Here is a 72,089-nt window from a genome sequence, read left to right on the forward strand (position 1 = left end):
GAGAGGTCCACTCACTGTCAGAGATAGGGTAAATGAATCCTGCATCTAGAAGTTTTTGTAGTTCTTCTTCGACTGTGACTTTAAGAGTTGGATTCATCCTCCTTTCTGGTTTGTTGATTGGCTTGCAACTATCTTTGATGTATATTTGGTGAGTACATACTCAGGGGTGTACTCCCTTCGTTTCCTTATAACTCCAAGTGAAGGATTCTAGGTTTTCTCTCAACATGTTGCATAACTTTTTCTCTTCCAAAGCGGAAATAGATGGATTAATTTTCAAAGTTTTCTCGAGGTCAAATTCTATGATTTTGACACATAGTAGGTTGGAATTGGCCAAGCATAAGTCAGTTGGATGATGGTATTGGGTTTCCCTTACTTCTTCTTCTAATGGTAATGAACTAGGAGTTGGACTTTGGAGCAGGTGATCAATTAATCCATCCTCATCTTGTTGTAGGGTAGGTTGAGTAGGAGGGTATAAGACTAACTTTTTGGACATATGCCCATTCTTGACGGTCATATTCCCAGCTCTCTAGCTAATGTAAGCATCAGCTGTGGCCAACCATGACCTCCTAAGGATGACAGGGTAACCAGCAAGCTTAGAATTAGGCTAGAGAACTTGGAAATATGCAGGGTACTCCCAGGAGTCAATGGAGACTATCACATCATCCACAATTCCCTGAGGGGTCACTGTGGAATGGTCTGCAAGTTGCAAAACTATTGTGGTCTTCCTCAATGAACCCTGGAGATTGAGCTTGAGCATGGTGTCCTCGGTCATCACATTAATGACAATCCCAAGATCAATCAAAGTGTGTGGGACAATGGTTCCATTGATGTGCACATCTACTACAGGGCTTCCAAGGTCCAAATATTTTGGACATATTACCTACCCCAGCATTAAGTTGGACAACTTGCCAATGAAATTAATGGTAGGGGCACCCCTTTTTCTTCTTCCTGGATTCTTTAAGAACTTATCCTTAATCAACTTATTGTAAATAGGAACATCTTTGATTTCCTGGAGAAGGGGGATCTTTACACATAGATTTTTCAATTCTCCCAGAAGTTTAGTTTCTTCTAGTATAGGCTAGAGTGGTTGGGCTAATCTCTTAGGAAAGGGTGGGTTTACTTTAAGGTTTCTTTCCTCTCTTTCTTCTTCAACCTCCCCATGTGGAGAGGGAGGTTGTTTACCAGGGAGAATTCTCCCAGAACCTAGGTTGATTTCCTAGATTTCTACAACATAAGTTGGGTATGATGCCTCTCCACTCTATGCTTGTTGAGGCTGCCTATTGTTTGGGTTCGGATTTTTTTGGGTAGGCATCTGGGGTTGCTTTGGTGGAGCAAAGTGTAGGAGTTGTGGTTGGGTAGGTGGTTGAGGAAATAGCGGTGGAACATTGTTGAATTGGGGCCTCCACACTTGATGTGGGGTATTCCACTGATGTTGTGGCTGAACATAAGGTTGAAATGACTAGTTGGCTAGTTGGGATTGATACTGAGATGCATAGGGCCAAGGAGGGGATGTAGACTAGGAAGGAGTAGCAGGGGGTCCCCAAGAAGGTATAGTTGTGGTTTGGCTGGGGTTGTAATATGCATGGGATCACCTTTTCATACCCTGCTGGTATGGTCTAGGCCCAGGAGGTCTCCTTTCATTAATGTAGCAAAGCTACTCAGTGACACCTTTAGCTCCTTGATATACAGTTTTGAGTCTAGGTAAAGAAATGAACTTGTTTGTAGAGTGGTTTTCTTCACAGACTGAGCAAATTTTAATACAGTTCAATGGACATTCATAGGATGCCTCTTGGTGCATCTAGGACAAAAGATGGCGAAGGCTCTCTCTGGTTCTTCTTGCTTCCTTTTGATGTTCATGATGTCTAATTGCAAGGCAAGTTTTTGCAACATATCACTTTTGAAATCTTCCAGCATATTTCCAATTTCACCCTTGATGGATAAGTTGGAGGATGATGTACTGGCCATAGGTTGACTAGCCCTACCCTTTTTCCTAGTTGCCCTAGAATCGTTTCTAAAGACAGTCTTAATATCCTCATAGGGTAATTGGTAAAAATCTCCTCCTTCTATCATATGTAAGGTATCTAGAAGATCCTCCCTCACTCCTCTAAGCAGGACTACCTTTAGTGACTTAGGGTCAAGTGTGCACCTGGCCCTTTTGTAACTAAGATGGAATCTTTCTTCATAATCTTTTAAAGATTCATCCTGGCCTATTGTCATCCTGAAAATATCTTCTTTAGTTTCCTTTGACCTACAGTAGTCCCTATTTTGTTGTTAAAAGTTTGTTCGGTCTGAGCCCAAGTTGTGATGTTATCTCCATGTAAACCCATGAACCAGTACAATGATGCATCCTTGAGGGTAGATGGAAACAATTCTAACTTTTTCTCATCATCTGTATAGTCATGGGCTTGGCATATAACAAAAAAATCAAATAGGAATGTGTCAGGATCCTTTGTGTTTAGGCCATGGAAATGAGGAAGAGTAGAGGGGCTTATATTCTTCATCTTAGTGTAGCCATTGGTTTCCCTGATGGGTAAGGCACTCTCAATTCTCTCTCCATCTCCCCTGTCATTTTGGTTTCCAGCCATTGGTTCAATAGGAATGAGTTCTTCCTCTTCTTCTTCCCTTGTAGGTTCTCCAAATATGTAAGGTTTCTCACCTAAAGGTTCTTCCTCTTCACAGTGACCGAAGAAGAGAGAAGGTTAATTGTTGGATGTAGTGGGGGTATTTGTCAAGAATTTCCCTCAATTGTCCCTATTCCTACGAGGCATGAAAGGAAATGTTTTTGGGTTGGATTTTATAAGATTTCCTTTAAAGCTAGAAATTATTTGAAGAATTGAAAGGAAAGCAGCTAATGACAAATGAAAGAAAGGAAGCTACTAGACTACTTTTGTAGAAACAAACTAATGGAAGAAAATTTGAGACTAGAAGTAGAAGAAAAGAAAGTTGGAGACTAGAAAATAGACGAAACCAATAATTACTTATACTTAGGCACCTCCCCAGCAACGATGCCAAAAAGTGATGAGCCTAGGTATTGCAACAAGAATGTTGCAACTCCCAGGTTACCAGCTTTACTTATCAACTCGAGGTTCATACAAACTTGGAGGTGACAGTGCTATACGCACAAGTAGAAGTGAAGGTTCTTCCTGTTGTCACTATTTATTTGGCAAGAGACCTAGGGGTTCCAAGCCAGAATTTTATAGGGTCAGAAGGAGCTTAATTCTTTGATGGAAGAAGAGAAAACCTAGTCTAATAGAGAGCTACACTACTACAATAATGAAGAAAATAGCATGTAATGCTAAACTGCACCATAACCTAACTAGCAATCTAAACATTTATTCTACCAGAATTCCTAAATCAACACTAACCTAATGCTGCTACCTAAGTTGCAGAGGTAAAGATCATTAAACTATACTAGGGTGTAAGAAAAGAAGCTTAAGCTAAAAAAGTTTTGAAGCAGAAGAGAAATCATAGGTTAAAATCAATGAAAGGAGGACGTAGGGATGCAGTAGTGCATAGGGACCATTGGATCGATCAACGAGCAAAAGACGGATGGTGGAGATCTTATTGCGGGTCTTAAGTCAATAAATGGATTAACAAGGCTAATGAAGTAATGAATGGTGGAGATCTTATTGCGGAGTCTTAAGCGAATAAATGGATGAACAAGATTAATGAAGCGATGAATGGCAGAGATCGTATCGCGATGAATTAATTGAATGGATGGATAAACAAGGTAACAAAGCATATCAATGACGGAGATCGTATCGAAAGGGATTAAGTGAAGAGATGGGCGGACAGGGTAGTGAAGCGATGAACGACGGAGATCATATTGTGAGGAATTAAGTGAAGAGATGGATGAACAGGGTGAATGCACAATATGAATGGTTGATGTCTTATCGCAGATTTTAAGTCAAGAGATGGACAACAAAGATTGTATCGCATGAAAAAGGAACGTGTAGAAATGACGGAGCAGGTTTCTAAGTCAGTAAGTAGTTTATCGCGCACCCTCAAGACCATGAGTGAAATTATGAAATTCACACAGTTAGCCTTACTGCGCGACATGTAGCACGAGAAGACCACTTTTCTCGTGTGCTCTTGTGTGGATAGTGGTCTTGCAATAATCTGTGTGAGTTTGCTCGATAGCCATTGGATCAAGCGGGGCTGATCAACGGTGGAGATCGAGAAAGCTAGTTAGCGATCGGGTGAAGCAATAGCCATTGGATCAGGTGAGGCAGATCGATGGTGGGGACTTAAAGTGCATAAAGTAAGTGGAAGACTTCATGTGAGGTAGTAGTTAGAGAAAATAATGAATCAGACGATGATTCTGAATGTTTTTTGTGGATCAGATGGCGAGGAAGCAATGCATGAAGAATGTGCTGAAGGTGGTTTTTAAATGAAAATGATAGAAAACCACACTGAGGGTGAATGAGTAACTGCATCAAACGAAAAGCTCCATAGCTCATGCGAGAACCAAAAACATTTGTTTTGGGGGTTTTTGAAGGGTCTCTTCCTCAGGTCATGGTCCCAGAGGGAGGAGATAAGGCCGAGACACTTGCGGGAAACCTTATGGTGTTGTTTTCTCCTAACTAACCTGGGAAATGAAAGAAGGCCTAAATGGAAGTAAATTGAAGCACAATACAGATGAACAGAATGGGAAAGCTATTTACACAAATGAACAAAAACAAGAATTTATGCTACTTAATCAAATGAACAATGAAAACTAGGAAACTATCCTAGCATACATGTACAGTAAAGAGGAGATTCGGTTTCTCGGGTCACGCCCTAACCCAAAAGCTTCAACCCTTAGAGTTGACTCAGAGCTGGCTTAAAATAGAACTCCTTCTCATTATAAAAACAATGGATTCCAGAACAAACTATCACAAGTTTTGCAGCTCAAAAATAGAGCAGAGCTTTTACAATAGAAGTCTGAATCCTAATGATGTCCTAAGCCTCTCTACTTATACATTTTATAAATTGGTTTCTCTCCTTTTCCTTGCCTGACTATCTTCTAGTCCTCGAAGTGGTAGCTATTTGCACTCTATAATGTGAAATCTACAAACTCTAGTGCAATGGTTCACACATAATTGACATAAAAAACTACATTATAATGCACTATCACTGATTCATCATACTTTACAAGAAAGGAAATGCACTTGTTCTAACCTAATACAAAGGAAAAATAGACTTAGTTGTAGTATCATTGATTCATCGAAATTTACTAGAAAGAAAATTGCACTACATCACACATAATAAGAAGGAAAACTGCACTGAGTCACACCGTCACAAAAGGACAAATTTGATGGGAATGATTTGCTCAAAAAATAGGAAAAAACCTTAATTAAGGTAAAAATCCACTTTTCCAAAGTCAAATTATATCCTGAACAAGAAAAAATGGATTTCTATGAAGGTCCTAAGAGCCCAGGAAAATAAAACCACCAAAGAATATCTCATTCCCCAGTGGAGTCACCAAGTTATTTTATGGATAAATCCCTTTTGTGAATACAAGCAATTTCACTAGGTTCAATGGCTTAACCTAGAAAAACCCAAAAAAACTACTTTATATTTCCCTAGAGATATTTGAAATATAAGAATAAGACCTACCTCGTGTTCATGAATGAAAGTTTCCTTCTTGTGTTCACTCACTGACTCGAGCTCTAGCTTTAACTCTCGATAATAGAACCTACAAAGTAGCCCATACAAGCAAAGAGATCGAGATATACAACACAATATATTCAAATAACTCTAAATAAGAGATCAAGGAACATTATTCTACACATGTATAATCAAAGACATGATGTATGGGAAAAGAATTCCACTATTCATTAATGATAAAAGATAAATATTGCAACCCTTGTTGCAGCCTTGATGTTGCAAATCTCTCCCAACCTTCTCATCCTTTCTTTTCCATAATGATAAAGCCTTCAATCTCAAAAATGCGCAAGGATGGATTATGGACCTCCAAGCTCAAATTGAAAACATAATGGAAGAATTACAGTCTCCAAAAACCAACCTAGACACTATACCAAGTACTAATTATATAAGCAAAATGAGGAAGATTTACATCCACCATACTAGGGCTAGATCAACTTTTAAAGGAGGTAAGTTCCATGAGATAAGGGATAAAGCCTCATTAGTAGTAATTTGAGATCATATTGAACATAAAATGGATGAATGAACTCCTAAAGCTTCTAGAGAAGGAAGCTTAGAAATTCTATTTTGTTTTTCCTCATTTCCAGGTGTCATCACACTTGGAGTAAAGGAAACCTACACTCACCAAAGCTAGTTGCATGTGGGAAACATGGACTATCATAGTTTCAAATCAAGTTTGTTGCATGCATCCATCGTGTATGTATTATGGTCATCCACTAGAATTTCATGTCATGGATATACAACGTATGGTTTGTGGATATGTCCAGTTTCTCTATATGTTGATCATGCATATGCACGCCTTGGTGATGATCATATTATTATTAAAATTTGGTTATGAGTGTCACTCTTATCCAATCCTTTAGCATTGACTCCTTCCTCAAATTTCGATACATATTTTTGTAATACATTTTAGCCATAACTTTCTCTTATGAACTCATGCATTAGGGTGCATCTCTTATAACCCATTTTCCCACCTTATGTTACATAGAGAAACCTTCATTCAACATTGTAACTTGTTGGACTGAATGCATCATTTTCCCTTTTTTATCACGCAATTTTATCAACCCATTGCTCCCATAGTCCTGTCATCCTGACACACATCGCTCCATTGTAGTTGGGAAGCCTGGGACCTAGGTACCCTACTTTCCTTTGGAAGGGGAGGAGAAGGATTCTTAGAGAGGATAGTGAGGTAAAATGAGAAAATAAGAGAGGAGAGATGAAAAGAGAGACTTGCCAGCTACTTCAAAGAATTGCCAAGGGGAGTAGGGTTTAATGTGAAAACATAGGAACCAATAATAAATAAGGAGTTAGAAAGGGATGAAAGAGGGGGAACCATATTTTTTGTACCTGTAGAGAAAGGGACCTCCAATAAAACAATTGAAGTAAATGGGAGCTCCATAAGGACTCTATTCAACAAAATCAACACCACTCTATGAAACGAAAGCAATCACTGTCAAATCAATTCTTAGAACAAACAAAACTAGAGTGGTTTCTGGAGGAATAATGGTGGTAAGAGAAACCATAGGAGAAGACTTCATTGGGAAGGTAGGAATGTCCTTGTTTGTTGAATATTTGAGAACCCATTTCTATTGTTTCCATTCTAAGGAACAATCTAGTCCCAAATGTCTATGAGTGTGACAATACCCACACCTAAATGCAATCACCAATATCGAAAATAGAAAATGTCACAAGTATTATTCAATATATGGACAACAGAAAGACATGTGAAGGGAAAAGAAAACCTAATATTTATAACATCCATTGTACATTTACAAATAATTTGATTATTATCTAGAATATACACCTTCATGTGCCCCTCAACCCCCACACTACCCTTTCTCCTATGGGTGAAAAATCCACACTTTCATTCCATTCGTGAGTAGGAGGTGGAAAGGTGAAGAACTGCACACGTTAACCTTCCCCATCATCCCTCCTTCTCAAGAGTGAATGTGAAAATTTGTGCACTACATTTTTGAGGTTCAATGTATGCATTTCTACATTGAATATACCTTTTTGGCAGTGAAGGTGTCCATTTTTTCATTTCAAAAATCTCTTTAAGGTGGGGGTATGCATTAGTGCGTGGAATATTTCATGATGCAATAAAAAAATGTATAAGTTTACACTTTCATTTCCAATACTTAGGAAGGTTGAATTCCCCACCACCAATGACCCCAATAGGTTGAATTCTTGCACCATCCATATTTTGAGGTTTAATTTGACATGTTTTTTAACCAAGTTGAGGTGTTAATCTATTTATTGCAAAACCATGCTTAGGATTTGCTAATATGTCTTAAATGTTTTAATTGGAAAAAAAAAGTCATTTTAGTTGAAAAATCATTTAATAACTAAATTATAAATTTTATATTTAATCTCTTATTAAAGTTTCCTTATCACCTATTCTCATAACATCTAAGCAAGAAAACCGGTGAGTATATTGCTTTACCTTTTCCATAATATTAGAAAATAGCAATTCGAAAATGATGAATAAAGATCTTTATCATTTTAAAAAGGCTTTTGAATTTAGACAATAAACAATATTTTGACCTACATGAAAACAAACATCGTTTAACATTTTTTTGAGAGTTGTTGTATTAATTTTTACATTAGATGGTAGGTGTTCATCTATCCTTTAGTGAAGTATAATTTTTAAAAATATCACTTTAATAATATGTGAAAATAATAATTTTTAAAAAAGTAATTTTCTTAATTTTAGAAATAAAACATTTTTTTTTTTTTAAAGTAAGTTATAAGTTTTAGACTTGAAATCTTACACGGAATTTTCCAAATTATTTTGTTCATAACATGTTATTAAACAAATTTAGTCAATATTATGTTAATCAATGTATTATGTTCCCTTTAACTTTTTTGATCTTTCCAATATAACATTAAAAAATAAATTATAAATTTTGGGTTTGAAATATTGCCCAAAAAATTTCTAAATTATTTCTTTCATAATGTTTTATTAGACAAATCTAGTCAATATTTCTTTAATCAATATATTGTTATCTTTAACTTCTTCCAACTTAACTTCTCTTATAACATTAAAATTTATTAATCTGAAAATAAAAATTCATAACGCAATATCATTTTTATACTAAAAAGATATTTAATTTAAAAAATATGATTCCGATAAAACAGACATCATTTCAAACTTTTCATCATCAAAATAAAATATAACAAATTTAATTTAATAGTCATAATATTTTTTGAAACTATAAATTAGACTATTCAAATACGCGTAGTCTAAGGAGGCTGAAGACTCGCCCGGAAAGTTATGGAAATTCCGGTCATATTTAGAGAAAATATAGCAAGGGTTTTTGTAAATCCAAGTTATAGTTGTTAAACTTCCAAATTTTAGGTGTCCTCGACTTTTTTGATGGGGTTGAATCCATTTCCACCATAAAAAATGCCTCTATCAGATTTTTTGAAATTTTTTTTCCCCGATTCTAACTACTTTTAGCCGTCCCGGCAATTCGTCCACCTCGTTAAACGACTCCATTCAAACAACTACTTTTAGTCGTCCCCGCAATTCCTCCGCCTCGTTAAACGAATCCATTCAAATACGTGCGTAACCGTAAAATGTATTTTTATATTTAAGTATGTAAACTGACTTTTATTTCACATTAAATGAGTAAATCAACAATTTAACTTTGAAATGTGTACACATTATAACGTTGGAGAAAAAGTTAGTAAACCTTGGAGCCCAAAAAGCATTATATATTGATGTTCGTTTCACATACATTCTCATCTCCACTTCATCGGTTTCATTTCATTGCCCGATCCGTTGATCGAAGGAAAAGGGAACCGAGAGAAAGAGGAAAAGTTATGGAACAAAACATTGCAGGTATTGTTTTAATTTCTCTCTTCATTTATATTTTGTCGACGATCTAAATGTGTTTCCTGTTTTTCATATAGAATTTTTCGTATTTCGTGTTTTACTTATTTCGCCTGCCCTGTGTTTTAAAATGGCTGATTGCAGAGAACAGCAGCAGTGAAAGCGTGACTACAAGATGGAAACCAACAGCGCAGCAAAAGGAAATACTGGAAGGTATTTACAGAAATGGCATGGATTCGCCGACGGTGGAAGACATAGAGAGAATCACTTCCCTTCTGAAGAACTACGGAAGAGTGGAAGGGAAAAACGTGTTCTACTGGTTTCAAAACTTCAACGCTAGAGAGCGAGAGCAGCGCAAACGGGCATTACAATCACCGCTCTCGCTGGGTGGAGAGGAGGGTATGTCATAGAATCATTGAATTTTATTATTATTTCTTTCTTTCTTTTGTTTTCATCTAATACTTTTGCAACTTTCTTTCAGCTAATTTGAGGGGCACAACGCACTCCATCCCAAGACTGGCAAGCATCGCGTCCCCTTTCAATGTAAGTACAATTACAATATTGTTCATGTAGTTTTCCGTTGAGATCACATGCAGAGAATGTCAGAACCATACTAACATTTCCTGTACAATAATGTATGTAGATTGGAATTGGAGATCAAGTCGAGACGCAACGCAGGGAAATGGTTAAGGAGGATTCAGATGTAACATCCAACGTGGACCCGGCCAATATCCAGGGTCCACGCAGGGTAATATCCAACGTTGACCCGGCCAAGAGCTCACTATCCACGGATACGTTGGAGCTCTTTCCACTCAAACCCGACGGTGGTGGATTGGGACTTGGACGCGCACGAAAAACTAGGTTTTAGCGGACTATTTGCTTATTAAACTATTTTTATCTTTCTTTTTTATATGTGGAAATTTAGATGGTCAAAAGAGGGAGGGAAATGTAACTGCATCTTTCCATTTATTAATATTGTGAATTTTCCACCATCCAAATATTATGATTGCTATTATGTAACAGCTTTCATTTATCCATGTCAACAGCTTTCATTTATCCATGTCATGTGATTGATTGCCATTATGTAATAATTTTTATTTATTAATTATTCAGTAACTTGTGTTTATCTATGACATGTGCTTGATTGTCATTATGTAACAGCTTGTATTTTAACTAAAGATTTCATAGTGATATATTTAGATTTATAGTTTACTTGTTACCAGAGTTTTGGAGTGAAATATTTATTTTTATTGGAATAAAATGTTTGAATTGTGAATTCCTTACAATTTAAATTTATCTTCTCAATTACTTGTATTTACACGAATGATATTTGCTTTCTATTTAATATTTAGACATCATAACCATTTTTATTTTTTTTATTTTTTTTATCCATATGTGGAAATTTATGATGCCCAAAAGTGGAAGAGAAATGTCAATGCATCTTTTTATGTATTAACATTGTAAACTCTCCACAATCTACATTTATTTTCAGTTATATATTAATAAAATAAAATATACTTAAGCAATGTATTATTTTGGTAGTCAAATAGCAAAGATTAGAAATGTTATTATGTAATAGCTTACATTTATAAATGACATATTCGTAAATAATATTTGATATATATATTATAATTGGAATCACATTTTTCCTTTTTTTTAATTATTTCTAACACCCTAGAACCCAAGAAGTAGCGGTCAAGGTATTTAACAATAAAATAAATATAAATTTTAATATGATTTTTAAAAATATAATATTATTAAAAATATATATTTGATATAATAATTTTGTTTTTAGACATTTTATTTATTTAAACTAATATGCTATCAAATATCCATAACCACTAAAATATTGTGATTCCATATTTTATTGGAAGCATTAATATGATTGGAAATAAATTAGTGAGGTGCATAATTTGTTTTTATTTATTTTTATTTAAACTAATATACTATCCTCTAGAAATATTGATAAACATCCAGCTGAACTAAAACATTGAGATTCCATAGGTCAGTGAGAAGCATTAATAAGACTCGAAATAACATGGCTTATTTCATGTTTATCTTGTTACTGGATAAATATTCTTCATAAAATTGAAAATAAAGAAATAATCAAAATAAAAAAAATTGACAAAAGCAAAACTTAATTCAAGTTATTCATTAGATTTTTTTTTTTCTTTTCGTTATCAAGATTTTGGGTTTATAAGGTTTGATTATCACTTTGATTTTCAATTTGGAAATTTTCAAAGAAATAGAATTTGATAATCACTTCGGTTTTTACTTGAAAAAAAATTGGTTACAGAATCTTTGGACGCCTCTCTCCCTATTCTTATTAATTCAGAGTCTTATTTACATCCACCCACCGCATTTATCAATTCAAAGAAGGAAAACCCTCTTTCAAAACACAATTTTAGGGTTTTAGGCTATGTCCTCTCATATGATGTGGGTGATTGCCATGATTTTATATTATGGAAGCACATTTTGGTTTACCTTCCTCTCATATGATTGGGTGGTTCCATGATTTTATATTATGGAAGCACATCATGGTTTACATGCACTCTTCTTAAGAGCATATTGAATATTAATTTTGATTATACAACTTTATTGGTGGTTAAAAAAGTTATTAAATTAGCTTAGAAATTAAATTGGTGTGTGAGGTATTTTTGTTTTGGTATAAGGAATCATTACTTGTCATTTGTATGTTAAAGTGTACTAAGTGGTTTATACTCTAATTCATTTAAGAATTACGACATATGACAAAACACATGCGCTTAACTATTAGACTCATTCAAGTTGTACAATAATGTAATGTTAAGGTCACAACCAAATTGATGTACGAAATCTTTTAATTTGTGGGACAATGGGACTGATAGAAGAAGTTATTTGAGTGAAGTCTATTGAGATGTACATAGTTTATACCACTCTAAATTTGGATTTATAACCTTTTACAAAAAAAAACACATGTTATATGGTAAATATGTTTATTATTTAAACTTGAAAATTGCAATATAACGATGAAATTAATGTATACAAATTTAAATTCATATAACTTTTTCTTTTAAATATTTTATTTATGGATTTATGGTGTTTCAAAAATATCAAATTTATAAAGTTGAAATCCTTATTTATTATTGTTTCAACATAGAAAAAGAAAGGTAGTATTTCTATTTGTGTGATAGATTCACATTAAGAATAAAAAAAATTACAATAAAATTAAATTTATGTTAATTTCAAATATCCTAATTTTAGATTTATCACTTTTCAAAAAGTATCAATTTATGAAATTTGTCAGACCAGGAGGTAACTCCTCAAATTTATTTGTATTATTCATTTAGGTTGTTCGTTATTATATACAATAGGGAGTGACTGTTCAGTTCATCTCCTAATGGCTCTCCATTTCCTCTATTATTTATTTACATTAATTACAGTTGTTCACCCAATCCCTATGATTAGGTGTCAACATTCCCCCCTTAATCTGAAGGGATGTTGGTGAGCCTAAGCATCGTTCTGAATCTTTCAAGCTTTTCTCTTCCAAGTGCTTTGGTGAAGATGGATTAGTGGAACAATGGTGAAGATGGATTGTTTTGGACTCAATATGATGTCAAATCAGATGATACTTTGTATTGATGTGCTTCGTTCGATCATGAAACTTTCGGTTCTTGGCCAACTTTATTGCGAGGTATTATCAATCACGAGTGGAGTTGATTGTACTTGTTTTACGGGCAAATTTTCAAGAATTTTCCTGAGCCACACAATTTATTTTGTTGCCGCAGTTGCTGCCACATATTCTGCCTCTGTCGTAGAATGTACTGGAACTGATTGTTTGCGTGATCTCCAGGAGACAGCTCCTGACCCAAGACTCATAGCATAACTTGAAGTAGATACCCCGGTTTCTTTATCTCCATCAAAGTCTAAATGATAGTATCCAATCAAGCTGAGGTCGCCCACCTGTATATACTTGATTCCAAAGTCTTGAGTTACCTTCAAGTACTTTAGAACTATTTTTGCAGTAGACAAATGTCCCTCATGAGGCTTTTGCATAAACCTGGAGAGGATTCGAACAACAAACAAAATGTCTGGTCTGGTAGTAATTAGGTAGTTGAGACTTCCTGCATGCTGTCTATACTTTGTTGCATCCTGAAATTCTTTTCCTTCAATGGATGTGACCTTTAAGTTTTGTTCCATTGGAGTAGTTAGAGGATTGCATTCAGTTGTGCCAAACCTGTTCAACAGATTTCCAATGTACTTATTTTGAGAAAGGAATATGGATTTTGGATGTTGAGTTACTTCAATACCAAGATAGTAATGAACATAGCCCTAACTAGTCATTTCAAAACCTTTCCTCAATTTCTTCTTTATGGATGAAATGTAGCTCTCATTGTTCCTGGTCATTGGAATATCATCCACATATACCACAAGATATACAGTTGTTTTTCCAACCTTCTTGACAAAGAAAGTTGCATCATCAAGGTCATAATGTTTGAAATTGAGTTTCAGACGCTGCTCAGTTAGTCTTTCATACCAAGCTCATGGTGCTTGTTTGAGGCTAGAAAATGATTTCACAAGTTTGCATACTTTATGTTCATGTCCTTTCACAGCAAATCCTTTAAGTTGGGACATAAAAACATTCTCTTTTAGATCTCCATTCAAAAAGGTAGTTTTTACATCCATTTGATGAACTTTCTAACCGTTTTGAGCTGCTAGGGAAAAGAGTGTTTGGATGGCAGCCCATTTTGTTATGAGGGAAAAAGTATTCCCATAATCGACCCCTTCCTTCTGGGCAAAACCTTTTGCCATAAGCCTAGATTTGTGCTTGTCAAGTGAGCCATTAGCTTTATACTTGTTCTTGTAGACCCACTTGTAGCCAATTGGTTTGGTTCCCACTGGAGGATCAACCAGCTTCCAAGTGCCATTCTTTATGAGGGCATCATGCTCCTTTTGCATTGCTTCTTTCCATTCATCATGAGAAGCAACTTCTTTGAAGGAAGTTGGCTCAAAATCTGTAGAAAAATTCAATTCACAATCATAAGAAACATCCATATCAACAGGTGAATCAGAGTCATCTACATCACCTCCAGTTTGTCGGGTTGAAATTCTAGTTCCTGTCTTTCCAACCTCATCACGATGAACACTTTTGAGTGTCTTTTCCAACCACTTTGGGGGACCTTTCTGAGATGGTCTAGGCTACTCCATTGATTGAGTTGGGACTAAATCAATATTGAGTCTCTCAATTCTGTCAAGCACATCACTCAAAGTATCATCCTTTGTTGGAGTTTCATGTGGCAGAGAGAGGGCTTTAGAAGAAGATTCCACGGGTTGATCTACTATAGGAATCCCCCCTTCAAGATGCGAAATCTAATTATCAAATTCTTGAAATGATTTTGCATTTGTGAATCTATCTAAGGGATCAAGTTGTCCGTCAACAACATTGTCAGTTTTGGATGATTTAGGAAAAATTACATCTCTAGAGACGGTATGCTTTGGAGGTGTTTGAATACTCCAGTAAGATACACTTACGACTTCTTGCACCAAGTTTGTTTCTATGTACCTTTTGTATCAAGGCATAACATGTGGAACCAAAGACCCTCAGATGCTTTACCGAATGAATGTTCCCATACCACATTTCGTAAAGATTCTTCTTTCTAATAGCATTAGATGGAAATATATTCTTTACATATACAACACATAGAACTGAATCAGCCCAAAACATCAATTTTACATTTTTCAATAACATCATGGAGTGGATCATATTTAAGAATGTCCTATTCATTCTTTCATCTACTCTATTTTGTTGGGAATTATAAGGCACAATTATTTGATGCTTGATCCCATGTTGGCAAAGATAGTCTTCAAATTCATTTGAATTATATTCTTTTCCATTATCAGTGAAAATAGAGCCAATATGATATTGTGCATCATTTTCAATGCATGTATGAAAGTTCTTGAATGTTAAGCATCAGATTTGTTCTTCAATAAATGAACCCAACACGTTTTGGTGTAGTCATCAATAAATGTCATCATATATTTATTTCCATTTGAAGAAGGAACATGCATTGGACCACATAAATCTGAATGAACCAGTTCAAGTTTTCTATGTGCTCTAGGATGTGAATCATGAAAAGATTGTTTGCTATGCTTTCCTAGAATGTAAGCATCACATTTCTTAAGTTTCCTAGGAATTGTAGTCAAACCAGTAACACCATTTTCTTCAACAAGCGGAGGCTGTCATAGTTAAAGTTTCCAAATATAGCACGCCATAATAAACTTGATGGAAATGTACCCTCTTCATAATGAGAATCGTATGAGAAATTTTGTGCATGAGCAGAGGTACCCTGCAGCTCGAGAAGCCTTTCTTCTTCTATCCCCATCAGGACAAGTGAGTGGTCTGATGCTTTTCTCACCTCATGCTTGTCATCAAACATATGAATGGAGTGTCCTTGCTGGCGGATGTGGACCAAGGACAACAAGTTTCTCCCCAGTTGTTAGAGATATAGAACATGATGCAGAAGAGAGTATGGAAGATCAGGAAATTTAGGCCTGATTGTGCCAAGCCCTAATGGCATGAGTTTTGATTTGTCTGCAAACTATATTGTTCTATCAACATTGTCAGTAAATTCTTCAAAAAAATCTCTTCTAAACCTCTTGTGGAAAGCTGCTCCTGAATTAAGCAACCAATTATTTTTCCAAGAAGCAAGTGAAGCATTAAATAAGTCTTCATTTACTCCAATATTACAATGTGCCACAACATAGTGAGCGGATTTAGGTGATTTACCTTTCTCTTTATCATTAGTTTTACCTATGGGTTGGCTTCTTTCCTACTCAATTCTGTCCCAAGGAAACTTGCATGTGGATGTATCATGTGATCCATCTCTTTTGCAGCATATGCAGTGAAAATCTGAATTTTCTCCTTGAGAGTGTTTGCACCCCCTACCTTTGAAATTTCTTCCTCTTCTCCTTCGACCACCTCTTCCTTTGGAGGAATCTTGAGCAAGATTCTTTTCTCTATGCGCAAGGCACACAACCTCTTTAGAACACTGATGAGATGCGTTCTTCCCAAAAGCTTTCTATCTTTCAAGAATTTTTTTCAAAAGGGAGTCAAAGCTAATATCTTTGAGGTTTTCATTTGCTTGCAATGACTCAAGATAATTTGAGTAAGTGGGATAAATTTCTTTGAGAAAAGCTATCAGAAGAATATCTGGTTCAACATTAGTGACTTTGATATCATGCATAATAGATTTTACTTTTGATTCAAGAGCAAGAGGATCATCATTTTGTAACTCAAGGGTGAACAATTTAATCATGAGTTGAACAACTTCAAGTGCAGAGTGTGAGTTACAGAGTTCCTTTAGTTTTTGTAAGGCTTCGAAAGCATTTGAAAATGGTGAAATATGGCGACTCACCTCTTCATTTACTGATGCTACAATCAATGCATAAGCCTTTTTGTTGTTATTTCCCCAAGTGGTGAATTCCTTGTCTAAGATAGCATGTTATGGCTCTTTGTCTCCATTTCCAACACACACTCCTTTCCACAGCTCATTAAAAATCAGCGTGTGTTTGATTTTCAGTGACCATTCTGGATAGTTTTCCTTCTCGCTGAGAACCACTCCAACTATAGAGATCAATGAATGCATTTAAATGTGTAGTGTGTAAAAAAAAAATTCTCCTCTACTAGCAAAAATTTGCACTTGTTATGTAAACAAAAATTTAAAAATATTATTCTGATATGTAAATATCAGAGGTATATATGGGAGAGATATATAAGGTGGAGGAGTTTTAATAGGGAGGTATATATGGCATGGAAACACAATATTAAAATGCAGTTATACCTAACAAAAAAATCACAAGTATTAAAAAGCAAGAGTGGGAGAGGAGTGGATTCAGACTACATTAATGGGAAGCGTTACAAGTATTATTGAACACAGTGATAAACAATAAAATGTAGTGTGGTATGTGGATCAGCGTGGTATACCATCTTTGAGCACGAAGCCAGTGCCTACACCATGAGATTTAACATCCAAGGCTCCATCGGAAAACAGTGTGGTTGGAGCAGCAGGAGAAGTTATCATTGCTCCCATCCCATCCATGCTTACCCCTTTGTCAACACATTTAGCAAAAATTCGTATGGACGAGAATGCACACATGGAGGGAACATGAATGGAGGGTTCCACTGCGCAATAGGAGTAAGGGAGAAATTGCAACAGAGAATAATGGCGGTTGAGAGGGCTGCAAAGGGTGGTTCGATAGCTCAGAAAAGTCTCACTTCTCACTACATGGGGAAATCGGGACGAGAACCATGAAGCCCTGGAGTAAATTGTAGGTCTAAGAGACTTTCTTCAGTAAGACGTTCTCATGTTGATGCTTCCCAGAAGGTGTGTGAAACATCTAGGCAGTCAATTTCAGAATCTTCTTTCAAGGTCCGAGCTTTGGGTGGTGGAGCCTGGTCAGACGGAATTGGTTTTTCAAAACCATTAAAAGATTCTGAAGAAATTGTTCCATTTATATGTAACGTAAATAGTCCCCCAACTAATGAAAATAAACCAGAGGGCAGGAGCAGAAATAATCGGCTGAAGAGTTGCATGCCTAAAAGAACATCATTAGACTTCCTTGCCGAGCAGACTCGGCAGAATGGGCAGAATGGGAGTTACAAAGTAGAGAAGCCAAAAATGTCATCAGCTCTCATACCATGTCAGACTAGAAGGTAACTCCTCAAACGTAATTGTATTATTCATTTAGGTTGTTCATTATTATATACAATAGGGAGTGACTATTCAGTTCATCTCCTGATGACTCGTTCATCTCCTGATGACTCTCCATTCTCTCTGTTATTTATTTACGTTAATTACAACGATTCACTCAACCCCTATGATTAGGTGTCAACAAAATTGAAATATTTATTTAAGAAATTTTTATAAATGAAAAGTTGTAATTTATTTGTTATATGTTTTGAAAATTTTCTAAAATTAATATTTTAATATAAATTTTTTAAACCTTTATAAAAATGAGTCAAAATGATAAATTTAAACAATAAACTTCTTATAATCTAAATTTATTTTCAATTTTATTTTTTTTTATAATTCTTTTTATAATTTTACTCATGATATTTTCGTACTCAACCTAAAATGAACTTCCCTATCCACACCGTCAAAAGTTATGATTGCTATTATGTAACAGCTTGTATTTATCGATTGCATGTGCGTGAACTATATTTAGTATTTGGAATTTACAACCATCTTATTTTTTAATATTTCTTCCTGTCTCGGAATTTAAATACTTAAAATAATAATTTTAATATGATTTTGGAAATGGAGATCAAATCGGAGAGGCAACAGCTCACTATCCCGCGAAACTCTCGATCTGTTTTAACTGAAACCCGAGGTGGTCAATTTGGGCGGTCACGAAAAAATCTCTCGGTAAGAATCTGTAAACTAAATTGAAATGGATAGAATTAGAAATGGATAAGGTTGTTCTCTTATTTTCGTTTTAAATAATGATGTTCTATTAAATTTAGTAATTTGAAGTTGTTTTTCTTTTTCAAGAGAAGATTTTCGGCGAAAATCACAAGATAAATCATTTGTCGACGCGTTTCGAACCAACCAGTGTGGTTCATCATCAGGAAAGAAACATATTCAGCTTAGCATGTTAAATAGTCTGAGCAGAGACTCCAACGGCTAAATCGACCAATGGCTAATTTTGACCTACGGACCCATGTCAAATTACTATTCATTAATTTAATATTATTATTATTTTAATATTAATACCAAAAAATATTTTTTAAAAATTAATATATATATATATATATATATATATATATATTAGGTTACTAATAAAAGTTAGGATTCAAAATAAATAAAATACTATTAGTGGTTAGTTTAAGAAGATAATTCACTTATTTATTTAAATTATTCACTAATTAATGTTAATATATATATATATATATATATATATATATATATATATATTTATATTACAATTAAAATCATACATTAATAGAGTTTAGGCTTCTGTGATCCATATCAAGTTAAGAAAGATTCTTTGGCGAAAATCACATGGAATATCATTTGTCGACGCGTTTCGAACCAACCAGTGTGGTTCATCGTCAGGACAAGTTTCGAAACTTGCCCTGACGATGAACCACACTGGTTGGTTCGAAACGCGTCGACAAATGATATTCCATGTGATTTTCGCCAAAGAATCTTTCTTAAATTAAAATAATACAGTTAAGGTTAAAAATATCAATAAAATAATTTAAATAGTTAGTTAGAAAAGGTAATTTATTTAATTTAATTAAATTATTTGTTATTATATATTAATAATATAAGTAATTTTTTTTGTTTAATTAAGTTATTTATTAAATATAATTAATATTATATTAGTAAAATAATCTTGATATTAATATATTATTAATAGTCAAAATATTATTATTAATTTAATAATATTAATATTAATATTAATATTATTAATTATTATTATTATTATCTATGGAAATAAGTTAAATTAGGTAAGATATATAGATAAATAAAATACTTTTAAGGGTTAGTTTAAAAAAAAAAAAAAAACTTAATATAATTTATTTATTTAAATTATTTATTAATAATTATATATATAAAGTAATAATCTTCGGTTATTTAGATAAAAGTTAGGTAAAAGACAGTTGAAAAAAAATAATAATAAATAAATAGATAAATTAACAAATAAATAAATAAATTAATTAATTAAAATAAATAAATAAATAAATAATAATAATAATAAATACATGTAAATATAGGGTATATAAATCAATAAATAAATAAAATAGAGAGAACGACAAAAAAGGGGAGGGACAGGAAAAAGACCAAAAGAAACCACAGAGCAAAACGGATCAACCCCAGGAGGAAGGAAGGCTCCAGGGGGAACACAGAAAACTAAGACGACAGGGCAGGGATCCAACAACTACTGATTTTCCAGCCATCATCTCTACTGAGATTGTTAGGCCTTCTTTCAATCTCAATAGCTTCCCTGAATTTACGATGATGGAAATGAGCAATCTTAGCAACAACCTTGGCCTCCTTAATACAAACCTGATGCTTGGTCTTTTCCACATGCTCTGCTAACGCTGAAGACTTGGATCTCCCATGTCTTAGGTCAGCTGCACATTCACTTATCCTCTGATGGATGGAGCGTCCTGTTTCTCCGATATAGGGCGTTCCACAAGAACAAGAGATCAAGTAGACACCCTTCATGTCCATAGGGTCAACAGGATCTTTCACCGATCGGAGAGACTTACGAAAGAGGTATGATATCCCCTCTACCTTTAGGCCCCTCAACACCATTCGTAAGTCCCTCCGATCGATGAAAGATCCTGTTGACCCTATGGATATGAAGGGTGTCTACTTGATCCCTTGTTCTTGTGGAACCCCCTATATCGGAGAAACATGACGCTCCATCCATCAGAGGATAAGCCAACATGCAGTTGACCTAAGACTTGGGAGAACCAAGTCTTCAGCGTTAGCAGAGCATGTGGAAAAGACCAAGCATTAGGTTTGTATTGAGGAGGCCAAGTTTGTTGCTAAGATTGCTCATTTCCATCATCGTAAATTCAGGGAAGCTATTGAGATTGAAAGAAGGCCTAACAATCTCAATAGAGATGACGGCTGGAAAATCAGTAGCTGTTGGATCCCTGCCCTGTCGTCTTAGTTTTCTGTGTTCCGCCTGGAGCCTTCCTTCCTCCTGGGGTTGATCCGATTTGCTCTGTGGTTGCTTCTGGTCTTTTTCCTGTCCCTCCCCTTTTTTGTCGTTCTGTCTATTTTATTTATTTATTGATTTATATACCCTATATTTACATGTATTTATTATTATTATTATTATTTATTTATTTATTTATTTTTATTTATTTTTTTTCTTATTTTTATTTTTTGTTTTTTGTTTTTATTTTTTATTTTTATTTTTATTTTTTATTTTTTTATTTTTTCATTTTATTTATTTATTTATTTTTATTTTATTTATTTATTTATTTATTTTAATTAATTAATTAATTAATTTGTTAATTAAATTGTTAATTTATTTATTTATTTATTGATTTATTATTATTTTTTTTCAACTGTCTTTTACCTAACTTTTATCTAAATAACCGAAGATTATTACTATATATATATATATATATATATATATATATATATATATATATATATATAATTTAAATAAATAAATTATATTAAGTTTTTTTTTTTTTAAACTAACCCTTAAAAGTATTTTATTTATCTATATATCTTACCTAATTTAACTTATTTCCATAGATAATAATAATAATAATTAATAATATTAATATTAATATTAATATTAATATTATTAAATTAATAATATTTTGACTACTAATATTAATAATATATTAATATCAAGACTATTTTACTAATATAATATTAATTATATTTAATAAATAACTTAATTAAACAAAAAAAAATTACTTATATTATTAATATATAATAACAAATAATTAAATTAAATTAAATAAATTACCTTTTCTAACTAACCATTTAAATTATTTTATTGATATTTTTAACCTTAACTGTATGATTTTAATTGTAATATATATATATATATATATATATATATATATATATAAACATTAATTAGTGAATAATTTAAATAAATATGTGAATTATCCTCTTAAACTAACCACTAATAGTATTTTATTTATTTTGAATCCTAACTTTTATTAGTAACCTAATATTATAACTTTAATATATATATATATATATATATATAAATTCATTAATTTTTTAAAAATATTTTTTGGTATTAATATTAAAATAATAATAATATTAAATTAATGAATAGTAATTTGACCTGGGTTCGTAGGTCAAAATTAACCGTTGGTCGATTTAGCCGTTGGAGTCTCTGCTCAGACTATTTAACATGCTAAGCTGGATCTGTTTCTTCAACTTGTCCTGACGATGAACGACACTGGTTGGTTCGAAACGCGTCGACAAATGATTTATCTTGTGATTTTCACCGAAGATCTTCTCTTAAACTTGATATGGATCACAGAAGCCTCATTCAATAGTTGTTTTTCTTGTAATTATATGTATTATGAACTAGCGAAGTAAAAAGGGATAAAATTAGTAATCTAACCTTGTTTCATTTGAATGTGAGGGTAGGCAATTTTCTTTAATATTATATATTTAAAAATATAATAAAATTAATTCTTAGTTCAGCTTTATCACGGTAGCTCATTCACTCTCAATTAAGAGATAAACCATAAAGGATACAAAACCATATAGTAAAAGAGAGACATTCAGATAAACAGGCCTTTGGTTGCCAATTTGTAGCTCCCAAAATCTGTTGTGACAGCGCACATAGCCAATGGAAATGCTTACAAAGAATAAGATGTATATTGAGATTTTCATGTAATGTTACTCACTACAACCATTGCAATTCCTCATGCATCGATAGGGGTAATAACAATTGCAACTTCTCATGTATGGACAGGGGTAATCATGCTTTCTAAAGTATGGATACCTATTAACAATTTGTTTGGGTGGTGTGAATCCTTGATTATATGGAATTTTAAGAAACAATTCCCAATAATATGAAATTAGATAAAAAATGATGAATATTATTAACTCAAAATATCAAACCTGGACTCTTCAAACTATGCATATATGATTACCAAATTTTGGTTCTAGTTTATTAGATTTCAACAACACAATATTTTTCTAATTTATTAAGTTGATCACAAAATTTCACCTTTTTAAAGAAATAAGAGTAGAAGTAGCAAATGTACACAACCATGCTAAGAAAAAATGCTACGGTATGAAGGGCACTATAAATTTAAATTCTGAAAAGTGATATTCTTTGCAATGCCAGAAGCCTTGATTGATGCAATGGCTAAAAAAAGCAATGCAAGCTAAGAACCTTCAAAAGTTGAATGTCACAAAGTGCCCTTATATTTATAACCCTCAATGTCAGAGTTCCCTTATATGTTTTAATTCTATCTTTTGGTTTAGAGGTTCTTGAGTTCCCTTATATGTTTTAATTCTCTCATTTGGTTTACATACTTGGAACCTCTGTCATGAATTCCTAGACAACAATACCAGTTTTTGGTACACATTTGTTGTGAGGTGAAAAATTTTGTCCTGAGATTTGACACATGGTACAAAGAAAAAGGTCTAAGTTCAGCCTCATTTTTTAGGGCTTATCATTTGGATGGTCCCTGAGAGGTGCCTTTCTTATCTGAAAACATAGCTACTACCTCTAGCATTCCACTCGTTCGCCCTTAAGACCTACATGTAAGAGCATCAAAGCAGTGAAAATTTTTGTAACACAAGAAATCTTTGTCCTTTAATAACATAACAAAGATGCTTATTATAAAGACTAATAGGAAGCACATTTAAAACCATGGTGCTACTAGAGTAGTGGTCACATGCTAGTAAATCAAAGCCTCAGACTTTGAGTGTTATGCTTCGAGGCCTCACAAGGGAAATTGTTCACTCTTCCTACCATGTAAAGAGGCCATCCATCAGTTGTTGTACTCGGAGTAACATATTGACTAGTAAGTTTACGGTTTTCATGTATACAACAAAAGGAGCTCCTTACCATGAACAATTTAGTCATTGTTGGTAAACAATTGAACCTTGAAAATTTGAGTCTAGAAATACTCTACTATGAGATGTTTAACAATGAAATTTTAACAAGAAATTCTTATACCTTAAACTCCAGGCATGTTCCATCATCATAATAACACAAATATCTCAAATGGACTTTCAAGTTCATATATTTGATCAATGAAAAGGTTAAATATATTGGTGGAATTGCTCCTCTAGCTACTTTGGCAAGACCTATTTTTTCTTGTCCAATTCTATTTTTTGCAACCTTGATATGTCAACCTTTTGTTGGTATTGCAAGATGGAACAAAAACTAATTATGGGATCCTGAAATTTCCTAAAAGATTATAGGTTATTTGTATATTTGAACTTCCATAAAATATTATGGGTTATTATTGACTTGGATTATACCACCAAGTGAAAGTGAAAGGGAGGAAGTATGCGAAACTACCAATTGATAAACATGATAATTACCAGAAGTGACAATTTTATAAATTTCATTTGACCTAATAATCACCTCATAAGAAAATAAATAAATATAGAACTCTAAAGAATCTAAAACATTTTCCTAATCTTGGAAGATGCATTATGAAGCAATTTCACCAAATTCATTATAAAGTTGCCCACTTTTTTGTAAGATCCAACTGCAAATTATAGATAAAGTCAAAAACTTTGAATAAAAATGGATTCAATGAATAATCATATATAGTGAGAATAGTGCTAATTTATGTCGTGGTAATTATCTCAGTTTTGAAAACCATTTTATTTATTTGATTCTGTATAACAACAAAATACATTAACAATTTTAAGAAAATGAAAAACAATGATGACTCCAAAATCACTATAAGTGTTTGCAAATGAATTAGAATATAATATTCAAACCCTAGACTAGTGGCAGAACTAACCATGTGATGTCATTATACAGGATGAGATATATACAAATGTAGTTGATAATGAGGAACTAATCATATATACAAAATGGTGCATGGCATCGAAAATAACAATTAATATTTTTTGTGATGTCAAGATGCGAAAGATGTCTTTCCAATGAGGTCATATTTTCCTATGTACGTCCATTTCATGGATGTGGATTATTTTTCGTAGGATTCTTCTTATCTTGTGAAGAAAAATAATATTTGGTCATAGATGGTAGAGAGGCAGGGATTGTGGTGGCATGATCCTGACTTGTATATCTTCTAGAGCAAGCTTTTTTTGTTGAATTTCTCGGAAGTTTCCATATAGTGTGGATAGGTAGTTTGTATCTGTTAGGCCCCTATACTACTAGTGTAACCCCTTATTGTTATTAGTACAACCCACTTATTATATTGATGTACCCATGTAGTGCCCATATTGTTACTATTGTGCCACATAGAAGCCCACTATTGTTATTACTGTGCCCTTACATTATTATTGTTATGTCGGCTCTGATTATGTTATGACCCCTTAGACTCTTATATATAGAAAGGAGGTCTCTTCATTTGTATCATCCAAGAATTGTTCATTTGTGTAATTTAAAGGAGGTTGCCCCCTCGAAGAGGCTAAATTATAAGGCGTTGATCTATCTTTTCTATCTTTTTGTGAGATGGTTTCATAACATTTGGTATCAGAGATTTGGATTCTAGGGTTTCGCTACTCTAAACAAGTCATCGTGGAAATTTCGCTATAACCTTTTTTCTACGACGTTTCAGAAGCTAAAAAAAAACCCATTTGAAAAGAAGTCACACTGAAGTCGGAGAGGCAACAGCTCACTATCCCGCGAAACTCTCGATCTGTTTTAACTGAAACCCGAGGTGGTCAATTTTGACGATCACAAAAAAATCTCTCGGTAAGAATCTGTAAACTAAATTGAAATGGATAGAATTAGAAATGGATAAGGTTATTCTCTTATTTTCGTTTTAAATAATGATGTTCTATTAAATTTAGTAATTTGAAGTTGTTTTTCTTTTTCAAGAGAAGATTTTCGGCGAAAATCAAAAGATAAATCATTTGTCGACGCGTTTCGAACCAACCAGTGTGGTTCATCGTCAGGACAAGTTGAAGAAATAGATCCAGCTTAGCATGTTAAATAGTCTGAGCAGAGACTCTAAATGGCTAAATCGACCAACGGCTAATTTTGACCTACGGACCCATGTCAAATTACTATTCATTAATTTAATATTATTATTAATTTAATATTAATACCAAAAAATATGTTTAAAAAATTAATTAATAAATATATATATATATATATATATATATATCTATATATATATATCTATATATATATATATATATATATATATATATATATATATATATATATATATAGATATATATATATATTAAAGTTATAATATTAGGTTACTAATAAAAGTTAGGATTCAAAATAAATAAAATACTATTAGTGGTTAGTTTAAGAAGATAATTCACTTATTTATTTAAATTATTCACTAATTAATGCTAATATATATATATATATATATATATATATATATATATATATATATATATATAAATAACGTTAAAAATATCAATAAAATAATTTAAATGGTTAGTTAGAAAAGGTAATTTATTTAATTTAATTTAATTATTTTTTATTATATATTAATAATATAAGTAGTTTTTTTTTGTTTAATTAAGTTATTTATTAAATATAATTAATATTATATTAGTAAAATAATCTTGATATTAATATATATATATATATATATATATATATATATATATATATATATATATATATTTTGTAAGCTGCGGTGGAAACCTTTCTATTACTATATAGAAAATGAAACATTACACGTCTTCAGGAAAACATAGTAGACCCGCCCACATGGGGAAACCGGGTAGTTAAACCATCTATAATTTTTGGTAGCCGCCCAAAAATAAAAGGCCCACAGTCTAAAAATCTTAGCCAAAAATACTAAACAGTCTTTAGAGTTTCTAATGCTATTGATCTGCAGAAAGCATATATCTTTATCTAATAAACGCAAATAACTGCAACTAGAAAGACAGTGGAAATTTTCCAGCATATCTTATATCAGGCCGTATCCATAGCAGGTTGCTGACTTGATCTTCCCGCAGCATCTTGTTGAATTCCCTTCAGCAGTTGGTGAATTGCCTCCATCTTTTCCTCTTGCCTCTCCATAGCAGAACGCAAGAAGCTTAGTTCTCTGCGCAGGTCCGGGTCTCCCTTGGCAAGCTCAACCATCTCCTTTGCCACTTGTTCTAGCGCCTTCGCCAGCAACCCTTTCATAACCCAGTAGATATGCAGCGATTGCTTAAATAAAGACATTCTCCCCCTGGTATGACCAGGGTCGTGGAGCAAAAACTCCCACTCCTCCATTTCGTCCGCGGACTGATCCTGGAGAGACTCTTCCTCCATAAATTACATGACTCTTCTAACAGCAGGGTTCGTGTTTCTCTGAAAGGCTCTCTCAGCTTGCTGAACTCTGAAGTCCACCGTTCTTCTGGCCGGTTTACCAGGCTTCAAATTCTGTCTTGAACTCTCACCTTCCCCCTGCAGCTTCTTCCTCTGACCCCGGCCCCTTTTTTGGTTCAGTTCCATTTCTCTGTCGAGGCTCCTCGCGCGTTTTCTCAAACCGGAACGACGCTCCGTCTTCCCCAGCGGTTCAGAGTGGTCAGTACTCTGCTGGTGCTGCCCCTCATCTGCTGCCCTGTTCTGCGGGAACGACCGCGCGCTTCCACCACCTTGAGGCAGTTCCTCCTCTGACTCATCTTCGATTTCCCATATCTCCAACGGGTGACTGTCCTGCGTAATACCTTTCCCTTTCTGGCCCTGATCCTCCATCGCCGACTTGTGTTGATCCTCTGCCTCCCTGGTCCGCCGCCTCGTCTCCATAATTTCCACACTTTCGTCGCTGGGAAGTCTCTGATACTCAGAACTCTTAATCCGAGAAGGTCGGCCCTCCGAAACGTAGATCGCCCTTCTCCCAATTTGGAAAAATCTAGATATCTGTTCTCTCTCCCCCGTTTTAGTATAAGTAAAATTTTTGTCCTCAACATTCCGCTTGGCACCGGAGTTCATTTGCCGCCAGTTACGTGCTCGGGTGGCGTTATTAATGGTAATTATTCCCTGATCAATGCTGGCTGTCCAGACTTCTGACAGCCCACCCCCCTCTCCACTAGAGTTTCGATCATTAATTATCTCACCCTGAACTAGATCATGCGCCATTGCCTTCGCACACTGCCGCAGTACTGTTCTATACTCAGTCATCATATCTTCTATCCGCCCTGAATGAACTTTGTTCTTAAACCGGGATCTCCACGTCCTTTTCTTATTCCAGCTCATTGATCCGAGTGATTTCTTATGTGGCTTGATCATGATCCGAGTTGATAATCTTAGCCAACTCCTTCCACTCACTATTCCCACGCACATCTCTCCATTGCTGATCGATCGTGCTACCGCTCCCTCTACAACCCCAATTGGCCAGGTAATCAGCTGCCTGGTTGCCTTTCCTATGAACATGGTTTATTATCCTATACTCAATCCTTTGCAAGAGGTCTGCAATTTCCTGAACAATCCCCGATGTACGCCAACTGTTAGTGACTTTCTCCCAGCCTCTGCCATTGCTGAGTTTCCTCAGCATTTCCACCACAATTTGCGAGTCTCCCGTGATTTCCAGATTTGTATACCCATTCCTTACAGCAATCCGTAATCCTTGATGAAGAGCCCAGAATTCTGCTTCATTATTTGTCATTTCTCCTCCCCAATCTGCAAATATCCACCTTACCTGTTTGTTTCTATCTCTGAAAATGCCACTGAAACCTGCTTCGCCCGGGTTCCCCTTCGAAGCCCCGTCGAAATTTAACTTAACAAAGGTATCTCTGGGGTAACTAAATTTGTCGGGACTTTGGATCCTCATGTCGTGACTGGAGGAGTGCTTATGGTGGACCATTTCAAATTTTAAGTTTAACTTGTTCAGAATTTCTTGTTCAACCTGATTTGCCTTCCAATCCTCACCATCCCACCTTTCCACCAGGATTGTTTCCCGCATTAACTCGATAGCTCTTTCCCAAATCGCCTTCGGATCCTTTGTCAAATTCTGAAATACCCTTCGGTTTCTCTCCTTCCAGATCATCCAGAGAACAAACCCAGGAATAAGATTCCACGCTCTTTTAACTACCTTACATTGAAAGACTTCCTTATTCCACTGAAAGACCAACTCATTAAATTCACTGATGACTATTCCTGATTTGCTGAAGGTTCGTTTAGTGTTCATCCACAGTCTCTTTGCAAATGGACAGTTGACCAAAAGATGATCTCTGGTCTCCCCATCGTAGTTACAGAGACAACATCTCGATGGGCCATTGAAGCCCTTTTTCTGAATCCGATCCCAGGTTAGGATCTTATTCTTTGAGGCCAGCCATACAAATATGGAGACTTTTGGCCACCAATTACTTTCCCATATAATTTTCCATTCCAAATTCCCATCACCCCTGTTTTGAGATTCAAATAGGTAGTAGGCTTCTTTAGTGGTAAACAAGCCTTTCATAGAATTCCCCCATCTGAGGATATCTTGTCCGTTGCGAGCTCTGATTTTCCTGGATCTAATTTCTTTTCTGTAAGCTTCTTGAAGGTCTTGTCCAATCTCCCTGCCCCATTCCATTGGATCGATCCATACTCTCCACCCTTCCTCCAATGCATTTGCCTTCCAGTAGTCTCTAACACAAGTTCTGTCTCCTTCAATTCTGGCCCGAATCTGATGAAGGTTCTAGATTCTGCTCATTCTTTCTCTCTGTTGCCACCTATCTTCCCAAAAATTGGCCTCTTCTCCACCTCGAATCTCCCAGAAAGTATGTTTTTCAACCAAATCCCGGTTCTGCCGAGCAAGGTCCCAAATTGTGGATCCTTTGGGAGTTTCCTGCTGTCTTAGGATTTCCAACGTAGAATCAGGCATTCTATATTTTGTCTTCCATATGGTTTTCCAAAGATCATTGCCCCCCCTAAGCCACCTCCACCACAGCTTGGCTCCCAAGACTCTGTTGAGAGTTTCAGGGTCCCTCAATCCCAAACCTCCTTTCTCCTTTCTCTCCGTTAACTGTCCCCAAGACACAAGGGCCCATTTCTTCTTCAGGTCAGACCCTCTCCAAATGAAATTTCTTATGATTTCTCTGATCTTAGCACATACCCCTAAAGGGGCGGCCATTATCGATAAAGGATAAATGAGGATAGCTTGAAGGACAAATTTTGCCAAGACTATTCTACCAGCAATGTTTAAAACCCTGAAGGCCCAGTTTGCTACCTTTGTGTTCAGTTTATCCAGGACACCTTGCCAATTTTTCATCTTTTTAGAGGTAAAGTCCAGCAGGTTACCTAAGTATTTCGTAGGTAACTCCCCTCTCTTAAAACCCATTAATCTAATGAGATAGGTTTTAACCTGGTCCACCGTATTGAATATGAAAATACAAGATTTATCTCTATTAATTTCCAGACCAGAAGCCTCTGCAAACAGATCCAGAATTCTTCTGAAATGTCTTACTTCTTTGACAGTTGGTTCTCCGAAAAGCATAATATCATCAACGAATTGCTGATGGGTTAAGGGCAAATTATTCCCCCAGAGCTTAAGACCTTTTAACCTATTTGCTTCTCTTTCTTGTTTAATAAAGTGGCCCAAACCTTCAGCTGCTAAGATGAACAGAAACGGAGATAAAGGATCTCCTTGTCTAATTCCACGGGAAGCATTAAAAGTTTTCGTTGGTGTTCCATTAACAAGGATAGAAAAGTTTGGAGAAGAGATCAGACTATGAATCCATGCAATCCACCTCCTATTGAAACCAAAGCTTTCTAGGACTTTTTCCAGATAGTTCCAATTTAATCTATCATAAGCCTTCGACAAGTCTAACTTAATCATCATTCCCTTTTGTTTTTTAACTTTGAGTGAGTGGATAACTTCCTGAGTTACAACTAGACCATCAAGGATCTGTCTTCCTTCAACAAAACCTGTTTGTTCTGCTGAGATTAAATTGTCTAGGAGGGGTTTTAATCTCTTAGCAATCAGGGATGTTATAATCTTGTAAATGACATTACACAATGCTATGGGTCTGAAGCCATTAGCATCCTCTAAATTGTCACCTTTAGGAATTAAAGCATAAAAGGTAGAGTTGATAGCAGGCCATACCTTTTGGTTCATCCTTGATTCTTCTAACAGATCAAGAATCTCACCCCCCAAGAAGTGCCATCCCGCCTGGTAGAAATCAACTGTGAAGCCATCCGGACCTGGGGCAGTACCTTTCTTCATAGCTCTCAATGTTTCTTCTATCTCTTCAAGGGTCACAGCTCTCATCAGCGCCTTATTTTGGTCTTCAGTGACTAAGCTAGGGGTGGCCGAGCAGATTTCCTGAGTAGCTCTCGTTCTATCAACTTGAGGTTCAGTTAAGATATCTTTATGATGGTCAACTAAAACCTGTTCAATCTTCGCTTGCTCTACTACTTTGTTCCCATTCTTATCCTTGATAGATAAGATCCTGTTCCTCTGTCTATGTTTGACCATAGCCTGATGAAAGAATTTAGTATTTCGTTCCCCCTCTCTTAACCATTTTATTCTTCATTTCTGTCGCCATAGGACCTCCTCCTGCTTCCGTCTTTCTTCTAGTTTCCCAAGGATGATCCCTTCTTTATTGATGCTATCCTCTGTTCTGCCTTCCACGATCATCTTTTGCTGAATAGTTTCCATTTCCCCTTCTAGTTTTTGTTTGTCCTCCAATATGTTGCCGAACTCCTCTTTATTCCACTTTTTAATTTTGCCCTTCAACTCTTTCAGTTTTAATTGGAACATGTGCATTTTTCCTTTACCCTGCACAGAAGATTGTCTCCACCATTCCTCAACTTTCTTAATGAATTCCGAGTCTCTTAACCAGAAAGATTCAAAACGGAAAGGTCTCTTCCCACGGTTCCTTTTGATATCAACCTCTAGTCTAATCGGCCAATGATCAGACCCCAAGGATGGTATTATCTTTGCCTCGACAAAAACATCTTTATTCATGATAGCTTCTGATACTAGGAATCTATCCAGCCTTGAAGCGATTTGGTTTTTACCCCCCCTCCTGTTGTTCCAGGTGTATACCCCATTGATAGTTTGGATGTCAACTAATCTTAAATCCTCTATCATTTCATTGAATCTGTAATCTTGATATTAATATATTATTAATAGTCAAAATATTATTAATAATTTAATAATATTAATATTAATATTAATATTATTAATTATTATTATTATTATCTATGGAAATAAGTTAAATTAGGTAAGATATATAGATAAATAAAATACTTTTAAGGGCTAGTTTAAAAAAAAAAAAAAACTTAATATAATTTATTTATTTAAATTATTTATTAATAATTATATATATAAAGTAATAATCTTCGGTTATTTAGATAAAAGTTAGGTAAAAGACAGTTGAAAAAAAATAATAATAAATAAATTAATTAATTAACAAATAAATTAATTAATTAAATAATTAAAATAAATAAATAAATAAAATAAAATAAAAATAAATAAATAAAAAATAAAAAATAAAAAATAAAAAATAAAAAATAAAAAATAAAAATAAAAATAAAAATAAAAAAAATAAAAACAAAAAATAAAAAATAAAAAATAAAAATAAGAAAATAAATAAATAAATAAATAATAATAATAAATACATGTAAATATAGGGTATATAAATCAATAAATAAATAAAATAGAGAGAACGACAAAAAAGGGGGAGGGACAGGAAAAAGACCAAAAGAAACCACAGAGAAAAACGGATCAACCCCAGGAGGAAGGAAGGCTCCAGGGGGAACACAGAAAACTAAGACGACAGGGCAGGGATCCAACAGCTACTGATTTTCCAGCCGTCATCTCTACTGAGATTGTTAGGCCTTCTTTCAATCTCAATAGCTTCCCTGAATTTACGATGATGGAAATGAACAATCTTAGCAACAACCTTGGCCTCCTTAATACAAACCTGATGCTTGGTCTTTTCCACATGCTCTGCTAACACTGAAGACTTGGATCTCCCATGTCTTAGGTCAGCTGCATGTTCACTTATCCTCTGATGGATGGAGCGTCCTGCTTCTCCGATATAGGGGGTTCCACAAGAACAAGAGATCAAGTAGACACCCTTCATGTCCATAGGGTCAACAGGATCTTTCTTCGATCGGTGAAAGATCCTGTTGACCCTATGGACATGAAGGGTGTCTACTTGATCGCTTGTTCTTGTGGAACCCCCTATATCAGAGAAACATGACGCTCCATCCATCAGAGGATAAGCCAACATGCAGCTGACCTAAGACTTGGGAGAACCAAGTCTTCATCGTTAGCAGAGCATGTGGAAAAGACCAAGCATCAGGTTTGTATTGAGGAGGCCAAGGTTGTTGCTAAGATTGCTCATTTCCATCATCGTAAATTCAGGGAAGTTATTGAGATTGAATGAAGGCCTAACAATCTCAATAGAGATGACGGCTGGAAAATCAGTAGCTGTTGGATCCCTGCCCTGTCCTCTTAGTTTTCTGTGTTCCCCCTAGAGCCTTCCTTCCTCCTGGGGTTGATCCATTTTGCTCTGTGGTTGCTTTTGGTCTTTTTCCTGTCCCTCCCCTTTTTTGTCGTTCTGTCTATTTTATTTATTTATTGATTTATATACCCTATATTTACATGTATTTATTATTATTATTATTATTTATTTATTTATTTTTATTTATTTTTTTCTTCTTTTTATTTTTATTTTTTGTTTTTTGTTTTTATTTTTTATTTTTATTTTTATTTTTTATTTTTTTTATTTTATTTATTTATTTATTTTAATTAATTAATTAATTAATTAATTTGTTAACTAATTTGTTAATTAATTAATTTATTTATTGATTTATTATTATTTTTTTTCAACTGTCTTTTACCTAACTTTTATCTAAATAACCGAAGATTATTACTTTATCTATATATATATATATATATATAATTTAAATAAATAAATTATATTAAGTTTTTTTTTTTTTTTAAACTAACCCTTAAAAGTATTTTATTTATCTATATATCTTACCTAATTTAACTTATTTCCATAGATAATAATAATAATAATTAATAATATTAATATTAATATTAATATTAATATTATTAAATTAATAATATTTTGACTACTAATATTAATAATATATTAATATCAAGACTATTTTACTAATATAATATTAATTATATTTAATAAATAACTTAATTAAACAAAAACAAATTACTTATATTATTATAAATAATAAGAAATAATTTAATTAAATTAAATAAATTACCTTTTCTAACTAACCATTTAAATTATTTTATTGATATTTTTAACCTTAACTGTATGATTCTATATATATATATAATATTAACATTAATTAGTGAATAATTTAAATAAATATGTGAATTATCTTCTTAAACTAACCACTAATAGTATTTTATTTATTTTGAATCCTAACTTTTATTAGTAACCTAATATTATAACTTTAATATATATATCTATATATATATATATATATATATATATATATATATATATATATATATATATATATGTTAATAAATAAATTCATTAATTTTTAAAAAATATTTTTTGGTATTAATATTAAAATAATAATAATATTAAATTAATGAATAGTAATTTGACCTCGGTCCGTAGGTCAAAATTAGCCGTTGGAGTCTCTGCTCAGACTATTTAACATGCTAAGCTGGATCTGTTTCTTCAACTTGTCCTGACGATGAACCACACTGGTTGGTTCGAAACGTGTCGACAAATGATTTATCTTGTGATTTTCACCGAAGATCTTCTCTTAAACTTGATATGGATCACAGAAGCCTCAATTCAATAGTTGTTTTTCTTGTAATTATATGTATTATGAACTAGCGAAGTAAAAAGGGATAAAATTAGTAATCTAACCTTGTTTCATTTGAATGTGAGGGTAGGCAATTTTATTTAATATTATATATTTAAAAATATAATAAAATTAATTCTTAGTTCAGCTTTATCACGGTAGCTCATTCACTCTCAATTAAGAGATAAACCATAAAGGATACAAAACCATATAGTAAAAGAGAGACATTCAGATAAACAGGCCTTTGGTTGCCAATTTGTAGCTCCCAAAATCTGTTGTGACAGCGCACATAGCTAATGGAAATGCTTACAAAGAATAAGATGTATATCGAGATTTTCATGTAATGTTACTCACTACAACCATTGCAACTCCTCATGCATCGATAGGGGTAATAACAATTGCAACTTCTCATGTACGGACATGGGTAATCATGCTTTCTAAAGTATGGATACCTATTAACAATTTGTTTGGGTGGTGTGAATCCTTGATTATATGGAATTTTAAGAAACAATTCCCAATAATATTAAATTAGATAAAAAATGATGAATATTATTAACTCAAAATATCAAACCTGGACTCTTCAAACTATGCACATATGATTACCAAATTTTGGTTCTAGTTTATTAGATTTCAACAACACGATATTTTTTTAATCTATTAAGTTGATCACAAAATTTCACCTTTTCAAAGAAATAAGAGTAGAAGTAGCAAATGTACACAACCATGCTAAGAAAAAAATGCTACGGTATGAAGGGCACTATAAATTTAAATTCTGAAAAGTGATATTCTTTGCAATGCCAGAAGCCTTGATTGATACAATGGCTAAAAAAAGCAATGCAAGCTAAGAACCTTCAAAAGTTGAATGTCACAAAGTGCCCTTATATTTTATAACCCTCAATGTCAGAGTTCCCTTATATGTTTTAATTCTATCTTTTGGTTTAGAGGTTCTTGAGTTCCCTTATATGTTTTAATTCTCTCATTTGGTTTACATACTTGGAACCTCCGTCATGAATTCCTAGACAACAATACCAGTTTTTGGTACACATTTGTTGTGAGGTGAAAAATTTTGTCCTGAGATTTGACACATGGTACAAAGAAAAAGGTCTAAGTTCAGCCTCATTTTTTAGGGCTTATCATTTGGATGGTCCCTGAGAGGTGCCTTTCTTATCTGAAAACATAGCTACTACCTCTAGCATTCCACTCGTTCGCCCTTAAGACCTACATGTAAGAGCATCAAAGCAGTGAAAATTTTTGTAGTACAAGAAATCTTTGTCCTTCAATAACATAACAAAGATGCTTATTATAAAGACTAATAGGAAGCACATTTAAAACCATGGTGCTACTAGAGTAGTGGTCACATGCTAGTAAATCAAAGCCTCAGACTTTGAGTGTTATGCTTCGAGGCCTCACAAGGGAAATTGTTCACTCTTCCTACCATGTAAAGAGGCCATCCATCAGTTGTTGTACTCGGAGTAACATATTGACTAGTAAGTTTAGGGTTTTCATGTATACAACAAAAGGAGCTCCTTACCATGAACAATTTAGTCATTGTTGGTAAACAATTGAACCTTGAAAATTTGAGTCTAGAAATACTCTACTATGAGATGTTTAACAATGAAATTTTAACAAGAAATTCTTATACCTTAAACTCCAGGCATGTTCCATCATCATAATAACAAAAATTTCTCAAATGGACTTTCAAGTTCATATATTTGATCAATGAAAAGGTTAAATATATTGGTGGAATTTCTCCTCTAGCTACTTTGGCAAGACCTATTTTTTCTTGTCCAATTCTGTTTTTCGCAACCTTGATATGTCAAACTTTTGTTGGTATTGCAAGATGGAACAAAAACTAATTATGGGATCCTGAAATTTCCTAAAAGATTATAGGTTATTCGTATATTTGAACTTCCATAAAATATTATGGGTTATTATTGACTTGGATTATACCACCAAGTGAAAGTGAAAGGGAGGAAGTATGCGAAACAACCAATTGATAAACATGCTAATTACCAGAAGTGACAATTTTATAAATTTCATTTGACCTAATAATCACATCATAAGAAAATAAATAAATATAGAACTCTAAAGAATCTAAAACATTTTCCTAATCTTGGAAGATGCATTATGAAGCAATTTGACCAAATTCATTATAAAGTTGCCATTTTTTTGTAAGATCCAACTGCAAACTATAGATAAAGTCAATAACTTTGAATAAAAATGGATTCAATGAATAATCATATATAGTGAGAATAGTGCTAATTTATGTCGTGGTAATTATCTCAGTTTTGAAAACCATTTTATTTATTTGATTCTGTATAACAACAAAATACATTAACAATTTTAAGAAAATGAAAAACATTGATGACTCCAAAATCACTACAAGTGTTTGCAAATGAATTAGAATATAATATTCAAACCCTAGACTAGTGGCAGAACTAACCATGTGATGTCATTATACAGGATGAGATATATACAAATGTAGTTGATAATGAGGAACTAATCATATATACAAAATGGTGCATGGCATCGAAAATAACAATTAATATTTTTTGTGATGTCAAGATGTGAAAGATGTCTTTCCAATGAGGTCATATTTTCCTGTGTACGTCCATTTCATGGATGTGGATAATTTTTTGTAGGATTCTTCTTATCTTGTGAAGAAAAATAATATTTGGTCATAGATGGTAGAGAGGCAGGGATTGTGGTGGCATGATCCTGACTTGTATATCTTCTAGAGCAAGCTTTTTTTGTTGAATTTCTTGGAAGTATCCATATAGTGTGGATAGGTAGTTTGTATCTGTTAGGCCCCTATACTACTAGTGTAACGCCTTATTGTTATTAGTACAACCCACTTATTATATTGATGTACCCATGTAGTGCCCATATTGTTACTATTGTGCCACATAGAAGCCCACTATTGTTATTACTGTGCCCTTACATTATTATTGTTATGTCGGCTCTGATTATGTTATGACCCCTTAGACTCTTATATATAGAAAGGAGGTCTTTTCATTTGTATCATCCAAGAATTGTTCATTTGTGTAATTTAAAGGAGGTTGCCCCCTCGAAGAGGCTAAATTATAAGGTGTTGATCTATCTTTTCTATCTTTTTGTGAGATGGTTTCATAACATTTGGTATCAGACATTTGGATTCTATGGTTTCGCTACTCTAAACAGGTCATCGTGGAAATTTCACTATAACCTTTTTTCTACGACGTTTCAGAAGCTAAAAAAATACCCATTGGAAAAGAAGTCGCGCTGAATTTCGGGTCCGAATTTAAGAGCTTTTTGCGCTATATTTGTGGAGATATGATCTGAGGAAGTTGGTCTTTTGCAGACTCCTAAATTACATTCCAAACAGGTGACCTGGGGAAAATCGTCATAAATTTCTCTCTGAGCATCGGATTAAAATTTCGTAATAACGTATAGAGAGAGGGCGGATTGTAGTTTCTTGTATATATTTTTCAGAGCCAAAGGTCGAGACATTGACACATGACACTTCATACAATTTCGCTCTTTTGGAAAGGTCTATAATTAGGTCATCTTGGGAGATTGTGCATAACTCTTTCTTGGAGAATCCAATTTGGATTAGACTAGTGGCATTTGAAAAAGGACACAGAGGGCTACTACAGGTCGCAATTTCATAAATTAAAGATACGAAAGTACAGAGTTACAGTCGTTTCAAGGTCGAGCTCCTAAAATCAAGAAAAAGCAAGATGAGGAAGTTTGATGGAAAGGATCCGGTAAATTGTATACTTCAGATGGAGCAATATTTTGATCTACATGGTGTACCACTGTTAAAAAAGGTATGTATTGCATCTTCATATTTAGAACCAGATCAATTTTTATGCTATGAAGGGCTTTATTCTCGTAAACAACTTGTTACGTGGTCAATTTTCACGGAGGAAATGATAGCACATTATGAGGATACAAAGAGCAACACCTTATTTAGAGAAACACCACAACAATTGGAAAGAGTAAAAGGGCTTTGTGACATAGTGGAAAGAAAAATTATGGAAACCAGGAAGCATACCCCTCACAACTATAAATATGGAAGTGTTGTTTCTCCCAACCTTCCACAACCTACAAGGGTTACACCACAACAATTGAAAGAAAAAAGAGAAAAAGGGCTTTGTTACAATTGTGATAGAAAATGCACTAAAGGTCATAAGTGTGCTGAGAAGAAATTATTTTACATAGAATATGAAGAGGAGGAAGAAAAGGATCAAGAAACATCAAAAGAAGAGGATATACGCTAGGAACCCACCCTAGAGAAAGAAGAAATGAATCAGACCATATCTTGTAAAGCATTGGCAAGAATTACCACTTCTCAAACTCTCAAGATAGAAGGACATATCAAGAAGAAAAAGGTGCAAGAAGTGAAAGATCACATTGAGAAAGAAGAAATGAATCCAACCATATCTTGTAATTCATTGGTTGAAATTACCACTCCTCAAACTATCAAGATAGAAGGACATATCAAGAAGAAAAATGTTCAAGAAGTGAAAGTTCACATCGAGCATCAAGAAATGAATTCGACCATATCTTGTAAAGGATTGGAAGAAATTACCACTCCTCAAACTCTAGAGATAGAAGAACATATCAAGAAGAAAAAGGTTCAAGCAGAGAAAGATCACATCAAGCATCAACAACAAGTTCTCCAACTTTTAAAGGATAACGCCACTTCGGTGCAAAATCAAATGAAACAACAGGTAGATCAAAATCGTAGTGAAAAATGTTTTGATGTAGGTGATTGGGTTTTTTTACTGCTACATCTCAAGGAAGCTATTTATGAGAAGGAAATGTTGGCAATACTACATGCACTTAAAAAATGGCGACCTTACCGAATGGGAAGACTCTTCAAGGATGAGGATGTGGAAGCATTGTTTTGTGTCATTTCTATTATTCAACTAGATTGGATAAACGAAGCAAGGGATGAATGGAAGAAGGACGAAGAAGTATGGCCACTTATTCAAAAGTTGCAAAAGATCCCAATTCAAACAATATTACTAGAAATTGAAGAGGAAGGAAAAATCATATTGGAACCTGGAGCAGTCACAAAAACAAGAACCCGACAGCTACGAAATCGATCAATTTCAGAGTATCTCATCAAGTGGAAGAACTTACCCGCTGAAGATTCCACATGGGAGGACAAGAATTTTATACAGAAGCATCAAGAACTACTCAAGTGTTGAGGACAATTCTTTTTAAAGGAGAGGGGCATGTTAGGCCCCTATACTACTAGTGTAACCCCTTATTGTTATTAGTACAACCCACTTATTATATTGATGTACCCATGTAGTGCCCATATTGTTACTATTGTGCCACATAGAAGCCCACTATTGTTATTATTGTGCCTTTACATTATTATTGTTATGTCGGCTCTGATTATGTTATGACCCCTTAGACTCCTATATATACAAAGGAGGTATTTTCATTTGTATCATCCAATAATTGTACATTTTTGTAATGTAAAGGAGGTTGCCCCCTCGAAGAGGCTAAATTATAAGGCATTGATCTATCTTTTCTACCTTTTTGTGAGCTGGTTTCATAACAGTATCCATATCTACTGATCATGAACAAAAGGAGAAATAAAAATTGTTAGGGGAAATGTATGTAAAGAGTAGGTTTTTATTAAAACAAAGTAAGAAGATCTGATTTTTATTGTTTTTCTAAAAAGTAATAGAACAATATATGGATACATGCAATAATAATTAATTTGTATGTTAAATGTGGTTAAGTAACAAGTAATTTTTACCATGGGTAAATTGAGAGGATAGGATATATGGGTGATTGATGTATATTTTCTTGTGGGGATTTTAATGTGAGAAGTAATTCTTCCTTTTTTCGATGCTTGAGATATGGATTATCTTGCATATGTGGGAAACATGAGAATGGAAATTTTAGTTTGATTCAGAGGTCCAACAACAATCTAACTCTTGATAAGACAGTAAATGTTAAATCTTGTCATTCTTTGTTGTCAATGTCTATAGTTTCAATATCTAATGTCATACCCTATGATCTATGTATTGTTAAATCCCATGCCATTTGAAGAGGTAACTTGAACCTCCTGTAATGGGGGAAATGGGTACATATGTTGGATGTGAATGGTCCCATGGTGTCCCTCTATATTGGTGGAAGAGAATTACCATGAAAGATGACAACGCTCTAGGCTTTGAGCCAAGTGCATAAAAGATTTAAATGACTTTTCCAAGAACACCATTAATAAGGCTGGCATTGACCCACAAATTGCTGGTAAGCATGATTTTTTGTTCATTGCTTAAGATGACCTCTTTATTTAAATGTTCATCTTATGTTGTAGTAGCAGTTTTTTATTTTTTGTGCTTTGTGTAACATGTTGCAATTGGCATGTTTAATTTTTTAACATTCCTTTATTATGCAAAGCAACCAAATGGTTCATTGCATATAGGTGAATCGAATCTTCAAACACTTGATTCTCTTCATGCATGAGATATGAGTCTGTCCTTGACATTAGAATATTCTTGTCTTCTTGAGTAGGCATTCCATTCCTGAGATTCATGAGGAGTTGACGGAAAGAAACTTGTGAAGTGCTTTCAGATTGTTGATGAAAAATAGTTGAAAGTGTAATGAATGTGTTGAAACCGCACCATAGTGCATTACCATGTGATTTTCCAACATAAATAGGAATGTCTTTTGTAAGAGGTAGCTAGCATAAATCAACAAAAGGATAATGGAGTGACTACCAAATTGTGTATTTCACTCAGAAGGGAATGCTTCTCTCAAGAATTCATCAATATAGGAGAGCATTTTTTGACTGATGAAATCATTTCATCTATGAGAATGTGTTTTATATGGTGAAGCTACTCTTGGAATTTTAAAAGTGATTTTCCTTCAAGAGGATGCATTGTTTCCACGGGGATGTGAAGTGCATAATGGATTGTAAGGGAATTTATGTTGAATGCTGCAACTCTAGTAGGTGAAATTAGTAGCAAGGGGTTTTTGTATGGTGGAGTGTTTTCCAAGAATGGTTTTTGTAGACAGCTAATTAAATGATATTTTCCTATTCCAGCTATTCCTTGGGTGATTATTCTTGGAGGAGGGTTTTGTGCATTTTTTTGAAGTGAGTCAAAACAATGTCAAAATTTTTTCTTTAGTGCAGTAGCCCTGGTCAAAAATCCATGTAATAAAGTTAATCAATGCAAAATAATAACCATGGTCATCGGACACATATTCCAAGTTGAATGTTCAGAAAAAAACATAATGACAGGGATAACTTGTGATTAATTAATGGCTATGGAAATTCGCAAAGGCTTTGGAAAGACAAAGTGGCATTAATTGACATTTTATTTATAAAACTAATGGAAATTAGCAGAAAATGAAGGCGAAATGTCACAGGTTGCATGTGAGGAGGAAAATGAAGGAAAATAATGGAAAATTGAAGAAAATAAGGGCCTCATTAATAGAAAGGCTTCTAAGGATCAGTTGACAATCTTTTTTTAGTTTTATCTTCGAGCTCTCTATTCTGTTCTCCCTCTCATACTCTTCGACACCTAAAGTTTCTTGGAGCACTCTCGGAGGAGTGTGACATACTTGGATTTTTGCATCAAGAAGGAAAAATAAGAGTAGGAAAGTGCAAGAGGACATTGGGATCAACAACTACAATGGATTTTTCTTGCAAGTACTAAGTTGCATGTATGATTTCCTTTCTAGTTTTGGCATGCATGGCACATGAATGCAGTTTCTTGGTTATGGTCTATCATTGGTATGGAGGATTACCTAGATTAACAGTGGATTTGTGTAGCCTTACCATTTCCTAGATAGAAATGGTGTTGTGGGTATATTTCCTCTTGTTTTTTGGTTGGATGTCATGTTCCTTATGGTTGTGGGTTGAGTTACTAGTTCCTATAAGCCATGGTTGGAAAAACGCTATGGAATCCTTGTAACATCTTTGATTTAGTTACTAGTATTGGAAGCCTTGGTTGGGAAAACACTTTTGAAGCCCTTGGTATGTTGAGTTACTAGTCTTGGAGGCCCTAGTTGGACAAACGCTTTGGAAGCCCAATAGTAGTTGTGGGTTGAGTTACTAGTTGTGGAATCCCTGATTGGAACAAATTCTCTTGAGCCATCAATAGCCTCGGTAGAGACCAATCTAGTGATGGTTAGTGATGTTTGACCGTGAGGTGGAATCATTGGTTGATGGTTGAGGTGGTTTGGCCTCTAGAAGCATTGGTTTGGTTTTGTTGGAGTTGTTCCATGGGATCCCACATTCATGCTTGGAATATGGCACAAAAGGGATTTGTTCATAGAGAGATTTGGTTCAGTCTAGTTATGGTCAGGTTGTTTGTGGAACTCCCAAACATGGTTTCATTTTTCATATGTTAATAAGAGCATATTTCATCTTGTTTTTTATCAGTAAATATACTTGTTTATATGTTGTTTGTATGACCAATATATCCTTTATATTTTTGTTGGTTATATGTTGATTATTAGTATTCTTAATGATAGTGATGATATATTTCTCTCATCATGTCTTGATTAGTAAATGAATATATAATGAATATATGACGTAATAGATGATAATCCAGCTATTATGATAAGTCATTAATGTTTCATAGCAATTCTCAGATAAGTATGAGACCCCTATGCACAGGTCTTTTGTTATGACTTGTAGAATGCATATTTGTGACATGTCTGACGAAATGGCTATCATGGATAGTAGGGGTAAAATTAAGTCTTTGATCAAGTATTTGCATTAGTATCATTATTTCAATGTTATTTTTCATTTATGTAAGTTTCATGAAGTTTTGGGTAGTGGCCTGACTCCTAGCCTTGAAAAAGTGGCATCAGAACTAGTTGAAAATGTCCCGAGTCACTATCGTGCCTTGTTTTCATAGTGACTAGAGGGTCCCAGTCACATGAATTCCCATGTCATGGGAGTGACTAAGGATATATGTTAGTAAAATTTCAAGTCACCTTAGGGGTTGGTCACCTGGAAAGGTTGGTTGGCTCCTAAAGGTTTTGTAACATGTGTAGAATTTGTTCTGTTTTGTCAGTTCCACTTCCTTAACTTTACAGGGGGAGTTGAATCATATCACAATATCCTCTCATCACATGTTTTCCCTAGCGGACTGGTTAACTTAGGTAAATGTGGGAGGAGGGTATTACATTTGACTAGGAGAGAAGGAGTAATTTTGATGTGGGGTTGAAGAGTGATGGTGTTGGATTTGGGTAGCTGAATAGTTGAATTCAATAAAATGTATTGAAGATTCTTGCAAGTGGAGAGGAATAGTAGTATGTGATCAATTATGGCTAGTATCAAAGTCATGATGGCTAACCATTTCAAGCTCATCAACTTCAATGTTGTATCTTGGGTGGAGTTGAGTAAGGATTTTCCATTCATCAATGTCAATGGAGTCGGGAGGGGGAACCATGTGAGTGAATGGATGTTTAGGGCTTGCATATTATGGGGTTTCAGGTTTTCAATGAACATGCCATGGTGTATATGTCCCCTTTTTTTCCCAATGTGTAATTATTTCTTCATTGGTAGAACCAATGTCCGATAGGGAGTGTGCGGAAAGGAAAATATAATAGTAGTTCACTCTAGCGTAAAGTATCATAAGAAGGATCACTAGGAGAAGTAATAGTAGTGTATTGTGATGAGACATGAATAATGAATGGAGAGAACACATGTTTCCATTGGTTTTTCATTCGACGAGTAGAAAATCACTAAGAATGTGTAACTTCAAGGAGACTGAAATTTCGTGTTGAGAGGGAGTTTTCATAATCAAGGGAAACACATCTAAAAATAGATTGGTTAACATTCAAAGAAAAAAATGTGAAACTATAGAGTGAAAGTGGTAGTTTATTTAGAAAATGTAATATTTCTTTTGCCCTAATATATTTGTTTGCAATAGTTTCTATTAGCATGTTTTAGAAAAAATTAATGACAGGTGTTTCTGGAGGCACTGTTTTTGAGATGGGTGATAACATTTGATGATAGATTTATGATATTGTTTCCACTTTTGCTGCATAGTTTGAATTGTAGTTTAACACAACATGGCGTGATAGAACAAGCTTGTAATCAACATTTTCTCTCCAAAGGGAACGTAGATCAACATTTTGGATGTTCAATTTACCATCATTGTGAGCGGAGATGTAAATTTTATCCCCTTTATCGTTAATGAACATTGAATATGCACAGTGTAATTCCCATGGTGCTCCATACTGGTAGCTCAAGACATCATCTTTTTTTCTAACATAGGAAGATTCATGACACAATGTGTTTTATTGAACACAATTGACAAGCTCTTCATAGTCTTTAAACAGTTGATGTGAATATCGATGTTTTGTCAAGAAGAAATGGATCATGGATTTTTGATTGATGAAGCACAATATTGTTATGCTACAGATGATGTGGATTCTAAGTGTTTACAAACCAATCAAAATAATTCCTAGCATCAATAGACTTTGTTTCATTGTTCCAATGAAGAGTGTCAATATTTGGTGCATATTTTAGCCAAATGAAGACATGTATGTTTTCACACCGTCTATGCTACCATTCGTATATGAAAAATAATAAAAATTCAAAAGTTGTAGAATAAGTATATTAACAATGTAAAAATAATGGAGGAGAAAATGGTTAGATGAAAAACTGCACCAATAATCAATTGTGTGGAAGCCCTTTTGTAGAACCTCTTCAAGGAAAATTGTAAATCTACAATGCATATATTAGGTTGTAATATGTGGGTTTTTTATTACATTTTGAATTCATTATCGGAAGGGATTTCTTGAATTTGAGGGAATAGTGGGAGGAATGAGCATGTGTAACTCAAGCCACTTAGTATCAACTGTATTGAGGGTGAAGAGAAATGTTGTTCTTCCTATTTGTGTGATCAGATCAATCAATTCACATTGTCACTTGTTTCAATAAGAGCGTGTTCTTATAGGACCTGGTCCAAAATGCCTAACTTGTTCTAGGAATTTGGAATCAGAAAATTTATGAAGACATTGTCAAAGATATGAAACAGTTTTTGGTAAGTTGTTTTTCAATGTGTCATTTTACAAATATGGTTGTAGTTCCTTAGCTATGATGGTGCATTAGAATCTTGTATCAGTAGTAGAAGAATGTTGGATGTTGGCTAAATCAATTATCATGGTAGGTCATTAAATGCGAATCATATTCATACATCTCAAATTTTATAATTCTTGGTTGTGAAATCATAGAAATTCCTGTAGCGAAGAGTGTGGGGAATGACACACTGAAAAATCCTTTCATACTGTATTCATTTAAAGGGGATAGGGATATTGCAGGGTGATCAAGCGAGTTTTCTGAATTTGAGTTAGTTGAGTGTAAATAAGCACATATGTGTTCAAGTTCAGTATATGAGTTTGGGAGAGTTGGAATGAAAGATGAAGGTTGGAGACCTAATGGAATCAAGATTACATTAAGGTTATAATTAGAATCAATTACAAGTTCATCAGGTTTGGCTAAAGAGGTGGTTACACTATGAAGAAGAAAATGTCTATTTGTAGGTTGATCTGGAAAAATGTTAATTGTAGACAAGTTGAGTTAAACATCCTTGTAATAGGGATCATTTATTAGTTTATATCCAAGCATCACCATTACACATGATTTACAAGCAAGGAATTCATAATCATTTTCAAGAGTATTGTGTCTATTGAAAATGAGGATGTCTAAGTTAGAAACCATATGAGGTAAGTAGTTAGCAATATTAGTGATGTCTTGGGGGGAGCTGACTGTATGGTCATTGTATTTGTATTGGTCACTACGAGCATGAGTAGCTTGTAGAATAGGGTCAGCACGTGCGAATAGTGTTTCCTCAAATTGTGTTAAATTAGAAAGGACAAGTGGTTGTGTGTCGAGGTCCATATTTTTCTAATGAGGAAAACTATATGGAGGCTTAGATAAGGCACAATGAAAACAAGAAATCTTACCATGTAGAAGTCATGATTCCATGCCTTGTTATGATTCTTTGTATATTGTGAAAACATGCACAAGAGAAATTTTATTTATCCTTTTTCAAAATCGATGATGTTCATCATTGAGGCTGGGGTTGTTTTGTGTTTGAAAAAGGTGAGGTGAGTTGGCTTGCACATTTGAGGAAGAACACATGGTGGGAGTGGAAGTAGGTGGGGTAGAATATTTTTTGTGTTTTTTTATAAATTAGTCGTCATTGTGCATTTATTGTGTCTCTATTCTATGCATAAAGGAGGCACCTTCATTCATTTTTATCTACATTTTCATTGTTGGATGGCATATCTAAGTAGTTACAAATAATTTATTATTAGAATGGAGGTATAAGAAAATTATAGATATCTATAAATGAAGTGTACATGCATAGAAAATAAATTTTCAATATTTATGTTTAAAATATAGTTTATATAATCAAGATAAAAGTTAGCATTATTAGGAAAAGAGTGTGTCCATGACATGCTTGAATGTTTACAAAGATACATGGTAGATTTGTATGTAAATTTTTTATGATAGCATTGAATGTTGGAATCAATATAGTGAGATATTGAAATTTTGTTTTTTTTAATTGAACATGTTTGAGAGATAACGTGAATATTTATAAAAACAAATATTCAATGTATAAACATGTAAACATTCTTATGTAGTTTCTATTAAATCGAAAGGCGTAAACATACATATTTTAATTTTTTTGAACAAGAATCTTGCTAGAAATAGTGTATTACAAAAGCATGGATATATCATACAGGAGTATGGAACAATGATTTGTACAGATATGATACTCCATGTACAAAATGACAATGGTCCTTCATGGCATGGAAAGATCTCAATGATGACATATAGTATATCATTTTGCATCAAACCTTTCTTGTATGTCTCGGAGGACCTCTTTGAATGCAAAGTCATAATGAAGTTCTTTTGAGCTGACTAGAACTATTTATAAATGCTCAACACCATTGAAAAAGTATGTTTTGATGGAAAGTGTTAGGAGGAAACGATGACCTGAAATTCCTTCCCAAATTTCTTGGACATCAGATTTTTCTAAGGAAAAATAAAAAAATAAAAAATATTGTAACACCGATGAGTTCTTTTCTAACATCATTGAAAAATAGATCACATTGTCTAAGTTCCCAATGTGGTCATGTAATTAAATTCTAAGTTTGTAATGGTAGTAACATTCAAGGAAGTCGTCGTTGCATTTTGTGTAGTACCACATATTGCTAGCATGGTGCATCACGTTTTTCATGTATTGCTTCCCATTGAAACTCAATGTACATTCAAGAAAGTAGAAATCATCGATGTGAGGAGAACCAATAGTTGCATGAACAGAAACCCATATTTATTTCTCATAAATTTCCATGCAATAAATTTCATGAATCATCTTCCTTTCTTAGGCTCACCTAGTAGCATTGTTGTAGTTTATACTCAAATATGGAGAGGAAGAATTGAATCTTATTTCACAAAACCATGTTTGAAGTTCTCGAGTTTCTTTAATGTTTGGATTTATGATAAGCCTATTGGTCGAGACAGTCCCTATGGTGATTCTGTTGAATTTAGTTACATCACTGTTTCTGGGAAAATTAGTGTCTTTTCGATTTGCTAGTCCTACTAAGACGTGTAGCTATCTTAGAAACAAACAATTCAAAGCGCTTCGAGATTTCCTTTATGTATGATAGATAAGAGAGGAGTGAAGAGGACCAACCTATATCTTCTTCTTGGCTCCTTTCTTGTTTCCTCTCTCCCTTGATAGAGTTTGCCAGTCCTCTCCTACTTGTCCCGCTTTAGACAATACCTGTAGAGGCAAAGCAACAAAACACCATGAAAGCATATTGATCTATGATATCATAAATAATGTAGAATTAGAAATGCATTGACCATACAATTGCATCTACAAATAACAAGATTCACAAATACATGATTATATGGAGGAAAACTCAAAGAACTTTATTGATAGTAAAAATAGAAGAGAGGATTACAACCCAACTGTCTGATCCAGCATCATCCTCCCAGCATCAAAGCCCTCTTCACCTCATGAAAAGCAAGATCACCCAAAAATACAATGTCTCTTCTCAAAGAGAAACCAACAACACGTCCTTACAAATTACAAAATTCTAGCCTCCAAATCTCTTAGATGAGTGATCTATTTATAGATATTTGTAGAGGGGTGAGTCAGCTCTAGGTTTTCTATTAGTGTCATTCCACTGATAGTTCTTGGTTCCTCTTGGAGCTTTCATTGATCTCTTACTCATCCTTGGGTGAATTCAGAGAGGCAAGTGTCATATGAGAAGTTTCTAGAAGATACTCTGGGTTTTCACTTAGCAAACTATCTCTTCCATTTGTCTACTCTCACTCATTGCACCCCACAGAAGGCTCTTTCAGTATGCATCGCACCTGCCTAGTGTAGCAGCTAGTATGTATCACACCTTGACCATGGAGTGGTCTGTATGGTCCAGTTTTGGCTAGTTTTGAGTGGTTTTTCAGGTGGAACTTCTAGGAAATGATGTAATCAGTTGACCATGATTCTTTAGGGTATGAAACAACACTTTTAGGGGTTTAAGAGTGCTTGGTTTATCGACATATATGATAGGGTTTGCAGTGCCCAAATATGTCTAGAATAACAATGTCCTTTGATTACAAGGACTGGTGGACTTTTACAAGAGCATAGCTAAGCAAATTTTGTCCCTTCAGATTCACAATGATCTCCCCATAATGTTACATCAATGCTAAATCCCAACATGTCCTTTAATGTAATGGTTTTCCTGATTGTTTCAGTTCCATCCCTTTCTCAGATAATCAAGGTAGGTTAGGTTGAATTGAAAATACCAATAACATCAACATTGGTATTTGGGCTTGCAAACTTGATTTCATTGATGATTTTAAAATGGAAGCATTGATAAGAAATAATTGTATCATCATGCGTGCATGGCTTGGTAGTTGTTGTAACAAACAAAAAAATATCCAGTTTTTTCTTTATATGGTTGTATTTAGGTTTGTCTCTTTTACTGTGCCATTTGAAACAATGTATAGTTGCCCAAAAAAGATTATATTATAAAAGAACTCATCCAACTTAGTGAATGTAGAAAGGTGTGTTTAATCTCTATCCTGATCAATAAGGTCAAAGGCAAAGACTTTTCTTGAGCCACTCGCATTGTTGTAAGTCCTCAATGTTGTCTTCACAAAACCTCTACCTTGTATCAACCAATATCTCTGATAGGGATTGAGCACCTTGAATGAGATAACTGTAGGTGTGAGCATATTCACTGGAGTTACTATAGAGGGTCGTCCTTCTTGTGACGATGAAGAGCTAGTTTGGGATGTTCTTTTCTTAGCATGTCGTAGTGTTCATGCGTCTTTAGTCAATGTTGTTTTATGCCTTACAACCTAAAGTTCAAGAACTGTTATTGACCTTTTGCAAATTGAAGAAGAAGAATTTAATGTAGAATTCATTAGATTTTTTGGGTGATGCAAGAAGAGAAAAAAGAGACATAAGTATGAAGGAAACTGCAAAAAAATTGTGGGCATTACGAAGAGTGATGAAAGACTGTGTAAGCTACCTTTTTAACCGTAATGATTGAGTCGACTTGGATGTATTCATATGCAACTTTTCCAATATATGCAACTGGTAACAGAGTTTGGTGTTGATGCGTTCTATTGAAGAGGGTAATATGGAACTGTGAGGATATACTTCTTAATGAGGTAATATAGTCACTGTCAATTATTTGGAGTAGTGGTTGAATCTCTATAGATCCATTAAGCAACATAAAAATGACATTCTTAGTCAAGGGTAGCTCGATTATTTTAGCACGATACAATATTTGTTGATGAAGATATGTCTGTAATTATAATTAATGTAGTGGAAGAGATACGAAAACATAGAACTATAATTTATACAAGGGAAGCATGAAATACAATGGAAAATTAAAGCCCCTAGAATTGAAAATTAGAATTCCTTCAACAAGGAGATAAATAATAGTGGGATGGCTATGATGCAAGGCATCACAAAAGGCATATAGGATAACATATTAAGAAGTATCTATAACATTGTGAATAAATCAAGGATATTGTATTAAAAAAAATGGTGTATGAGACTAAAATGGATGATGGGAAGATTGAGATATGATTTCAAAAATCAAAGGGTAGAGAGATTAGTTGTCTGCAACAAGCAGTTTAATTCCTAGTATAGAGAATTAGTAGCATTAAACTTAAAATCACTACCAATGCCTTGTATATGTTTCAAAACCTCAATAATTATGACATGCAAAGAGACCACAATGCAGTTTGATAGTACTTTTGTTACTCCCAAATTGGGATCATAATAGTAATGTTTGAAAGGGCTACAAATTTTTCTTAAATTCTGAGGCTAATGAAGAATACTTAGCATGTATAATCACTCCTCGCGTCAAATATTTACAGGACAACTACATGCAACGTGGAGGATAAGAAAATGGAAGAAGAAATCAAGTAGTTTGAAAATATTAGATATTATGGGATTGCTTTCATTTATCTCAGGAAATGCCTTATATCTTAAAAACCAGTTGAAAGTATGCTAATGGAATTACAAAATCTATATAGTTTAACTTCCTATCAAGGAAAATCCCCCTAAATAATCAGTCTGGTCTTGCGAAATGAGAAGGCCTTTATGCCATAGTCTATCCTTTTCGGTCCAAATTTCTCTTCGGGCCATTCTAATTCAGTAGAAATATGGCAATAGTCATTAACTTGAGATTCTAAGTTCTTAACCTTAATTCTGGCAATACCAAAAGACTAGAATAGGGTGACAGTGACCCAAATCATAGTTAACGAGAACATCAGTATATTCTCATGCTTACAGCCTTGGGATCTATAAGAAAAATAATTATTTCACAACCTCTACTGTCGCCACCACTATGACATTTCAAACAGCGAAGAGTCACTATCCACCGATCACACAGTCTCACCTCCTCAAATATGAAAGGCCAACACCAATGGATGTGAAGGCATAGCACCACATAAAAAAATATTTTTTTAATTGATTTAACTAACCTAAAATATCCTATAAATAGAAGGATCACGGAGAGGTAGAAAGCATCCACTCCTACTTTTTACTTGTTTGTGTAAATAAGTAGCTTTAACTAGTGTTCATTGTGTTTTTCGTGTTTCTATCATTTGGTATTAGAGCTAGTATGGAGTTCATTGGATATCTTTATACCTTGAGATTCAGTTAGAAGCCTTTGTCATGTCCCTGAAATTCATTGTTGTGTGAGGATGAACAGAACTATTGTGTAGAACACTTGTGACCAAAATAGTTGGTGTTGTTAAGGAATTCTTGTAGAGTGTTGTGGAGCTATAGCGGGTTGACAATTAACATTAAGTCAAGGCTACATATGCATCTCATCAGACTTCCCATCTTTAGATATGTATTGGAGTGTAAAATCCATGGAGTTGGTGTTGTTTAATGCTGCACTGAAACTGTAATTGTATTGGAGTATGAAAGTTGTGAAGTTGGAGTTGTTTAACACTTCAAATTTTTGTATTGAAACTGTACGACTATTGGTGAGTTTTTTGACGTTTTCATTTAAACGAGGGTTAAGTAATTTGGAGTTAAAAAAATATTGCTGCAATTTTTTTTGTGGAAGTTATTCTTGTAGTTTTTTCTGTGGAAGTTAAGGAGTGGAGTGTATGTAGAAGAAAAGAAGAATTTATCTATTTCCTTTAGCACTGTTTTATTCATAAATCTTTTGAAAAGTATTCGGCTAAGTATTGAATATATTTTTTATATAGTTTATTTTGAAGGAAGTGTTGTCATTCTATATTTTTGAGGTTGAGGGAGTAAACACATAGGACAACATCAAAACCAATTTGGGAGCTAGGATTTAGCCCTTCCAGCTTCAGAGAGGGATCTCTTTGTAAAAATTATCTTTGTTTTATGTAAATTTTAGGCTAGTTATGATTGTACCGATTTTTTTGTTTGAATTGTTTGGTTGATTAAACTGTCATAATTCCCTTGGGCCAGGGAGTCTAAAGATTTAACTACATTTGGAATCAATTTTTAGAGGAGTTTCACAATTCAATCTAGGTTGCATTATCTGGATCTTTCAATAAATTAAATGGATTATGAGAGAAAAAAACTGTAAGATTCAGTAGAAATCAAGGAGAAACTAAGAATTCCTTAATTTGACTTCAACGGAAAATGTATAAATTACAGAGAGCTAGAATAGGGTGGTCTATGTAACATGTCCTATTCATCACAGTTTATTTTAAGTAATTAAGATTTCCATAAATAACAGAGGAAAAAACAATGACTTAAACACATAAACTGAAGAAAAACTTCACCATTTTGTACACTACATGAATCCTATGAAAATGTCCGTGTATTATTGATGATTCCAATGACATCGAAAACTTACAATATGCAGAGGAAATTATATTCAGAAATCAACATCTATTACATCAAACTATGAAGTATTTATACAAATTCTAAACTAACATATCTTGAAAAAACATCAAGATTTACTTACAAATATCACAAACTATCTTACACAAATAGAACTGAGACATAAGACATTCAAAACTAATGAATCTACTTGGCACTATATTTATGGATTTCTAGTGAAAAAGAAGAGAAATTCGAATTTGATAGCAACTCTTTCTTGATGAGGTGGCCTCCAAGTCACTAACTGCCTTTGAGCATTTTCCTCCCAAAGTTCTAAAAAATAGGGTCCTGTAATCCATTCATATATCGAAAACCATAATATATGTAGACAACTGAGAGACGTTATTATCAACTATGATGTTAGCAATGAAAAACTCTACACATTCTAAAAAATTCATTTCCACTTGCTGGAAACCTGCATTTTAAAACACTGACTAAAAGTAGGAAAATTTGGTCAAATATACCTGCAAAGGTTCATAGGAATCTCCCAAATGATAATAGATATTACAAAACTAAGAGATGTTTTTGTATAGGAAGATGCTATCAGAAAAAACCACTTTCAAGTTTTGAAAATTCATTCTCAGATGTTTGTAAAGCATGTTTTAAATGAATATGTTGTATATGAGAAAAACATATCTTTAACTGACCATGAAATGAACATATGGTGGGGATGATGAGGATACATGACATGGATGTAAGTGGGGACAACAATCCAAGTGGCAGGAAATGAGTGGCGTGGGAGTGACAGTGATGTAGGAGCATCCAGACATAGCCATCAATGTGATTGTATGTTCACATGTTGTGGCTAACATGAGATGAACTTCATTAACCTGAGTGGTCAAAATCAGTTTAGTAGAGAGGGTTGGATCTCTCGAATTGATATTTATCTAAATTATTGTAATAATTAGATTATGGTATTATTTTTAGAATAGGAGATAAGGTGTTAGAATAGGTGTGCATCGGAGCCTGATAATATGGATTTAATAGTTGAGTTGATAAAAATAGAGATTGAGTTGTCAATATTGTTAGGATAAGATTCGATCCATAAAAGACAGGAAAAGAATATAATAAAAAAGGAGATGGAATGATAGAGTGAGAATCAAGAAATTGAGAGAGAGATAGGATTTGAGAGAGAAACAGAGGTAAGAGAAATTGTTATAATTGAGTTGAGAGGGCCAAGTCTATAATTTCTATTTTATTGAATAAATTGATTAAGTGTGGCATGGTGTATTATTGTTGGTGCGGAATTCTCTTGAATCTGCGGATCGACACTTTGCACCCTAATCAGGTATTAATTGACGCTTATGTGTTTTATTGTTAATCATTGTCAATTAGCATTAAGGCTTTATTCTGAGATTAAGCTAAACCTCTATTAAACCGTGTTTCTTAGAGTTATGTATTTAACACATGGGCAATATTCCCAAGTGGTAAACAGTATCTTGCGCAGTTAAGAAATGGTAAATGGTATTCTTCTAAGTCACGTGGTTAGCCTTAACGGTCGACATGTAACATGGGAAAACTAATTTTCTCACACGCTCTCAACCTGATATCAGGCGTGCAAGAATTCACGTGAGATGGTGCGATAATTGTTGGATCGAACCAGATAGATCGATGGTGGAGATCGTTCGACGAGTTAGTGTGTGATATGATGCAATATTTGTTAGATCTAGAAAAGCCAAATCAATGGTGGAGATTGAAATGCTCAGGGAGTAAGAAGTCAAGTGGGACCAGTGGTGATTATTCATCTTGGTGGGACCCTCAAAGGAAATACATGTACAAATTATGTTTAACGCATAGCTGATTTGTTTTGGAAGTGAACCATTAGTCTAATTATAGACTATCACTTCAAATTTCATCAACCTCCCTCATCATTTGGTATCAGAGCCCAAGGATTAAGTTTGCTATAGTAAACATGCTACCTAGGAGAGGAGCTGGCATAAGTCAGGGGAGACCTGTAGCGAATGCAGTTTTGCTAGAAGATATTCGAAAGTTTCACACAAGGATGTAGATAATGGAAACTGCTCAGAGGAGAGCACTTGATGGAGGAAATGTCAGTGCTACAAAGGAATCTTATGAGGAAGAAGAAGAGGATGAAAGTGAAGCTAACAAAGTACTCAAAATGTTGGCCAAAGCAAGTGGAAGACCAAAGGTGGAAATACCTTTGTATGATAGGAATATCAATGTAGAATATTTGATGGACTGCATCAGTTCATTGGACAAGTATTTTGATTATGAGGAGGTTTATGACAAAAAGAAGGTTAAATTTGCAGTTACCAGATTGAAGGGTCATGCAACTAGCTGGTGGGATGAGCTGCAAACATCCAGAGAAAGAAAGGGGAAGCCCAAGATCAAACAATGGGATAAAATGGTGAGTAGATTGAAAGCTAAATTTATGCCAAAATATTATCAGTTAAGTCTTTTCAGACAATTGCAAAATTTGAGACAAAAAGGACTGATTGTCAAAGAATATACAAAATAATTTTATAAGCTAAGCATTAGAGAAGGACATTCAAAGGATGACGTAGAAAAGGTACCCAGATACATCAAGGGCTTGACGTATGGCATACAGGATGAAATAAACTTGGTGAGTCTGAAAATAATTGAAGATGCCTATAAAGAAGCTTTGAAAGTAGAGGAGAAGATGTTGAGAAAACAAAATCATAGGAACAGAGGGAAAATTTTAGCAAGAGGTAGTGGAATTACCAGATCAATTTTTCAACACCCTTAGGGTGAAGAAGGAGGTTCAAGTAGTAGACCACCATAGAGAGGAGACTTTAGTAGAGGAAGATTCGCACCTAGAGGAAGAGGTCGAGGAAGAGAAATTCAGTGTTATACATGCGGAGAATGGGGACACGGATCATGGGACTGTCCTCATAATAAAGCAACAAATCGATCGAATGTGAATGTGGTTGAGGTAAAGGAAGAAAAACCTCAAATTAAAAATAAGGAAGAATCACCTAAAGTAGGAGAGTCTTTGTTATTGAAAAGGGTATTGTTCAAAGTAGAGAAAGAGATAGGAGAACCTGCTCAGAGGAAGAGTTTATTCAGAACTACATGCAAGTCCAAAGGAAAATGTTTTGAAGTGATAATTGATAGTGGAAGCACAAATAACCTGGTTTCTATAGAAATGGTGGACAAGTTAGGATTAGTGAAAATAGTACACCGTACTCCTTACAAAGTATCATGGTTGCAAAAAGGACATGAGCTTATTGTGACAGAACAATGAAAAGTAGAAATCCAGATTGGTACTTACAATGATGTGGTATTATGTGATCTAATACCAATAGATGTATGCCATGTATTGCTGGGAAGACCTTGGAAGTTTGAATGAAAATCCATTCACGATGGTAGAAGAAACACCTATACCTTGGAGAAGGATGGAGTGAAGCAGACATTGTTTCCACTAAAGGATGAAGCAGACCGAGGAACCATTGGAAATAGTGCTATGCTAATGAGTGAAAAAGATCTATTGAAAAAAGTTGGAAAAGGTGAAGAAACGCATTTTGCTGTCATAGGGAGACCTAAGGTATATTGGACTTGTACAAATATAGATTATTTATCTGAAGAAGTCAAAACTTTGTTGAATGATTTCGCTGATATTATTGTGGATGAGCTGTGAAATGCATTGCCATCAATAAGGAGTATTAGTCATCACATTGGCCTGATACCTGGACAAATTTTGCCAAAACAACCTACAGATTGACTCCTTAGGAGAATGTAGATGTTGGTAGACAAGTGCAGAAATTGATGGATAAGGGATTAATCAGAGAGAGTCTTAGTCCATGTGTTGTACCAATAGTACTCAGTCCAAAGAAAGGTGGTGAGTGGCACATGTGTACTAATCCCAAAGCTATAAACAAGATTACTATCAGGTATAGATTTCATTTACCATGCATGGACGATTTGATGGATTGTTTAAATGGGTCAAAGTATTTTACTAAGATAGACCTGTTGAGTGGATATCATAAAATAAAGATTAGAGAAGGAGATGAATGGAGAACTGCATTTAAAACAAACAGTGGGTTGTATGAGTTGTTAGTGATGCTTTTTGGAATCACTAATGCACCCAGTACATTCATGAGACTGATGAATGAAGTATTTTAATAATATGTAGGCAAGTTTGTCATTGTTTATCTTGATTATATTATAGTTTTCAGTAGAATCAAAGAAGAACATCTGGAGCATATTAAGATGGTTCTAAGAACTCTGCAGAAAGAGAAATTGCTGATAAATCCAAAGAAATGTAGTTTCCTAAAAGAATAATTAATCTATTTGGGATTTTTCATTTCTAAAGAAGGTTTGAAAATGGATCCAGGGAAATTCGAAGAAATTCAGCACTAGCCTATTCTAAGAAACATATTTGGGGTAAGAAGTTTTCATGGTCTTGCAGGGTTTTTATAGAAAATTCATCAGAAGCTTTAATCAGATTTTTGCACCAATTATTGAAACAATGAAAGAGACAACAAAATTCAAGTGGACAGAAGCAACAGAGAAAAAATTTAAGTTGCTGAAGAAGAAAATTACAGGAAAACCAGTTTTAGCTTTACATGATTTTGGAAAAGTTTTTCAAGTTGAAACTTATGCTAGTGGAGTTGCAATTGGAGTAGTTTTAATTCGGGAATAGAGACTGATAGCATACTTTAGTGAAAAACCAAATGAATCTAAGAAGAAATATTCTTCTTGTGATAAAGAATTTTATGCTATTGTGCAAGCTTTAAAAAAATGGAGACATTAATTGCTGCCAAAGGAGTTTGTAATGTATTCTGATAATCATGCATTAAAGGTTATAAACAATCAACCAAAATTAAATCAAAAGCATGCCAAGTGGGTATATTTTTTATAGAGTTTCACTTTTATGATCAAACATACATTGACATCACATCAATAGAATTTAGTTTATTACTTATCTCAAAATTCTAGATCCACTATTTAATTCCAAATATAATGAAATATTGTTACAAGTGTAAGTTGAAAAAAATTGTTGATGCTCTAAGGAGGGTAAATTTCGTTGTACAAGAATTAAGAGTTGGTGTTGTAGGATTTGAAGAAATGGTAGATATGTATAAAGATGATACAGAATTTAAAGATATTTATGACGTTGTAAAAAATCCAGCAGGTCATAATAGAAGCCAGTGGTTAGATTATCTTATCCAAGGAGATTTACTTTTTAAAGGTAACAAACTGTGCATTCCCAAAAGTTCTATGAGAGAAAACATAATCAAGAAGGAACACAATGGACGGTTATCTCGGAACTTTGGACAAGATTTTTTCACGTAGTAGTAGTAATAATAATAATCATTAACCATGATAATAATGTTAATAATAATAATAATACTAATACTAATAATAATAATAATAATAATAATAAAGAATCAATTAACCATAACATTAGTAATTATTTTCTCTTTGATATTAATAATGACATTGATATTAATTTATCTCTTGAGAATAATAACAATTATACCGAAAACAACGAGGTTAGGAATTATGACAAGAATAATCTTCCCCCTCCCTACTAGAATAATAAAGTTGTCAACTTATCCAGTTTCTCCTTTCCCCCTTCTGTTTTTAAAATTTTAGGAAAAGTTTTCAACTTTACCCTAGCCCCTAAAAAAATCCCAGTGGATGACATTATTTGCGACGTGGAATATGGGATTAGAGATCTTCCTGATAATATTAAGGATACTATTAGGCAGGATTGTGTTGTCGTCCTTAAAAAGGCTAACTCAAAAGAAAATCAATAATTAGGAATTCATTGTTCTAAAGGCTGACAAAGGTGGAGCTATGATCATCCTTAACAGGGATGATTACCACAACAAGGTGTTAGATCATCTATACCATAGTGGTAGTTATAAAAAGCTGCCCAAGAACCCCCTAAAGAAAATTTCTATGGCTGTGGCTCTTGCCATAAAGTCCAGTAGCTCTGTGAGTTCCCTATGCCATAAACTCATTAAGAGTAGTCCCATTACTCCTACGATCTATGCATTTCCAAATATTCACAAAGAAAGGGCTCCCCTGAGGCCTATTGTCAACACCATTGGTGGTCCGACCTACTTTCTAGCTAAATTGCTTGCCCTTAAGCTTAATCCCTTAGTTGGCTATATAGAGTCCTTCATAAAAGACTCTGCATCCTTCATTAAAGAGCTAAAGGACATAAATCTTAACCTTGAGGACATTCTTGTCAGCTTTGATGTGGTCTCCCTTCACACTTGTATCCCTATAAATGAGCCCTTGGAAGTGATCTATCACCTAACAGATCCCGATACCACTCAACTAGTTGAGATCTGTCTCACTTCCACTTTTTTCTGTTTCGAGGGTGAGTTCTTTGAACAGACCTGTGGTGTTGCCATGGGCTCACCCCTATCCCCTATTGTTGCTAATATTTTTATGGAAGATTTCGAAGCCAAAGCTTTAGCCTCAGCCCGTCTCCTACCCAAGCTGTGGAAAAGGTATGTAGATGACACTAATGTCATCTGGTCCCATGGCCAAGAGGAGTTAGATCTCTTCTTCAATCACCTCAACTATCAATCCTCTACCATTAAGTTAACCATGGAAAAAGAAGTCAATGCTTTCCTCCCCTTCCTTGACATTCTTATCTCTAAGAATAATGATGGTTCCTTCTCCCACTCAGTGTTTTTGAAGAAAACACATACTAAGCAGTCTCTTCATGCCAATTCCCATCATTTCCCCGCTCAAAAATTGGGTGTTCTTAACACCCTCACTACTCGCACCCTTAGGATTTCTGATAATAAGAGCTTTGACAAGGAGAAATCCCATCTCCTTAATGTCTTTGTGGAGAATGGCTATAGTAGACGCCTTGGTCAGAAGGCTTTCCTTAAAGCCTCCAACAATTCGGTGATTAATAATGAACCTAAAGAGTGTCTCCTAGCTGTCCTTAATCCCTATGTCCAGGGAACCACAGACAAAATTGCTCGGATTCTTAAGAAGTATAATATTCCCTCAAACTTTAGGCCCCTCAACACCATTCGTAAATCCCTCTGATCGGTGAAGTATCCTATTAACCCTAAGGACATGAAGGGTGTCTACATTATTCCTTGTTCTTGTGGGACCCCCTATATCGGGGAAACAGGGCGCTCCATCAATCAAAGGATAAACGAACATGCAGCTGACCTAAGGCATGAGAGAACCAAGTCTTCAGCATTAGCAAAGCATGTGGAAAAGACCAAGCATCATGTTTGTATTGAAGAGGCCAAGGTTATTGCCAAGGTTGCACAATTCCATCACTGTAAATTTAGGGAAGCTATGGAAACTGAAAGAAGGACAAACAATCTCAATAGAGATGATTGTTGGAATATCAATAGTTGTTGGATCCTTACCCTTTCTTCCTAGTCATGCCTTCCCCTTCCGCCCCCCCCTTCCCCCCCCCCCCCACTTTTTTGACCTTTTCTAGCCTTGTAGGTTTTCGTGTATTTCCCCGCATTATCTTGTATCCTTCTCCATTGAGCCTTGAATTTTCTATCCTCATAGGGTTTCTCCTGTGTTCAATTAGATGATTTTACTAATAATTTTGATATTAAGATTTTAACCTTACGTTAATAATTCCAATTTTTTTTAACTAATATTCAATAATAATTTATTAATTCCATTCGATTATTAGTTATATTAAATCAATATTGTTATAAAACAACCCCTTTACATGTTTTACCCGTATAACCTAGTATTGTTAATATGTATAAGAATTAAGATTTCTAAATTATTTACCTAGATTGAGTATATCTTATCCCTATTGGATATTAAATGAATAAATTAATTAAAAATAATTAAATAAATAACTAAATAGAAATATCTAAATAAAATAAAATAGAATAAAATACAAATACATAATATATTAAAATACATATAATTAATTATTAAGATGAAAATTATTTACTATGATTATAATATTATATTATTTATTATTACTATTAGTTATTAACTTTTGACTTATTAACCCATGATTAAACTTATAAGAATATTTTAATTTAATATTACAAATCTAGCCATTTTTATATAGTTATTGATGGTCACACCTAGCCGTTTGCAAGATCTGCTCTCCCTATTTAATATGTAGCCATGATTTGACTCTTCAACTTGTCCTAACGATGAACCACCTGGTTGGTTCGAAACTAGTCGAAAAATGTTTTGTACATGTGATTTATGCCGAAACCCATATTATAACTGCAAATGTATTGCCTGGTTGATCCTCCTCTGAATGTCATGTGGTTCAACATGTGCTTCTTGAAGCAGTTTCATTACTAGTGTTCCTAAAGAAGATGGGAAGACAACCTCCATTCCATAGAGTGGCTGATAGGGACTGGTACCAATGGATTTATTATTGGTCAGTCTATCTGCCCATAAAGCATTTACCATCTTCTTATTCCATGTTTTCTTGTTATCTTCAAATAGTTTTTTATGATGTTTACTAATCTTTTATTGGAAGACTCTGCAAGTCCATTTCCTTGGGGATAGTAGGTCGTGGAGTGACCAAGGGTTATGTGATCTTTGTGGTAGAAATCAATAATTCTCTTTGATTTGAAGGTTGTTGTGTTATATATGATGATATTGGTAGGGCAACCAAATCTGGACAGAATGTTGGTCTCAAGGAAACCTATAACAACAGTATCAGTGGCTTGCCTTGAGGGTATGGCTTCTATCCACTTTGTAAAATAGTCTGTAGCAGTCATGATCCATATATGTTGGGCAGAGGAAGGGGGATGAATTTCACCAATGAAGTCAAGACCCCACTATTGAAAACATGTTTCGGTAGATATAGGTTTCAAAGGTAAGGGCAGTAGTTTTCTTTTTCCCTAAAAAATATAACATTTGTGGCATGAGGTTACAAATTTCTTTACATCAGCAAACAGAGTGGGCCAGTAAAAGCCAGCTCTTAAGATTTTATCAGCTATGGTCTTCTAATAGAGATTCCCACCACAGTCACTTGCATTAAATTATTGCAAAATTTTATCAGATTCCTCCTTTAACAAACAATTAGGAAATATGGCTTCATGATTTATCCAAAATAAAGTATTGTCAATTATGCAAAACTTTACAGATTTCATCTTTAAGAACCTACTTTTAGTTTTGGACAACTCTGGAGGAGCTTGAAGGTTTTGTAGAAGGTATATTATGTCAACATACCATGGTGAACCTGTAAAGGCTTGGTTGATCTATGGAGACGCCATCTCCTCTTTGTTATTTAGTTTTGTAATGAAGATTATGTCTAGGGCCTGCTAGTTTGATTCAACCATTAGCTTAGCCAAACCTTGGCCTTTGGTCAATTTTGTAGGTTTAATTTATAAATCATACTCTAATATTGTAGCTATCCACTTCCCTCTCTTCCCATCTAGTTCATCCTGTGTTAGAATGTCTTTGGCTATAGCGTTGGGAACATAAGCTAATATATGAGAGTACAAGATATAAGCTCTGAAATATTTAATAGCTTTAACTACAACAAAATCTTGCTTTTGAATTATATTATACTTTAAAGGTGCATCTCTTAGGGCTTTACTGAAGAAGGCTATTAGCTGTTCAAAACCCTGATCAATATTCTGCAAAAGGACTGCAACAATTGTATGTTCTGAGGCAAAAGAAAATATGATAAATTCCCTATCAAACATTGGACTGATGATGTTATGAAACCAGCTCAAGAAAAGATAGAAAAGATAGATAAATGCCTTAGAATTCAGCCTCTTCGAGGGCGCAACCTCCTTTACATTACATAAATGAACAATTCTTGGATGATTCAAATGACAAAACCTCCTTTCTATATATACGAGTCTAAGGAGTCACAATATAATCCAGCCGACGTAACAATAATAATATAAAGCCACAAAAGTAACAATAGATGGATTCTATGGGGCACAGTAATAACAATATGGCGGAAATAGGGGCACAAAAATATTAATAAGGGGTATAACTACTATAGTAATGGGGTAATCACTAGTATTATAGGGACCCAACATGCTCCTCTCCTTCAAAAAAGGGTTGTCCTCAACGCTTGAGTAGTTCTGGATACTTCTGCATAAAATTCTCATCCTCCCATGTGGAATCTTCAGTGGATAAGTTCTTCCACTTGATAAGATACTCTGAAATTGATCGATTTCGTAGCTGTTGAGTTCTTGTTTCTGTGACTACTTCTGGTTCCAGTATAATTTTTCCTTCCTCGTCAATTTCTGGCAATATTGTTTGAACTGGGAGCTTGTCACCTATAACCTTCTTTAAACATGAAGCATCCTCATATCGATTTTTGGAATATAGTGAGTCTTCGATCCAACATTAGAGTCTATGGAATCATGATTAACATTTCTTTTTTTCTCATCATGAGTTTCCTTTAGTACCCTTTCACCCTTAGTGACCATTTCTTATAGCAACTTATTCATATTTATCTTCAATTCTTCCATCTTATCATCCATGCCATCAATTTTAGCTTCTACACCTTTCTTTAAACAATCGATCCTAGCTTATACACCTTTCTTTAAACCATCCATCTTAGCTTCTACATCTTTCCTTAAACCATCCATCTTAGATTCTGTTGCTTTTTCTGCAAGTGACAATTGTTGCACTTGTTCTTGTAATTTTGATATATCATATAGCATTTCTTCTTCTTCTTCATGAGTCATGCTAGAGCTTTCAGGTTCCTTACTAGGTGTTTGCATTTTCTTTCCTCAGGGCATCAGTTACTGATAATAATTCTCTATTATGCCCTTTGAATTCCTTCAAAATAAATTTTCAAACCAAGCTTAAACAAAAATTTAAGAAAATCTACACACCTTTTATCACTTTGTAGGAACTCGATATTGCCTCTGATGTATCTCTGTACTTTTCGATCATCTAGTTCTAAATTTTTGATCTGCAGTAGCCCTTTGTGTCGTCTTTCCAATGCCACAAGTCTAACCCAAATTGGATTCTCCAAGGAAGAGTTATGTGAAATCTCCCACAGTGACTTGATTATAGACTAGTTCAATAGAGCGAACTTGTACGACATGCCACAAGTCACTATTTCGACCTTTGGATCTAAAAAATGCATACAAAAAACTAAAGTCTGTCCTCTTTCTGTACCTTCTTACGAAATTTCAATCCGATCCCTAGAGAGAAAGTTATGACGATTTTCCCCAGGTCACCTGTTTGGAATGTAATTCAGGAGTCTGCAAAGAGACCAACTTCCTCAAATCATATCTCCGCAAATATAGTGCGAATAGATCTGAAATTTAAACCCAAGGTTCAGCACGATTTCTTCTCAAATGGGTTTTTTTTGCAACTTCTGAAACATAACAGAAAAAAGTTATAGCAAAAATGGCACGATGACCTGTTTGGAGCAGCGAAACCCTAGAATCCAAAGCTCTGATACCAAATGTTATGAAACCAGCTCAATAAAAGATAGAAAAGATAGATCAACACCTTAGAATTCAGCCTCTTTGAGGGGGAAACCTCCTTTAAATTGCATAAATGAAAAATTCTTGGATGATTCAAATGACAAAACCTCCTTTCTATATATAGGAGTCTAAGGAATCACAATATAATCCACCCGAACTAACAATAATAGTATAAAACCACAAAAATAACAATAGAGGGATTCTATGGGGCACAGTAACAACACTATGGGGGCAATAGGGGCACAACAATATTAATAAGGGGTATAACTACAACAGTAATGGGGTAATCACTAGTATTATAGGGACCCAACAGATGAGGACTGGTGTTTGTGTTAAGGCTAACTTTATATCTTCAAATGACATTTTAGCCTCTAGAGTCCATTTAATAGTCGAATCTTTATTTAACATGTTATTTAGTAATCTAATTAGCTCAGCTAAATTAGAGATAAATCTCCTTAAAAAGTTTATTTTTCCTAAAAATGCTTGAAGTTATTTGATGTTCCTGGGATGTGGTATTTGCAAAATGGCTTCAAATCTGGTTGGGTCAATCCTAATACCATCTTTGGAGATAATTTGGCCTATCAATTTCCCTTCTTCTTGTCCAAATAAATATTTTTTAGTATTCAGAGAAATTCCATACTACCTACACTTGATAAAAAAACTACCTAAGATGATCCAGGTGTCGCTAATCTAATTTAGAGAATATTGTGATATCATCTAGGTATATTACCAGGAAGTCATGGATTTCTTTTGCAAAGGCTATGTCCATTTCTCTTTGGAAGGTTTCCCTGCAATTTTTAACCCAAATGGCATTTTCGCATACATGAAATTGCCCCATGGTGTAGTGAATACAATCTTTGCCTGATCATCTGGGTGGACTAGGATTTGGTTATAACCAGAGAACCCAGCTAGCAATGAGATTCTGGTGGAGCCTACTACCCTCTGTAATATGTGGTCCATTTTATGGAAGGGGTAGTTATCCTTGAGTGAAACTTTATTCAAATTCCTAAGGTCAACACACAGTCTAATTTCACTAGTTTTATTTCTAATAGGTACAAAATTAGAAACCCAATCTAAGAATCTAATTGGTGCAATAATCTTAGCTTCATACATTCGTTTGATCTCCTTTTCAATAGAAGGTAGTAGAAAAAGGTATATTCTTCTAAGCTTCTGCCTAAAATGATTTTGATTTTCTTTTAAGGGAATGGTGTGTTGTATTATGCTGGTATCATAGGATTTCAGGTCCTCATAATTCTAGGAAAAAACATCTTGGAATTCTTTCAACAGTTCCATATACTTCACTTTCTCATTGGGAGGTAATGGTTGTGAAAGTTTTATCAGTTTGGGATCTTCTTCAGATCCTATATTTCATTCCTCAATGTCTGATTTCAAGGGTTCCATTTTAGGCATTTTAGGAATATCATTTGAATCAAATAAGTCCTCCAAAGGAGTTAATCCTTTTGCTAAAAAATTGTCTTTAAGGTTTATGACTTCAATTTCTTCATCAATTGCTTCATCAATTTCCATTTGTTTTAGATTTTGAATATCATATTTTGTAAACTTTGTGGGATGAATTCTATCTATCTGATCATCTTCTAGTTTTCTAATTTCTACTTTATCAGAGCAATTGAAATCTAATGATATGTCTGTGTCTATGTTGCTATTTACAAATTCCTCATCTAAAGTTCAAAAATGGTTAATTTGTTGATCATTATCAAATACTTTCCAGTTCTTTAAATTGTCAGGAATATTAGGTCTATGGCTAACCTTAGTAATGTACTGATGGTTGGGCTGAAAGGGTAACTTACATGTACTAGCAAACATGGCTAAGTTGTGAGCTTGCATGTTGTGTTTTCTTGGAATAACAACAAGTTTGCTTTCTAAAAAGGCATTTAGTATTTCTACAACTGTTCCTCTAAAAAATCCTAACCTAGGATCCCTAGTCATATAAACAACCTTAATTTGTTTGATTACCAACTCAGAATCTCCCATAATAGAGATTCTTATGGCTCCTAACCTTTTAACTAGTTTCAGACCTAACAAAAGTGCTTCATACTTAGCCATGTTGTTTGTACATTTAAAGTTCAATCTATAGGCATGACCTTCTGCATGATCATTTTCTAAGTTATAAATCCATACACCTGCTCCTGCACCAAGTTTGTTGACTGACCCATCAAATTCAAGATGCCATAGGATTTCATGCTCATAATTTTCATCTGGGGTAATGGAATCTTTCTTCACTAAATTATGTAGGTCATTTTTTTTATCTGAAACCTTATGAATTTGGACAATTTTATTTTCTTTTAATAGTGCAATTTCTTTTGGTTCTGTTGTTATACTATTTGAAATGTCTTCTTGATTATTTTCATCATTGTAAAGCATGAAAGAATCAATATCAGAATGCACTGAATATATAGTAATGTTTTGAGGCCTCCCCTATGTACTCACTACATACTTCATCAGAACTTCTCTATACAGTTTCTTGGGATGTCCAAAGACTAATATGGTAACGTATGACATATTTAGTTCCAGATATCCTTGGAGTTTAGCAACCTAAAATCTAGACAATAGCATACCATACTTAGGAGCTACGTCAGCAACAACTATGTCCATAAGTATAGTCTTAGCAGGGTACTGAACTAGGGAAACACACAAATCTTTTATAAGCCCTAAGTACTTAACTTGGCTTGAATCAAAGGAAAACATATCTTTGTAAGGCCTAGTGATAGCCAAGTTTAGCTTTTCCATTACAGACTTAAGCATAAGATTATGTGAAGCTCCAGAGTCAAGCATGGCATTATGTAGGATTTTATCGTGGATGTTAAGGTTGATGTAAAAGGGTGTTATCTCTCCTTTGGTTAGCTTTCCGTTAACATCTGGTCTGAAAATTAACTCAGGTTGGTCATCAAATAGATTCACAGAGTCTTCATTTTCAACAAAGTTTCAATATTTACTAATTTGAGACCTATAAGTTTCATGTTTAACCAATTCTGTCAAAGGCACTGAGATTTTGAGTTTGGCCACCTCTGCTCCCTAATTGAAAGGCAGAGGGGCTTTTTCTATCTGGACATTTGAAATTTTAGCACCTAGGTTCTGAGTGATTTGTTCATCTTTTTCATTATTTGGAGTCTTTCTAGTTGGATTTTCTACTACAATTTCTGGAGGTTGTTCGACTGTTCCCTTGAGGGGGACTGAAGTGGAAGGTTTCTCGTTAGAAGGTTGATTATCAATTACAAATTCAATGGTGGGACTGGGAGGATTTTGACTTGGACTAGAAAGGATTTACAGGGTTTTAGTAACTCAAGGATTCTGATTTGCTGCTTTTCCTTTCTTAGGCTGATTAGGTACTACTTTTTTGTTTTGGTCTGGAACATCAATGTTCTTTTTTCTCCTCAAATTGTATTGTTTATGCACTTTGAAAATAGTAGTGTCATACCCTTGCTTGTAATCGAAAGATTCTCTAGTTTGGGTCTGTAAATGTTGAAACATGTATAATTCTTGGTCATCCTAAGTTAGAAAAACAGTCTCTTCTTCATCTAATCCCATTAAGCTGATTTGGGTGTCTAGATCAAGGTCTTCTTGATGGGAGGTTTCAACATAATTCTCTTGCAAAGGTGGTCGAATGTTCTGATCAGGCCCATTTTTAACAGTGTTTTGGTTATCGTTCTTCCTAAAATTTGGATTCCTAACTGGACGTGCCTGTTGGCTATGCCAATGGGGTTTTCTTTCAATGACTTATATTCTGTCCATTAACTTTTCCATTCCTTTAGCTAAACCATCCATTTTTTTATGAAAGGTTGAAGTCTCATATTTCAGGGGTGTTCTTCTCTCATTTATGACCCTAGCTCTTTTAGCTAGCAGATTGGCTTCTACGCTTACTACAACACTTTGCGTATCTTCTAGTTTAGGGGGGTTCCTTTCTCCAAATTGAAAAGCCATATCTGTGTCAAACGCATCTTGGAAATTAATCAGGGTTAAGCTAGGTGGAGGCCTAAAGTCAAGTGTGATTGCATTATACACATTTTTAAACTACTGTAGTAGTCTTGAATAGTTTCATCTAGTCCCCTTTTAAGGTTTTCATATTCAGATAAAATTTGAAGGGGGTTTTTTTCCTCTCCCACCTATGTAAAACTATGGTTGTAAAAATGTTCTGAACTGCCTATACTATTAAGAGGCAGAGATCTAAACCATGTTCTCACTTCTCCATCTAGATTTTGGGCAAACAATCTCATTTGGACATCTCCTATGTCAATATCATGTAGTTCAAAATAATCTGTCATTTTCTTAGTGTGCTGCTGAGCAATGTAAGTTTCAATGCCATCAAATAAGGTAATTTTACTCTAATAATCAGCTAGTAATACACCTTGAGGTGCAGACATGTTAAGAGGGGCATATCGGAGTGCCATGGCTCTAAGTTGGACATGATTGAGAACTGGAGTTGGGGTAACTAGGGGATTTGGGACAACAAGGGGAGTTGGGGTAACAGGGGTAGTGGGTGTTTGAATGGTAATGATAGGTTGATGGGGGAGTGAAGGTATGAATGGTGATGAAGGGTGATCTTCAGAAACATGGGGAAACGATACTGAGCTAAAATATGTTGAAGTTGTTTTAGAATGCTCAAGGAGTTTATCAGTGGTAAGGGATTACTGAGGGGAATTCAAAACGTACTGATCAATTGATAAGTTGGTTCATTGGACTTCAAGTTCACTTATGAATTCTGGGTCTAGGACTGTGTCCACAAGTTCACTCTTAGACTTAGTTCTAAATAGAGATAGGTCAAAATACTTGTGAAAAGGGATGTGTTCAATGAATAACCACTCAATAGGGCATGAATTGGATCTGAAAACAGGTCTAGGGCTTACTGAAATTTCTTGTCTTCTGATTATTCTTGGAATAAGGGTGGGATATTCAAATATAGGGGGTGGATTTGGATCAGGATTAGCCCTGGTATAATGAGTTCTCCCTGAAGCTAGATTTCGAGATTTTTCTACTTCTTTCCTCTTATGAAATTTTGAAATAACTTCTAATAACCTTTTAAGATGCTTAAAAAAAAGTTTGAAATTCTCAAAGGTTTATTAAGACTAGGGTTTTCAGTTTCCCAGTATGGTCGCCACTATGTTAGCACTCAAATTTTTTTCCTTAGAAGTTATCAAAGAAGGAATAGTCCGAGGTAACCACAAACCTGATCTTTTAGACTCAGGTTCTAGCCAACCTAAGTCGAGAGAGGGCTCTCTCTTTATGATTTATCTTTGTTTTGGGGTAGACTAAGGTGTTTTGTTTTGATTGGGTGGTGGAATTAAGAAGACAGATGGGCAAAGCAAGTATTTAGGCCATTGGTCTATGGAGTTAATCAAGAAATGTTTAACTATATTTGATCTATCGCTAAGGTAAGAATCCACAGGGCAGCATAGGACAGAAAAAACAAATCTGCAATTTTAAATGGGTGTAGTCCTAACCAGGGCAAAGCGCAATGAAGAATCGTTAACCAGGATTAAGATGAAGAAATGAAGGATGATCAGTAGCAAAGGGAAATGAATAAATCTTTACTATGGACCAAAGGGGGGGTAAACTATGGAAGTAAGGGAGCAATTAAGAATTCCTAGACCAAGGTAGTTTAGTTGAAAACATAAAGGAAGAAAAAAATTAAAATAGAGAGCACTTAAGCTAATTCTGATGATATCATTCCTTGATTGCTTTACATATTTAATAGGAAACACATATGAATATCGATAAACGTGAAAAGAACATAATATTTAAACATGAGAAAATGATACTTATTTGTTCGAACTGTGCACGAGAATCCAGTGAAATGTCATTAGATTTTTTTCATTTCCAGTAAAACCAGTCTAGTCTTGAGTACAATAGCTCCTTGGCTCAAAAATAAAATGTCTACAGAAATGTAATTTAATCCACCCTAACTACATCAATTTTTGAAGTATTTATACAAAAATTGATACAAAATATCTCATAACCATATGAGAATTATTCTAGGAAACAAAAAATATCTTCAACACGAAGATAGAGACAGATGGAGAACTATCTTCTAGCTGTCCATGTTATTGTGATTATCCTGGCTGTTGCAACTCGGATTTGGCTCTTTCAGTTGCTTTGTAGTTATGTGCTGGAATCACTTTTATCTTCTACCTACTAATACTCTTTATCTGTGCTACTTTGATCTCGTTTTATCCATTTTACCTGACAACCATATTTTACCATATAGATTTACTACAGTAACTTATAGTAAATCAGTCAAGTTTGTCCAGCATTCACTGTCAAGTAATTTCATCCTTATCATTTTTTTGTAAACTTCATCAGCTTCTGTGTACTTCAAAAATTTCAGTTTGCTTGTGAATAAGTGCTTAACTTCATGTTCTATGTAGAACATATTCTCAAGCCATCATAAAGCACCTTCCCAGTGGGTAAAGGTTTCACTCCCGAAGTACTAGCTTGGCTCCTAGCTAGCTTCTTTAACTTTTTAATGTAATCTTCCTAGGTCTTTAGATTGTCGTGTATGACCATAGGGCTGGGAAGTCCTGTTTCTCTTAAGATGCCATACTTTAGAATAAAGTTGTCAATGCTTGTTTGGATGCTTTGACATCTTTTCTCCAGGTTAAGCATTAGGTTCCTTTTGGTAAGAATGTTTTTGATATCTATTATTTTGCCACTTTGTCCTATATTTCCAATTCATCTACCTGATATCTATTTTTTCTATTCAAAAATTGTGACCAACTGATTGGCTTCTTCATGTCTGTTTCCCAATTCTTCCACTGTCTTGTGGATTGCCTCCCTAGCCATTTTCACTAATGATGTTTTCTAAAAAATAATCTAAATAGAAGGCCAAACATCATTGATGGAATCAATGGTGTTGGACCAAATGATTTCTTTCATATCTCCTAATGGCTCTTGTAGTGTTAAGTCCTTCACAAGGTCTTTTATCCATTCTGCCATCCTTAGGTTCCTTTGAGTTTCTTCTTTGTGCTGTATTTGTGCAAGTTTACAATTGGTTTCTAGACTTGTCACTTGCTCTCTCATTTTCTTGAGCTCAGTGGCCCGGATACTCATTTCTTCCATGGCTTTGATCAATTTTGTAGTTTTCTCTGTTAATGTCTCTGTGCTTGTCGATGTAGATGTTCCTACTAAAGTACCTATTACTAACAATGAAGTTGCTGGTGGAATTGTTGGTGCTAATGCAGCTACCAAAGTGGAGGGTACTACTGTGGAGACTGTAGGTATTACAGTGTGAGGAGTAGTGGACAACTCACTCTGCTTAGACTATATCAAATTGTCTAGATCATTTTCAGTTTCTTTCAACTGATCATTAGGCTTTAGGACCAAGTCCATAAGCTCTTCCTCTTTTTTTGTTTCTAACACTTCAACAATCTAAGGATGATGTAGTGGAGGAATTTTAAGCTGCTTCTTCACTGCAACTATGTCATCATTTTTCTTCCTTATCAGCTTCTC

This window comes from Pinus tabuliformis, chromosome 6, assembly GCF_031772625.1.
Source record: "Pinus tabuliformis cultivar Carrire ecotype Pingquan chromosome 6, CPIR1, whole genome shotgun sequence".
NCBI classification, from domain to species: domain Eukaryota; kingdom Viridiplantae; phylum Streptophyta; class Pinopsida; order Pinales; family Pinaceae; genus Pinus; species Pinus tabuliformis.